Here is a 68,122-nt window from a genome sequence, read left to right as displayed (position 1 = left end):
AAACTGAGGACTGATGGATGTGGGAGGGAGGGGGGATGGGCATGGAGGAGGGCACTTTGGGGATGAGCACTGAGTGTTATGTGGAAACTAATTTGACAATAAACTATTTGTAAAAAAAAAAAGAAAGAAATATCTGGATCGAGCACAGGAATAATGTATTAGATTAGAGATTTCTGTACCCATGAACGTATTATAAGATTACTTTTGATAGATGTGAGGGGTAACAAGCAAACTGACTCTAGGGTATTATATTCATTTCTGGACCAGAAGAAAATCAATCAGAAACACTCTGGAGAATCTTAATATAATTCTGGCTGGTATAACAAAGGAAGTTACAAGTACCTAATTGAGCTATTTTCATTAATGTATATACATTTGCTTCTAGATTAATTTACATAGAAAACCAACATGTATCTTATTCTTCTTCTTCCCTGCTAAGGTGTATTATTACAAAAATTGATTTCTAAAATTGTACATTGTAACATACTTTAACACCATTAAGACTTTTTAAAAAACCACACGATTTCTAGATCTTGGATCTTTTTTTCACTATGTTCAGCCACAGGTGGATTTAAGACCATTGGCTCAAATGGGATATATCTTTGTAATTATGTTTCAAAAACGTGAGGAATGTTCTCATGAGATTTTCAGCTCCTCTATTTGAGTAAGTAAAAACTTTTACATGGTCAAAGGCTTTTGATTGAAAAGTCCAGCATGTTGTTTTAGCCTGTCCCAACTAAAAGGAATAGTAGCAACCCAAACAGGGAATAAACAGAATAAGATAGTAGAAATCTTTTAGTTTGAACATGTACAGAGCTAGATTGAGATTTATTTGTTGGATGGGAACAAAACTTCCTGGGAAGAGTAGCAACACTTAACTTTCAGAAATCATGGTAACCCTGTATCTTTGTTATCTGTGCTTTATGAAGATCCTCATATAAACTTAGAAGATTAGGTCTTGTCTCTACAATTAATAACTATTTTCTATAATCCATACAGATTGAGTTTTGATTGCTGACGCAGTACTAACAGAGAAGAAAATGGTTAAGTGTTCCCATGTTTGTTGGGTATAAGGTAATCTTAGATCACCAAAATACAGCTCATAGCCAGGAAATATATGACCATAGGGACTCTTCTTCCTTCACCTCACACTTAAAGTTCTCAGCTCTTCTCAGACATTCTGAATTGAAGCCATTGTCCTCTGCTTCCCCTGTCCCCCACCCCCACCCCACCCTGCATCTACTGACAGCAGCTCAGCCAAAGGCTACAGTAAATGGTAGGAAAATAGAGTACCTGTAGCAGTTCCTCTTTCAGCTCCCCAGTCTCTGACCCAGGCTTAGTTGCCTGGCAACATGTCCACTTCTAACCCCTTCCCACCCTCACCATAAAGTACTGATATAAAGAGGAAAGAGGAAAGTATCCTGCTACATCCTAGAGATTTGACCAAGTCATTTCAATCTGAACTCTTATCACAGAAAGTTTTAACATTGGGAAACTGTTTGAAGTTCCAAACTATAGACCTGAAGGCCAACTTGTACCACACAGCTAATGACAAGGAAGCCAGTGGAGAGAAAGAAATGGAGGTCAAATTCAGGTTGTCTTGGAGGTCAAATTCAGGTTTAGTCTTGGTCTAATGATGGCCATCTGAGAAGTTCTGACACCACATTGAAAGCTGAGGATACCAACAGTAATGCAAGTGATATTTCTTTTTATTACTATTATTATTATTATACTATTTCATATATGTGTGCATATATTTCTCAACTTTTACTTGTATTTTCACTCTTTCTTGTTTTTTCCTACACAGATCTTGCACATTTTTCTGTATTAACCTTTCAATCATATCTTTCATGATTTATGATTTTTCCATTTTGTTTGAAATCCTTTCCTGCTTAAATTTTAAAGGTACTATGCTATGTTTTCTTCTAGTTGTTATAGAGGTTTTAATTCATATGGTATATATTTTTTAAGTTTTATTATGTGTGGTTATAGTGTATGGTACTTAACTAGCTTTTAAAAAGTCTAATACATAATTAATTACCAAAACAATTCATTGATAATCCATTCTTTCCCACTTAAGAAATGCCAGAATAGGGGTGCCTGGGTGGCTTAGTTGGTTAAGTGTCCGACTTCGGCTCAGGTCATGATCTCATGGTTTGTGGGTTTGAGCCCCACACTGTGCTGACAGCTCAGAGCCTGAAGCCTGCTTTGGATTCTCTGCCTCCCTCTCTTTCTGACCCTCTCCTGCTCATGCTGCCTCTCTCTCTCTCTTAGAAATAAATAAAACATTAAAAACAATAAATGTCAGAACAGACATCATATTTCCATATATGTCCTCACATGCCCTCTCACCCAATTTCTCTCTCTCTCTCTCTCTCTCACTCTCTCTCTCTCTCTCTCTCTCACACACACACACACACACACACACACACTTGTATAAATGTCTGCCACGATTTTGTTTACATCCAAAACATCCTGACATGCATGAGACATAGAGAGCCAAAAGCCAGAGATACTTAGCAATGATTTTGTTAAAGATGGAGTACAGCAACACAAAACAGCACAGCAAGGAAAGATTTCGCATCCTATGGGTAGATTTTGTTAGCAAAATAATAAGTCATAAATCACATACATAATCATAAGTAGAGGTTATTTTACTGCTCATAAATTTTTAGATTTAAATTTATCATCTCTATAGCCTGAGGTTCAGACACATTAGGATCAAGTCAAATGTTATAACATTCTCAAAAGAATACGGTTATTGAGATACTGAGCATTATTCTATTCCCCAAATTAACCGAGAACATAACAACTTGGAGGAAATTGGTATTAAGCAAATGTAGTAATTTGGTATCAAAAAAGAGACAACTCACTATGATCAAGTGTAAAAAAGAGACAACTCTTCAATTTTAAATGAAGGGGTTATCAAGGACAGGGGTTATCAAATATTTTAGAGGATCAACATAATGGAATATCACACTTATTAAGAATATATATACTTTAGGGGCACCTGGGTGACTCAGTCCGTTGAGCCTCCAACTTCTGCTCAGGTCATAATCTCACAGTTCCTGTGTTAGAGCCCCACATCAGGCTCTGTGCTGAAGCCTGCTTCGGATTCTGTGTCTCCCTCTCTCTCTGCCCCTCCCCTGCTTGTCCTCTCTCTCCCTCTCTCAAAAATAAATAAACATAAAAGAAAAAGAAGATATATACTATATACTCAGGTAAAAACAAAAATAGCACCAAAGTATACTAAGTGAATACAAAACTAAAATAGTATTTTTACTGGTATTGACTAATAATTTTATTGACTAATTTTCCACTTTCATAAATATCAACCAAGTGTTTCTAACACTGGATATATTATCAAACAAGATGGTAAACTCCAAAGGAGTAAACACTTTGACTCTTCAAATTGCTAACACCATGACTATTAAAATTCATGCATCATAAAATGTTATAAGTTGTGTTCGTATGTTCAGCTGATGACACAAACTTTCCATCTTTTCTAGCTTTTAAACACTGTAGGTAGTTGCTGACCTACCAGCCATACCTTGCCCCTTAAAAATCGAATCCTATTCTGTACCCCAATAATGGCAATCAATTCTCCAGGGCCATCACAAATGCTTCTCTTAACCAGACATTTACATTTCCAGTCTTCCTTGTAGCTAGTCCTGAAACCAGTGTACCAGTCCTGTCACTCTCACACAAGGGACAGTCTTCTGGAGTGCTTCCTGGAAATCTTTTATTTTATAAGGTGGACAGACTTTTTAGAGAAGAGCCAGTATCATCCCTTCTCTTTCCTTGCCTTGCAATGCTGTGTGAGTTTGTGATGTCTAGAGCTAGAAAACTCTTTTAATAATGAGATAACAAGCATAGGATATAAAAACCCTATATCCCTGAGAAGTAGATAGAAAGACACAAAGAAACAGAATCTTGATGACATCTGTGAACCAATAAAAGTCTCTCTGTTCCTCATTAAGCAAGATAATAAAACCATAAATAGCTTACATTCTGTTAAGTGATTTGTTTACCCTAGTCTAATGCAAAAATTAGATGGGTGAGGAAGAAATGAAATTATGATGAGATAAGTGTTGTCCAAGATTTGGGCTATTAGAGAAATGGCATCACATAATAGAATCTCTTAAGGAGAGAATGAACTACCCACCAACTAACCAGAAAATTTCTGCTTTTAGATGTGTCAATCAACAAGGCATTTGAAAGAAGGATGAGTGATATGAATAGATGCCAGCTCCTAATTTTGAGGTGAGAATAATAAATAAAAGAAGAGACCTAAACAATTACTCAAGTTGAAGTGTGTTATATGTCATAGGGTGGAGTGAAACAAAAAATAGCAATGGAATCATTTTAAATATGGAATTAGATATGCCCTTTGTGGTAATAAGGACAATGTGCTGTGTCATGACTGATGACTATCAGGTCCTAACACAGTAAATGTCAGCAATGAAGACAATCTTCTAGATCTCTGCAGGGATGAAGGGTTTTCAAATTTTGGAATCATGATTTACCTAATTTGGAAGATAACGATCCCCTGGGGTTTGAGAATAAAAACTGAAACCATTACAAGTACTTATTTTCATTTTTGCAGCCTATTAAGCCAGAAAGAAATTTATTGAAATGCAGCTTCCTATTAGAATCTCTTTAATCCCCTTCCCACCAGTGTTTGCCTGTAATACTAATATTCAGCAAGATACTTAGTGATACATAAGAATGATCTTGAAATTCCTTCTAGGACAGATACCATAATGTTTGCAGTTATAGGTGGATTAGGAGGAACTTAACGGAGGACCATGGGGGAGAAGAAGGGGAAAAATAGTTGGAGAGAGGGAGAGAGGCAAACCATGAGAGACTTTTGAATGCTGAGAACAAACTGAGGGCTGATGGGGGTGGAGGAGAGGGGAAGGGGGGTGACGGGCATGGAGGAGGGCACTTGTTGGGATGAGCACTGGGTGTTATATGGAAACCAACTTGACAATAAACTAAGAAAAAAAAGAAATTCCTTCTAAAAATAATTTTGCTATATGCTTTTTACTGTGGTTTCTTGTTCAAGAATTTACTCACTTTTTAAAAATTTCATGGTGTTCTTGTTAGTTTTCAGTGTTAACTAAAATTTTAGTGGAACATTATTTACTTTTAATGAACTTCATACTTTCTAGTAGAATATGACTGCATCTCCAGTTTTTATGATTTCCTACTGATTCCAGTATTCAATGTAATCTAAGTGTATTCACAAAATAATGGGTTTAATTGTACAAGGATACTTTAAAATATGCAAAATGATAAAAGTAATTAATATTTTCAAAACTAGTTCTTATAAAATTAAGACATATACTAATGCATCTTCTATAGCAAAAAATATAGCAAAAATATAGCAAAAGGTGAGTATCATATTCATAGATACAAATATAGATGTATAGATATTTTATATTCTGTTATCAAAAGCTACTAATACAGATAGACTAATTGATTATTTTACTAGTACAATACAGAGAATTTTACGTTGTTTTATGTTCAAGAACTGCCCACTATTTTGTCAAAGGTTTCTTGACTATAATCCTCCAGATTGTCTATAGAATTGACTTGCCAACTTCTATTCTTTTGACTATTTTCTTAGAATGACATTCAATTTCTAGATTAATTTAGGGAGAATCTATTTCTTTAGTATACCAAAGTTTATATTCACTTATTTCAAGTCTTCTTTTATGGGTTTTGTTCTCTCAAATAATAATTCCTTAGAATGTTGCTGCTTGTATGCTGTTATCAGAGGGTGTTTTTTCCTATTTAGTTATCACTGATATGTTGTAAAGTCATTGATAGCAATGTTTCTTCTAACTAACTGCTTTATTTACTTAGTGTTTATGTTATTTTCATACTTTTGGCTATTCAAAATAGACATTCATATCACTCATAACTGCTTTTCCAATATTATACTTGCTTTTTCTGTTGTTTTATATTGGACAGGATATCAGGATGTGGTAAAATATAAGTAATTAATGTAGAAATCTTGAACTTTTAGTTAATTTAAATGGGATTATTTTTAATTATTCTTAAGGATAATGTTAATTTTGGTTTCTGATAAATACACATCAATTTAAGAAAGTACCCTTATACTTCTAGCTTTTACCCTGTTTGCTTTATCTTTTCTTAAAACTCAGGCATGTGTTTTTAGTTTAACCAATTCCATTTTGGCATCTATTAAGAACAACTCCTTTTTGGGTTACCTGGGTGGCTCAGTCGGTTAAGTGTCTGACTTCGGCTCAGGTCATGATCTCACGGTTCGTGGGTTCAAGCCCCGCGTCGGGCTCTGTGCTGACAGCTCAGAGCCTGGAGCCTGTTTTGGATTCTGTGTCTCCCTCTCTCTCTGACCTTCCCCTGCTCACGCTGTCTCTCTCTCTCTCCCTCTCAGAAATAAATAAAAAACATTAAAAAAAAAAAAAAAAGAAGAACTCCTTTTTCCTGGGGTACTTGCATGACTCAGCTGATTGAGCATTCAACTCTCGATTTCAGCTCAGGTCTAACACCCCTGTCGGCCTCTGTGCTGTCAGCAGATTCTCTCCCCTTCTCTCTCACTCTCTCTCTTTACCCCTTTCCTCCTCATGCTTGCTCTTACTCTCTCTCAAAATAAATAAACAAACAAAAAGAGTGACTCCTTTTTCCTTAGTTATAAGATATTTAAATTTTCTAACATTGATCTCTTCTTGGAGTCCTAGAATAAACAGTATAAATATGTTATGTTTTAGCACACTCCTAACTTTGGTCTGTTAGTATTTTACTTAGGATTTGTACATGTACATGCATTCATAAGATGGAGTGGTATGTTTTTATTATTCTCTTCACCAAGTTTAGGAATTGGGAGAGAACACATTCTGAATTCTAGAAACTATTCCCCAAATTATTCCTAAATATCATATTGTGAGTTTAATTTGCCCAGCACATTTTAATCATATACCTAATGCTAGATATATTTTGAGTGTGTATGTGCACGCAGGTATATAAAGATAACACTGACCTGTGGCAACAGGTCAAGAGTCCTTCCTTATAATTAAAAGTAAAGATGTATAAAAAGTAAATATTGTTCTGTATTAATATACATTTTATTACTTTTCTCTGATAGCTGGTTGTAAGAATACCCAGAATAAATCATATTTTAATGACAAGGTTTGGGACCAGCCAGCACTCTAACACACTCAAGAGGGAAACAATATTCATTATGATTCAAAAATAATTTTAAAGATAACTTTATTAAATTACTCTTCAACTCTACATATAATTGTTTTTGCTAACTATAATTATCCTCAACACATTGAATGGTTTCTCTCAGTTACCTAACAGGCTGGCAGATATAAAATTTAATTCAATACACATAACCTTGATAGAATGCTTACTGGATGTAAAGAACAGTGTTAATATGCAGGATGGTTACGAGTTGTTAGTATTTAAGGTACTTCAATCTGTGAGTGATGCAGATTTAGATTTTATAAGAGCATACATAATCCTGAAGCCCTCTTTTACAAAAACTATAAAAAATTTCTTGGGGTGCCTGAGTGGCTCAGTTGGTTAAGTGCCTGACTCTTGATGTTGACATAGGTCATGATCCCAGAGTTGGGGGATCGAGTCCCACATTGGGCTCTGCGCTGACAACGTGGAACCTGACTAGCATTGTCTCTTTTCCTCTCCCTCTGCTCTTCCCCCACTCATGCATTTTTTTCTCTCTCTCAAATAAGTATTTTTAAAAATTCTTATTTTTGCAAACTTTAAAAAAGACATTTTTCTTTGAAGAGATATTCCTAGTGTCCTTCCTATGGGTATTAAGGAGGACACTTGTGATGAGCACTAGGTATTGCATGTAAGTGATGAATCACAGAATTCTCCTCCTGAAACCAACATTGCACTTAATAACTTAATAAAATTTTATTAACTTAATAAGATTTTAAAAAATAAAAGGGTCCTATGTGGTCAAATGTCTTTAAAATTAAATGTCATTAATTTCTTTGTAAATAAACCTGTGCTCATGGGGAAACTGAAAGAGATTTTTCTACAGATAATTTAACGACATTTTTGAAGTAGAATCTATAATCATCACAATAAATCCTACCTTTAGTGAACTAGTAGAATTTCAAATGCTCAAGAATAGAATGTGTTTACATAGTAAGTCTAAATATTCTGATGTCCAAATTAATTTTCCTAACACAAAAGTTTTGTCAAATGCTACCAAAAATGCCCGATGTTTTGTTTAAAATTTTTTAACACTTATTTATTTTTGAGAGACAGAGAGAGGCAGAGCATGAGCAGGGGAGGAGCAGAGAGAGAGGGAGATGGAGAATCTGAAGCAGGCTCCAGGCTCTGAGCTGTTTGTCAGCACAGAGCCTGACATGGGGCTCGAACTCACAAACTAAGAGATCATGACCTGAGCTGAAGTCGAAAGCTCAACCAACTGAGCCACCCAGGCACCCCAAAAACATCTAATGTTTAAAGAGAAATACAAATTTATCCTGAAAGCCAATGCATTTATTATTGTGTATATTGAACTTTAGATTCCAGGACCAAGGATCCATTTCTGATAGGCTGGTTTCCATAATAGTTTCATTAATTATTCATGCTTATTTAGCACTCACCGTCTTTACATGCCCCATCCCCATCTTCTTCCCTTCTCCAAATTCAGAGGTAAGTAAAATAGCAGACTGAAACTACAGATTCAAGTCCTACTTTCTACAACCACATCATACCCATGTTTATCCAAAGTTGCTTTTAAATTGTTTTGATGTTACATGAGTCATTAGTATAGAATGATGCACTTAATGTACATTCAGATTATAATGAGTAAACAAATGGACAACTCCTTTCTTGTGGATTGAAAAGAACTTGTGCTAAATATGTTAGAAAAAAAAAGAACGAGAAAAAATGCAACGTTTATACAATGTATAAAGATGGTACTTAATAACCATTTGAATTAAAAATGTAATCTCATAATTAGATCTCAATGCAGTATCCATTTCCTTTTCTTCATCCATTCATATATTCAATACTTGTTTATTGAGAGGCTACTCTGAGCCAATGCCTTAGTTAATATAGAGTGAGGCACAAAAGGCTAAAATATATTTCCTGACCTAAGAGAGAACAAAATTTGGTAAAATAAGCTTTGCACAGATTGTAAACTTCCTCACAATATTCATTCTCCCATTCTTCCTTAGTAATATGAATCACTACGTTTAGCTTGGCTTATTGATACTTAACTTAAAAAATAAAACAAATTCTCCTTAGATGTGTCCATATGATTACATTTAAGCCATTGAGTTTACCGCAGTAATGCTATGTGGTAGTTTCTATTAAGAAGACTTAGTAGAAAATCGGTATTATTCTTCCCTTCTGTACCCCCAGAATAGCAAAAGAAAATGAACCTGCCTCCCTGAGAACCTCTTAAGCCCCAAAACCAACTTTAGAATGCCTATTTATGGATTTATTTTATGTGGGAGAAAAATAAATTTTCATTTTGTTTAATCTAATATATTTTTTACCACATGTAGCCAAGTCAACTCCTAACCTCATAACTAACAAAGAGATATAAAACAATTATTAAAAACACAAGCTATAATTTGATCAAGTCTACTGGAGAGGTATAAAATTACGTTCAGAAAAACAAGGTAACATGTAAGAAAGGAGTTTAGGTATTAGGAAAGATTAAAGGTTTAGTGTTGAATCTTGAAAAAGTTAGTAAATTAGCCTTTCTGTTCCATATATTTATCTTATATGTTCCACAACATTAGCATATAGAAATATGAGAGGCTGAGAGGATAAATATCTAATATCCTTATTCAGTTGGACTGGGTTATCAATTTGTTCTGTAAGCCATTTATAATATTCTCTATACTTCCTTGCAAATAGAGAACAAACAGGTACATTTTATGTTGTCAGTATTATAATATCAGTTGAATATTCTGCTATTTATTTTTCCTCACAAGGTTGACAGAATTGATAAGTTTATCAGAATATGGGTTAATTTTCAGTGACTGATATTTGGCTGCATTAAGTAGCACATGTCACCTATATTAACAAGCTAAGAGATTGTTTTGGATGCATAGGGCTTCTACAGAAATTGTGAGATCAGTGATACCTCTTTTGGAAACTGTAGTTTGTTTAAAAGGATGACAGAAGGAAATAAAGAAAGATATACCCAGCAGGATAAGTTATAGACCTACAAATACATCCAAAAAGAAAGCAGGTCATGCAGATCTTCAGACTGATGATTTCTGAATTCTTTCTTCATTTTAAAAATATAACTGTGTTTTCTAAAAGATATAGACTAAACTTAGAGATAGCATGCCTGAGAATAGACCAAATATAAATCACCAAACATATCCTACATGGATCACTGAAAAATAATATAATTTATACTGGAGTAAGTAAAAGATGATTACTGCAAAAAGTTTTTTAAATAACTGCTTTTATAATTCCTCATTTTTATAATTTTATAACTAATATAAAACCAGTGGATGAAAAAAATGTGGTATACACTCATAATGGAATACTGTTAAGCCTTAAAAAGGAAGGAAATTCCTCTATATGCAACAACATGGATGAACCTTGAGGATACCATGCTGAGTGAAAGAGGACACTCACAGAAAGACAAATACTGCATGGTTTCATTTACATAAGGTATCTATAACAGTCATATTCATAAAATCAAAGAGTATAATCAAAGAGTATAGTTTCCAGAAAGTGAGGGAAAGGAGAAATTGGAGTTATTAACCAAGAGGCATAAAGTTTCAATCAAACAAGATGAATAAGCTCTAGAAATCTATTGTACAGCACTGTATCCAAAGTCAAAAATAATGAACTATACATTTAAATTTTTAAGAGAGAAGATCTCATGTAAAGTGCTCTTCCCACAATAAAATATTTTTTTAAAAAGAAAAAGACAAATAGATGCATTTGATTAACTTTCTTATATATATATACGTATATAAAACACTCAGTGCTACTATTAGATTTCTCGACACAAAAAAATTGTGAATTAAGAAGATTGCACGAATTCTATCCCTAACATGAATGTAGATTTTAAAAGGAGTTAAATATTTTCCATGTATGATAAATACAATCTTGTTGCTGTATACTTTTCTGAATAACTTTCACCAAGGTAAAAGGTATACTGAAGATTTAATAGAGTACCATTAAAAGTTTCAATTGGTTCTAAGATACCAATTCACTTGCATTTGCTTTTTCAAAAGAAATTATTACTCTGTGCTAATGTTTTTTTTCAAAACCAAGTTAAAATGAATCAAAATATAGCATAAAAACTTATCTTACAACTGAGACCTGTATTTCTTCACCACTGTCATTGCAGAATCAGATTAAGAAAATAATTCTGAACAAAAGAATGAAAAGAAGAATGTCATACTTATTTCCTTCATTCATAGACAACATTGAACGAAAAAATACTTGGGTCACACATCATATTATAACACTGGAATAAATTATTGTAAATTCCAAGTTAACAACATTATGACTCCTAGCAAAGTTAGGAGTTAATTATAAGCCATATTGAAAATATGTTTTTCATGTATTACAAAAAGTTTGCACAGGAGCTTGGCAGTAAGCAGAGATGGGAGATGATGGCAAAGTGAAGAGGTAGAGAAAGAGAACCAATGCAATTGCCTTCAAATATTTGAAGGTCTTGCATGTGGGAAATGGGATAGACATTTTTTTTTTCTTATTGCCTCCAGGAGGCAAAACCTAAACCAAAGTTAGAAAGATAGATTTCATTTTAATAGAAAGTAGAATTGTTTATAGTGTTTAAAAATGGAATGACCTTCTTTGGGAGATAGGAAGTTCCATATCACCGTTGACTTTTTTTTTCCTTTTAAATACTTATTTATTTTGAAAGAGAGAGAGAAAGTACGAGCAGGGAAGGGGCAGAGAGAGACAGAATCTCAAGCAGGCTCTGCACTGCTAGGACACAGTCCCATGTGGGGCTCTGACCCATGAACCGTGAGATCATGACCTGAGCTGAAACCAAGAGTTGGATGCTTAACTGACTGAGACACCTGATGCGTCCTCTTGACTTTTAGGCAGAACATGCCTGTGGACTATTTGCAAATGGTCTAGCAGAGATTTGTACATTGGATGAGAACTACATGATCAACAAGAATTTTACTATTCTATGATGTATTTGGTTCTTTAATTCATTGTATATTTCTTACACAAGACACACTAAATCGGTGTTGGTAGGTTTCTAAAGGAATACACCGTTTTCAAGTGTTAATTTCACAACACAGATTCCAGATAATCAAGGCTTGTTAAAAGCTCCTAATTTTATTATATGTTAACTAACATGAATTAAAAAATAATAAAACAACAACTATCATTTTAACACACTGAAAACTAAAGTAGGAGCAAAGAAGATAATGTTTAAAATACAGAGTACAACACAAAGCTATGTTTCTCTCTTGGTAAAATTATATATAAATCATCTGATGTAAATACTCTCTGATTGGATGCATAAAGGTCTGCAATAACAAGTAAGAGAGATATTTTCTTCTATGATTAGGACATCACTTTACCAGCTTGTTTAACAGCTAAATTTATAGGTTAGGTTTTCTGTAGGCTTAATAATACAGATTCCTACACTCCAGTTTTAGGATTTATTATTCAAAATTCTAGAACAAGCCCCAAGAATTCACATGAGACATAAAGACCACACATGACACAGAGTCTATGAAAATGCTTTTACAAACAGTACTGTAGGATAATGACTGTCAGAACTTCTTACAGTCATCTTCACATTCTTTAACATGAAAATGGATAACTTTTTAAATTTTTCATTCAATATGTCAACTAACCTAGTTAGCTTCAGTCAGTAGGTCAACTAACCTAGTTAGTTCAGCATAGTGAGGTAGTTAGTTTGGACTCTGAAGACAGACTGCTTATGTTAAGTCCCAGATGTACTGTTTACTAAATATATTTCCTTGGACAAATAAACTCAATGTGTTAGTTTTCTCATCTGTAAACTGAGGATTATATTAATATCTAGGTATAGTCTTATTGTAATGATTAATGAATTAGCCTAGAATAATATCTGACATATAGTCAGAGCTCAATAAATGTTAACTATCATCATCCTTTATGACCCATCAGGGCAAAATGGTTCACAAAATTGGAATTCCAACAGGAACCAAGCAAAAATTCTGTGCATTTAAATAAACTAATTTCTATCATCTTCCCTTATGTTTTTCCAGCTCAAAATTGTTTCATCTAGATACTATGCTGGCACTATATTGTACACCTGAAACAAACATAACACTATGTGACTTAACTGGAATTAAAAACTTATAAACAAACAAATGAAATAGGGTCTGTTGCAAAAATTGGTGTTTCAAAAGGATTAATCAGGCACTTGAGTATATTCAGATCTGCCTACAGCACAACACCGACTGTGAGGCACATTAGTCTTCCTGAACTTCCATAACAAAAACCCATAGCCTGGGAATCTTAAAGATCAGAACTTTTATTTCCTTTCTAGCCAAATCCTTGTCCAGGATTTCCAAGATCAAGGTGCCAGCTGATTCTGTTTTAGGTGAAGGCTCTTTTCCTGGCTTTTAGACAGCTGCTTTCTCACTGTATCCTCACGCAGTAGAGAGACTGAGCTCTCTTGTGTCTTTTCTTATAAGGACACTAATTCGAACATATCAGGCCCTACCATCATGACTTCATCCCCAAATACAGTCACATTGTGGGTTATGGTTTCAAGTTATGAATTTTGGAGGACATAGTTAAGTCCATAGTAGCAAATGTTAAATGTATTTGGTTATTTATAAGCATACATTGAAATTTCTTTTCAATCAAAACAATAAAAGGCAGCAGTTCAGTCACTGGCCAGAGAGTTCACTTTAGACTTAAAAAATGTCTGATTCTGTGAAAAGCTTGTGTGACACAAAATCACAGAATGAAAATGAAACATGCTAAGTAGTCATCTTTCTAGATTCTGTAAGTTCTACTACCATATCGGATCAGATCACCAAGAAATTTCTTCAAGGAAGTTATCTTTTTAGTGTCCTATAACATTGCCTTTATAAAACTGTGATTTAAAGATTTTTTAATATTAAAGAGTTGATATAAAAATGGTCCATAAAGAACATTATTGGACTTATTCATGAAAAGGCTATTTATATATTATATATATATCATTTAAAATATTTTCACTGTCATTTATATCTTTATATATAAATAAAACAGGATCCCCAGGATATAAAGTTACATATATCTGCTATATAGGAAGATTTCTGATCAGTCTGAATACCTAAGAATGTGAACAGCAAAAGTGGTGAATACCCCTTCACTACAAAAATGGGAGAAATAATAATTTGGATACTAAAGACTAGGTTCTGTTTAAAATTGACACTAATAAAAAATAAATATAATTTTCTTGTAAGAAAGGAAACGGACAAGCAAACTGCACTCAGAAATGACAGGTTCTAAGTTATTGTTTAAACCAAAATTGTACTAAAAATGTTTTAAAAATAGCATGCACATTTTAAAAAATGAAACTAGTATCTCCCATTAAGGTCTTACTATTTGAAATTATAACCAAGCATAATTTATGCCAAATCAGTGAATTTATGGTTCTGAGGAAAGACAATATTCTGCTTCCTTCCATACTTTCAAAATCTTATAATATTTGAAATTCAGTGATTTAATTACATACTAAATCCACTATTATTAACTACCTACTTACTATGTGCTAGATACTACTATGTTCTAGATGCTGAGTTAAATATAATTCAGACATGATTCAGTCTCAATTATCTTATAACCTAATAGAAATGAGAGTCATCTACATAATATACTATAATAATATATAGACTGCAATGATATTCATAAAGAAAAGGATTAGTCATCCTAAAAGAAAACTTTTGAATTAATATTGTCCCTGTAGTACTCTCTTTAAAAAAAGGGGTGCTTTATTTTAATGGCCCCCATAAACAATGATATCAAAATGACCTTTAGTCTTGAGACATAAGACAAGCATACTTTGATGGAGTATAAAATATCACATGTGAAGAATGTACTATAGTTAGTATTTGAGTAATTGAAGAGAAATCCCCTGGATGGGAAGAGAACAAGAGAAATAGTAGATGCTTAGAGAAAATGGGGAAGATGGATGAAAACGCTCTTATGTGGAAATAGTAAAACAAACTTTCTACACAATTCCGAAATTTTCCTAAGGTTATCTTTGTTTTCCAGGAATATAGTTTGAATCATAAATCAACTGAATCTACTTTTTTTTTAAGTTGTTTTAAAACTGTTAATAAAAAAATTTCCATGTTATAAAATATTCTTTCTAAATTCATAGAAAGTCCTAATACATTTAAAATTGTTTCCCACTTTGGAGCACCTGGGTGTCAGTTCACTGAGCGTTCGACTTCAGCTCAGGTCACCTCATGGTTCATGAGTTTGAGTCCAACATTGGCTCCCCACTGTCAGCATGGAGCCTGCTTTGGATCATCTGTCCTCATCTCTCTCCTCACCTCCCTGACATGACTCTCCCTCTTTCAAAAATAAATAAAACATTTTAAAAAATTGTCCCCATTTCAAAACATTAACTTTCTCTAAAAGGCTTATTGCTATAACATAATAAAACCCGTATATGAAAAACTGAAAGTGAACATCATACTCAGTGAGGGAAAACTGAGGACTTTCCCCCTAAAGCCAGGAGTGGAGACAAGGATGTCCTCTCTCACCAATTTTATTCAACACATTACTAGAAGTCTTGGGCACAGCAATCAGACAACAAAAAGAAATAAAAGGCATCCAAATCAGCAAGGAAGAAGTAAAATTTTCACTGTTTGCAGATATCATAATACTATATATAGAAAACACTAAAGACTCCAGCAAAAAGCTAGTAGAAATAGTAAATGAATTCATTAAAGTTGTAGGATACAAAATCAATGTGAAGAAAGCTGTTTCATTTCAATACACTAATAATGAAGCAGCAGAAAGAGAAATTAAGAAAGCAATGCCATTTACAATTGCACCAAAAATAATAAGATAGCTAGGAGTAAACCTAACCAAAGAGGTGAAAGTCCTGTACTCTGAAAACTATAAAACACTGATGAAAGAAATTGAAGACAACACAGAGAAATGAAAAGGCTCATGGATTAGAAGAATGATTATTGTTAAAGTGTCTATATGACCCCAAGCAATCTACAGATTTAATGCAATCTATAGATTTAGTGCAATAGCCTTTTTCACAGAACTAGAACAAAAAGTCCTAAATTTGATATGGAACCCAAATAGCCAAAGCAATCCTGAAAACGAAACTGGAGGCATTATAATTCCAGATTTCAAGTTATATTATAAAGCTGTAGTAATCAAAACAGTATGGTACTGGTATAAAAGTAGACACATAGATCAACAGAACAGAATAGAAAACCAAAACTAAACCCGCTATTATATGGTCAACTAATTAACTGTTGCGGACGAAATGACACAAAGGACAAGACACACACAAAAGACAGACACAGACACAACTCCGGCCAGAGGAACAATTCTACGCAAGCCCCTCTTGCGGTTTATTTTATACCCCGGTAACTGGATATAAACTGAAATCTACAAGATGCATTCCTTTATCAATTAAGGGCAAGTAGCCAAACACATTTCAAGGACAGCAGGGAGCAAAGGGAGGAAGCGACCACAACATGTTTACTACGAGGCCTGCCCACAATTCCAGCCTTCTCCTTACTTCTAAGGAGGGCATGTTCCCTCGTTTGCGAGCAGACCATTAAACTTGGATATTGTGTGCAGGCCTCCTGGCAGAGCATCCTGTTTGCAGGCATGCTTTGCCCAGGCAGGGAGCCCCATGTGCAGGCACATCCCCGGGTCCCTAACCACGCTTTCTTGTGGTCACTGTCGGGCTCCCACAATCAACAAAGCAAGAAAGAATATGCAAAGAAAAAAAGACAGTCTTTTCAACAAATGGTTCTGGGAAAACTCGACAACAACATGCAAAAGAATGAAACTGAATCACTTTCTCACAACATACACAAAAATAAACTCAAATGGATTAAAGACTTAAATGTGAGATGTACAACCATAAAAATCCTAGAAAAAAGCACAAGCAGTAATGTCTCTGACATTGGCCATAGGAACATTTTTCTAGATATGTCTCCTGAGGCAAGGGAAATTTTTTAAAAAGTAAACTTTTGGGGCTGTATCAAAATAAAAACCTTCTGAACAACAAAGAAAACAACCAGCAAAGCTAAAAGGCAACCTACAGAATGGGAGAAGATATTTGCAAATTATGTATCTGATAAAGGATTAGTATTCAAAATATATAAAGAACTTATTCAATTCAACACCCAATTCAAATAATCCAATGAGAAAACGGACTGAAGAAATGAACAGATATTTCCCCAAAGAAGACATGCAGAAGGCAAACAGACACATGAAAAGATGCTCAACATTACTCATTCATCAGGGAAATACAAATCAAAACTACAGTGAGATATCACCTCACACTTGTCAGAATGACCAAACTCAAGAACACAAGAAACACCTAGTGTTGGCAAGGATGTGGAGAACAAGGCACCCTCTTCCACTGCTAATGGGAGTGCAAACTGGTGTAGCCACTGTGGAAAACAGTATGGAGATTCCTCAAAAAGTTAAAAATAGGGATGCCTGGGTGGATCAGTCAGTTAAGCATCCAACTTTGCCTAATTCATGATCTCGGAGTCCATGAGTTCGAGCCCCACATTGGGCTCTATGCCAACAGCTTGGAGCCTGGAGCCTAGTTCAGATTCTGTGTCTCCTTCTATCCCTGGTCCACTCCCATGTAACCTCTGTCTCCGTCTCTCAAAAATGATTAGACATTAAAACTTTTTTAAAAAGTTAAAAATAAAACCAGCATACAAACCAAACATGCAACACTGGGTATTTACCAAAAAAATACAAAAAAACTAATTTAAAGAGTTACATGCTATGTTTATAGCAGCATTATTTGCAATAGCCAAATTATGGAAGCAGCTCAAGTGTCCATCAATAGATGAATGGATAAAGAAGGTGTGATATATATATATACCCAATGGTATATTATTCAGCCATAAAAAAGAATGAAATCTTACAATTTCCAATGATATGGATGGAGCTAAAGTGTATAAGGCTAAGTGAAATAAGTAGAGAATGATAAATACCATATGATTTCACTCATATGTAGAATTTAAGAAAATAACAAACAAAACAAAACAATGAGCAAAGGAAAAAGAGAAAGAGAGAAAAAACCCACAAAACAGACTCTAATATAGAGAAGAAACTGATGGTTACCAGAGGGGAGATTGTTGGGAGGGTGGGTTAAATAGGTGATGCAGATTAAAGGGTGCACTTCTGATAAGCACTGAGTAATGTATGGAGTTGTTGAATCACTCACTATATTATATACCTGAAACTAATAAAACACTGTATCATAAAAATTAAATTAAAATATAAAATAAAATAAAATATAAAATACTTATTGCTATATGCAGATAGACATTTAAGAAATGTGTCCCAACAAGTTGAGAAATAATTTACTTACAATTATCTGACATTTTTGAAGAGAAATAGTCCAAAAGACCTAAAATACTTGTTTCCTTCAATTCTTGTGGTTCTTCTGATTTATCCATGAGTAAAATGTCTTTTTGTGATCTTGTACAGACACAGAAACCAATAAAAGCAGTTTTTCGCAAATTAGAGGTGGCTGCATACAAGCAGATTTCTGCCAGAATTGTTGTGTATATGTAGACAACATTCCAGGCCCAGGAAGCATCATCTACTTTGCAGCTTTCTTCCTAAATTGAGAAAACAGTTATTAGACAATCAAAATATGTTTTATCATAATTAAAAGTACATAGTGTATGCATGGTAAGAAACATCTTCAAATTTTATAGAGTTGTTAAAGGACCATCACAAACTAATATTTCTAGAATGTACTCAATTAAAAAACAGGTTTTCCATGGGTAGACTGCATAAAATCTATCTCAAGGAATAAAAAATACAAATAGCTAAAAGGTTTATAAAGAACAACTTTTCAATTTCCTTAGTAATCAATAGAATATAAATTAATCCCATGAGATAGCATTTTCCATATTATAAAAGAATCTTTTTTATATAAAGCTCAATTCTTGTGTGCAGCACTTTATACATTTTTCATAGGAGAGTAAGACAGTTATATCTTCTGAAGAGGAATATGAACATTTTTCCTGAGAATATTAAAAGAAAGTTCATAGTCTATCATTCAGTAATTCAATTTATGAATCTATTCTGAAGAAATAGTCATAAACACAGATAAAGATTTTATGCATAAGATATACCAGTTCAACATTATTTGCAATTAACTGTGAATAATTAGAAACAAACTCATAGTTCAACAATGAAGGAATTGTTAAGTTATCTCATGCAGACCAAAATGTAAGTTTTAATACGTAATTACAATAAAAAGTATTTTTGTAATATGCTTTAAATTTTTTAAAAAAGGAAACAAAACCATATATGACTATTTGGTCTCAAGCTTGTTAATAAAATTTAACGTTCCTCTCATGTAGGGAAGCCTGGGTGGCTCAGTCAGTTGAGTGTCCTACTCTTGATTTCAGTTCAGGTCATGATCTCACAGTTGTGAGATCAAGCCCAGCATTGGGCTCTGTACTGAGAATGGAGCCTACTTGGGATTCTTTCTCTTTCCTCCTCTCTCTGACTCTGCCCCACATTCTTTCTCTCTCAAAATAAATAAATGAAAATTTTAAAACATTATGTCCCTCTCATGTATGTGTGTGTGTGTGTGTGTGTAATCTATTTCTATATCTCTACATCCCTGTCTACCTATCCATACTAGGTTATATGGTAAATGTGCATTTACTTTTATATTTAATTAAAATTTTTATTAAAAAGTTATGCTCATTATAAGCCCTAATATGATATATGATATACAATTTAAATAGTCGCAAAAATAAAATTTGTTCCTCTTCATGTCTTTTAGCACACCTAAATTAACAACATACTGTTACCTGATTTTGAACAGACATAATGCCTAAAAGAAAATCTCTCATTAATTCCATTAAAGCTTTCAAGCAGGCCATGTTTAATTTGGCAGCCTCCCCAAGGACCAGCAAAGCCAGTGTTGAATCCAACCTAGGAATTTTGTGAACAAAACAACAAAGACCTTATTTAAAATAATATTTAAAATAATAATAAACAATGTTTAATGATAAAAGTAAATGGCCAGTGATAACGAATATCCTAGATACATTTACTTTTACTAAAGACCAGTATTGGTTGACACTAGCCATGATTGAAGTCTATAGGAAAAAAGCACATTTTGAAAGATATTCAAGTTCAGAGTTGTGTTCTGTCAAAACTCTGAGAGTAATAAATACTACAAAACATCTTCATAGATCCTGTACAACAAGCAATCAGGAGGTCTGGTCCCCAAAATGTCATAATAGGCTTTGATCTTTAATTTTTTACACCTGATTCCAAGAAGTGAATTTCAAGAGTGTTTTCCTCAAAAAAAGAAAGAGAACAAATTTAAAAATAGTCTCCTTAAACACTCCAACAGTTCAGATTATTTGATTTTATAAAAGTATAATTTCTCAGATCTATATTCCCATTTGATTAGAAGACTGTCAAGACTTATCTTTAAAATATTATATAATAACTAAAAAATCACACAAGAATTTATTAGTCATAAATATACATATACTTGATAGCTTCAGGAAATTATACATTTAGCGCTATTTTTACCCAATTGAAAGAGATATAGTTGGAAAGAGAACTGGTAAGAATGCAAATGTGAAACTGACTCTCCCTAAGGCCATATATTGCCTTGATTTATAAGCCAGTGATAAATTAAAGACTTAGTATATTTTACAATTACATTAGAATTTCACAATGGTGATAGTTCAGGCCAGTAAGTCAAGTTCATCATCATTATCAAAAGCAAACACATCTAATCAGGGGGAAAAAGACAATTCTTTATATTTGAAAAGAGCTTTCCAGACCTCAGTGTGCTTTCATATAAGTTATCTCACTCACTGAACCACAATTTTTGACACGTTCAAGACCTTTTAGAAATCTTTTCTATTAAATATTAGAAAATTGAGACATAAATAGATCTGGCAGATTTATCCAAGTTCCTGTTTTAAGCTAGGTTAATAATAACTACAGTCTTCTTTCCCCTATGGATAATTCCTCTATTGCTTTTCCAAGCCATTATTTAAGTACATAGAAACTAGACATTGTGGTCATCATGCCACAACATACACAAACATCATTATGTTGTACACCTGAAACTAATACATTATATGTCAATTATACCTCAATAAAAAATTTAGCCATAATATGACAATGTTGCCTACCGAATCTTATCTGCTCCTTCCTTTCAGAACTAAACCTCAGTTTTGTTCAAGAAGGCAAAATGCTCAGTTAACATTGCTCCTCAAAATGGAAATATTCTATAATCTTGATTGTGATTACACGGGTGTATGCATTGTCAAAGGTCATAGATCTGTATACATAAAATGTGTGAGTGTTATTGTATCTAAATTATATTTTAATAAATTTTGACTTAATATATGAATTCCCACACTCTCTTGAAGCTTGGAATAGCCACAAATGTAGATTTAAGGCTAAGTGAGATACAAATGGAAGTATATTATGAAAAGCTTCCAGGTAAGCTATTAAGAAAAATATTAAATTTAGATAACAAGTGATTTTTTTTCTCCTTTGCTCAGCCCTTCTCTCCTGCTTGGAATACATACATGACACCAGAAGGTAGAGCAGCAGTCTTGCAACAACGAGGATGAAAGTCCAATGGGAGAACAATGGGAGAAAAGGCAGCTAGAAGGAGTGTGGTTTCTTAAGTATCTGCATATCAATTGTGTACGGCTTGTTCTATACAATAATTAAAGCTCTATTTAGGAATGCAGTTGTAGCTGGGTTACTGTTAACATGCAGAAGAACTGAATCCTACCTGTTAGACTCAACACGATGTTGACAAGCATGAACTTAGAGTCAGACAAATTATAGACTGAATCTTATCTCCACCACTAATTAATATGACATGGGGCAATTTGCATATTCTCCCATAGTCTTAATCTCCTCGTCTGTAAGTAAATATAGCAAAACCTACTTTTCAGAGACTATTGTGAAATTTAAATAAAATGCTCTATGTAAAATGGCTAGGTTCGAAATGCTGACCTAAATCGAATACAAAAACACTATCCCTTCAAAGTCAAAGGATGAGTTTGATAACTTTTGTCTATGAAGTCCTAGAGTGACTAAGGTCTAGCTGCTCTCTGAGTCATTCTCAGAGTACTCCTGTCCCCACTTCACAAGAAGGTCAAGCAAAGTATAATCACAGAGTTTACAAAACGCCTTTGTCCCTGAACATAACTCACAGTCCCAATATTTTGCTTCTTCTGGTCTCTTTTAAATCTGGAATATCATAACTAACCTAGGGCACTCTCACTAAAATATGGATGAAAAAAGACCCATCGGTATCAGTCACCTATGGTAGAAAGATGCTTCAACACAAACACACTATTTTCAATAGATGATGCTGATTGCAACATTTTCTGTGAGTGAAAATGCTGTTGCCAAAAATGTAATAGAAACACCAATACTTACAAATTCGGAGTTTGTTAAAAATCAAAACTGAAAATCAATGCACATAGAAAGAATTCAAGGTTGATGAGGTTAGAAATTTTGCACTAGCTTCTTTATGAACTCACGACAGTACACCAGATCTCAATTATTAGTACACTGACTTGGTTTTATAATGCTGTGAAATTAAACATGTATAAAGTAATTTATAAGTATTATAGATTTTCCCCTAATTTTAAAAATAAAGAAACTGAGGCAGAGGTTTACTGGCTTGTCTAAAATAACAGTTACTTGATTCATTTTACTTTTTAGTTTTTATCACTTTTTTTAATGTTTTATTTATTTTTGAAAGAGAGAGTACGAATGGGGGAGGGGCAGAGAGAGAGAGACAGACACAGAATCTGAAGCAGGCACCAGGCTCTGAGCTGTCAACACAAAGCCCAACACGGGGCTCAAACGTGTGAACCACAAGATCATGACCTGGGCTAAAGCCAGATGCTTAACTAAGTGAGCCACCCAGACACCCCAATTTTTTTTTTTTTTACTTTTAAAATTAATGTGAATCACTGTACACAGGTAGATAGTATCAGATCCTGGACTGGACTTCAGCTAGCCTTACTCCAGCCTAGTGTCCCTTCTACGCTAAAATAAAGCAGCTAAAATATATTAAATAAATAAATATAGATAGGTAAACAGAAAGACTGATGATAAATAAATCAGCTAAAATTCAATTAACAGGAGGCTTCATAAAAAGCTGCCTCGCTATTTACATACAACCTTATAAAAAGGTTCGGAACATCAGCATTCAAGACAGTTTTCCTAGATTCTCCTTACTCCTCTATATCAATTTCTTCAATGAACAAACTGCAATTTTAAAAGATGGAATTAAAATTTTTCCAAGTTATGGGGCACCTTGGCGGCTCAGTCAGTTAAGCATCTGACTCTTAGTTTCAGATCAGGTCTCACGGTTGGTAAGACTAAGACCCGCATTAGGCTCTGTGCTGACAGGGAGGAGCCTACTTGAATTCCTCTCTCTCTCACTGCCCATCCTCTGTTCGTGTGCTCTCTTTCTCACTCTCAAAATAAATAAACTCTTTTAAAAAATGAAATAAAATGTCTCCAAGTCACGACCTTTACACAGGGTTATTACAACCTTTCAATAGATACCCAAGAAAACACTGACAATGTCAAAAGTCCACACGACCCTAAAAATAAAAGACAAAGAGTGAAGGAAAAGTCACCAAGAGCAGCAACCTAATAGGAAATTTCCACAAACCATAAAATTGATGGAGCTGGATTAGGAACAGCAATAAGGAGTGCACACATGCCACTTCGTGAAACATAGAAGCCTTGGTTCCTCAACGAAAGTAAAAGAAATAAAAGGGGGAAAAAGATCTCTACTAATCTATAATGTTTGTCATAGATTCAGAAAAATGTAAAGCCAGTCCCTTACTTTGGAGTACTGTTTTTATTTTTTTGTGGTTTTGTTTTCAAGGAGCCAGAGTATTATTCCTGTGCTTAATCCTCATCTCTCTTTACTTACTCAGAGATGGCAATTTCTAGATGACAAAAAGGGTAGAAAACCATGCTTGTGATACTGTGTGCAGGAAGGAGGAGGGAATGTGTGTGGGGGGTGGGGTCAGCAGGGAAGAGGAACACTATGCCGGCAACACTGGAGGGCATTTTCTCCTCAAAGGTAAAACATCAAAGAGTAGGAGGAACACAGGAAGGTCCCTGATGACAGTACACGTTTAGTGTTGTAGCATCTAACATCTCTGTTATGTATGCTGGGAACACAAACCTCTTCATTTAAAATAACAAGTTTGTACAGATTTTTCCTAGATAATGAGGTAAGTAAAACAGAAAATGGAGAAGGGGATCCTACATGAGATTGATGAAAAATATATTAAAGCAAGGGCTGAAGAGAATATCAGTCTGAATACTCAGAGAGGATCATATCTCGGAAAATGATTTCTTATAGGGACCAGAAGCTATTTTTGCAAGACTCCGAAGTATCTTTAATAAAGCCAAGGAAGAAGAAAAGACAGTGAAAAGTCTTGATACTCAAATGAAAGGTAATAGAGGAAGAAAGCAAGAGATTACAAAGAGATTAAAATACAAAAATATAAATCAAATCCATGATGAGGAAGTTAACTATAAAATTTGGTTGGAAGGGAGAAAACTTGGAAAATTCTGACATAATTTAGAGGAAGGCAACTGCATTTAAAGCTGGCAAATTGAGACCCAGTAGTATCTAATTCCCACTGAAACAACCAAGGAAACATAAAATCAAGGGGGTACTACAGTACTACAAAAAGAAAAAAAAAAAAAGAACTTTAAAGATTTTAAAGCTATGAAAAAAATGAAATTCAGATGAAGGAAAACCTTTCCAATGCCAGGAAAGCCAAAAGTTAAATCTAAAATTTCGTGCAGCCATATATAGGTTTTCCACTATAACGTAATGTATAATCTAAGCACAGAGAGGCAGGAGCTGTGCACTGAGCATGTGAAAGATGAATAATCAATCGAAGGCCTTCAGGACATGTAGACCTGTCACCACAGCATTTGTGCAAAGCTTCACATAGCAGGGATTTTCTCTAAGTGAAGTGAAGGATTTGCCTTCACACATTCATAAGATGGCCAGTGACATAAGAGAGGATGCCTTTTATATCCTGGCTACCAAATCACAAAGATGTTCCTAGAAAGTTCTGGATTGAAAAGAAAAAAGAAAAAGGAAGCAGACTGGCTTTGAACATCTAATCACAACTATAAGTTAGGAAATGGAATAGCAACATTTAGAGATTTAGAGTGAGAATTAGGGAGAAAAAAAAAACAGCTGTGAGCAAAGAAGTCTATTTCCAGACAAAATGTATAAAATGTCCACTTTTTATGGGGAAATGAATGGTAACAAATGTTATTTATCATTTATTTATTTAAATAGTGTTTAATAGGGTGCCTGGGTGGCTCAGTAGGTTAAGTGTCCAACTTCAGCTCAGGTCATGATCTCACAATTCATGAGTTCAAACCCTGCATCGGGCTCTGTGCTGACAGCTAGCTCAGAGCCTGAAGCCTGCTTCAGATTCTGTATCTCCCTCTCTCTCTGACCCTCCCCTGCTCACGCTGTCTCTCTCTCAGAAATAAATAAAAAAATTTTTAATTTTTTAAAAAAATAAATAGTATTTACCAGCTTAGGAATGGGAAATTGTAGTGGTAAATGGCTGATAGTGGGTGGGAAAAATAAAGTTTAATAAGTCAAAATAACATCATAAATATGACCCTACAATTCAATAGATATAAAACTCATTCTATAAGGAGGGACTAGAACATTTTAAATAGTGATTTAGCCTTATTGTTATCAGAACCTCCAGATTATATTAATAGTCTAGGAAGATAAAATTAATGTAAATAAATGAGTCTAGATCTTCATTGCACCTGGAGAAGAGGGCAGTCAGGATTTCATTCTTGGTTTTGACCATTTATGAAAACTAATTTGAAGAACGCATTTCTCTTGCCATTGTCTGATTTTTGATACTACTCAGAAAAGATGGGTATGTAAATCTAGTCTTTAGCATGTCTGCTAAGAGTCCTTTCTCCTGCTTACAGAACTTCATTCTCAGAGCTCCAGGGTGACAGTGGGGAAGAATGAAGGGCTGGCAGCATGTTAGATAAGCCAAGAATGCACCTTCACCAGAGAAGGCAGAGGCAGGTGGGTCACTGATTGTCACCTCTCTCCAGTCCTATCAGGCATTTCATCTGGAACATTTGGTTCATTGTGGTTATTAATCCTAATAGCAGGATCTTTCAGTCTTTGTTTTTGCTCTTCTTAGGGTTGTTTTTTTTTTTTTTCCTCGAATCACGGCAAGTTATAAGACACCGATGCAACCCTTGACCTATAGAAATAGTTCTTATTAAATGATTTTAAGCCAGAGAGTGGTCTAGTCACGTTATGTTGTAGCCCTGGAAGCAGTGTATGATAGACTATTGATGGGAAAATTAAGGCAAAGAGTCCAATTAAAATGCTACAAGAGTCATGAGACAATAGGGCCTAAACCAAGGTTGTGACAGAGCAGGTAGAGAGAGCAGGGAAACAGTTTTGAAATGTAGCAGTTAGGGTGTCCAATTTGGTTAACTTGAGAAGAGGACATATGTCATGTATTGAGATCAAAATTCAGTGGGCAGGAGCCTCTCTAGGAAAAAAATAATTTCGATCTGAACTAGTAGGGCATGAAGTATTAGGGGAGAATAGAAATACTAAAAAGTATTCTCATTACTTATTTAAATGTCTCAAAACCTCTCTGAGATGATTACTGTCTCTATTTATCTGCTAATCAGACTCTGTTCATAGGGGTTAAGTCATTCAAAATTTGGTAGAAAGAGATAGGATTAAAACTCCGGTGTTCTGATTTGAGGTTGAATTTTTTTAGTGCACCATAACATAGCAAAACATAATTACACAGTTACCCTGGAGGTATACTAAATGGTTAAACGTAGCCCAAAAGATCAAAGTCTAAATTTAAAAATCCAGGAAATGAATTTGAAGAGTGAGGACCTATACTATCATCTCAGCTCATGAAGAAGGCAGAAGACTATTGACAAACTCTTCTTTAAAAGTATTTGGTCAGACTGATCCATGAACATTAATTACTGGGGTTCAGGAGATAGGCAATAGGGGCATCAGTGATCTCGACAGAAGACCTTTCAACCTATACAAAGCAGTTATTTTGTCTGATTCATTTCAATGCAAACACAAATACTATACCTCTGGAAACTACTTGCCCTGTCTATATAATTTTAAATTGTCAAGTTTTTTTGGAATACATTCATGGAGCACATTAAATCAGCTATTTTGCTTTGGGAGATATAATTTTATATGTTATACTGCTCCGCTGAAATGCCATACTGCACTTCTCAGCAGCCTTCATTGGCTAATAATTCAATTATAAATGCAATTCATTATTTTCATGTTAGTTTCGAAAGCCTTTTGCACTGGCTTGAGCTATCTTCCCAGAGCAAATGGGGCAGTTTATAAAAGGCCAAACTGCAGGGTGGAGCATTGAGAGTATGAAGCATCATATAAAATTTAACCATATTAAATGGAAATCTGCCTTACAGCAAGCTGCTTATCTGCAACTCACGGCAGCTCCACTTCCCAGATAAAGGCTGGTGCATGACAGCTAGGAAGGGTTCATGTAGTCTATTTTTCTCTACTTCTTCACCCTGTTTTATAATTTATTGTCTTTAGTGCATTTCCTCCCTTCAGTTTTTTCCCTGCTCTAATTCTGTGATGTCTTCCCTGAGTCCTTGCATGGATTCTAGGCCTGCTTTTTTTCAGGTTCAGCCAAAACCACTTGCTTCTATTTCTTTTCTTCTCTATTGTATGATCTTTTTAAAGGGGGCTGTATGCAGCAAGGTGGGGATCTACAATGAAGAATTATTTACTGATGGACAGCATCAGAAATGGGCAGATGAGAATCACTCACTTATATGGGCACAAAAAATTTTTGCCACTATTAATCAAATTTCTTCTGATCAGTCAGTTGAATGGTCTCCCTTCTGCATTTTAAATCTCTGAACATTAATTCACCATTATGGTGACTTTACTGATATGTGCAGCAAACAAAATTGTGCAGGTTACTCCTCTTAATAGTCACTTGGCATTGCATTTCAAGTACTAACCCAAATTCATCTTCTACCAAGTGTTAAAATTCCAAGGCTATCAGACTAGCAAATCCTGACAATGTCTTAATTTACTATCAAGACCTGATGCCTCAACATTTCTATTTCATGCTAAATACATTGTTCATTTTCTTAAACTTTTACATGTACCCAATCTTAGGAGTATATAAGACAAATACTCAAGTTTCTCTAGAAATGGAAAGCATATCTGGTTTGATTTTCATAATTACATCACAGTTTGTTTTTTTTAAAATCAGGAATAATGACCTCTTGATAGCTGTATAGGCTATTACATAAATAAATATTTTGTAAGAAGAAAAATTAATCTTTTAATATTTGGCATAATGAATGTTATCATTACAAGAGAAAATTTGACTAACAGAAGATAGTCCAACTGCTAACTTAAAAATTAATCTTTTAGGGGTGTCTGGGTGGCTCAGTCAGCTGAGCGACCGACTTTGGTTCAAGTCACAATCTCACGGTCTGTGAGTTCGAGCCCCAAGTTGGGCTCTGTGCTGACAGCTCAGAGCCTGGAGCCTGCTTCAGATTCTCTCTCTCCCTCTCTCTCTGCCCCTCCCCAGTTTGTGTTCTATCTCTCTTTTCTCTCAAAAATAAGTAAACATTAAAAAATTAAAAATATTTTAATGTAAATGGATTATTGTTTACTAGAGTCATCATTTTTTAAAAATATTGAAACCTCTTTAAAAAAACAGTAAATATAAAAAATGGATGCAAAATTATTTAGCAGTGTTTTTTCACAGCAGTAACCCTTCTATTGATTTTAAGCAGTTACTATGTTTCATCATTTTTAAAATGTACTCCTCTGTTCATTCAGCATTGTCTGAACACTGCCATTCCCTCCTTCACTTAATCTCCACCATGTCTTCCCAGGAAAAGAGAAGTCAGAATTCAATGACAAGATGCCTCAAAGCAGTTTTCTCCTTACTCATGCTGCCAGAATGTTAGCAGGATAAGGTACTGAAGCATGCTACACAGGGACCCTAAAAATGTCATTCCAGTCACTAGTAAGCCTAATAAACATGGCCTTGGTTTCTCCATTTGTAAGAATATTTTTGTATGATCTCCAATGCCCTCAAATCTGTAAAATAGTAAGTATAGAAAATTAACTACCAAGGCCCGTGGGTGGCTCAGTCAGTTGGGCGTCTGACTCTTCATTTTGCTTAGGACATGATCTTGCAGTTTGTGGGTTCAGCCCAAGTGGGACTCCGTGCTGCCAGAGCAGAGCCTGCTTAGGATTCTCCTTCTCTCCCACTCTCTCTTGCCCCTCCCCCCCAAAATAAATAAATAAACTTAAAAACATTAAAAAAATCTTAAAAACTATTAAATAAAAGATTTCAAGCAAATACATTTGAAGGTCTAATTGGCTTATTAAATGATTCATAAATCATTCAGCACCTTATCTAGCAAGTAGAGGGGATCTCCAAAGGGTTAGAAGGTTTTTATGGAGGAAGGCTCATTATTAGCAAAAGAAAAAGATTGTTTCATGTCAGGGCTTTCTAGGGAGAAAAGCAAGGTGTCTTATCATGCAGATTATGTCATTTTTTTAGGGGGATGGAGAGGATCCAAATGGCAGATTCATTGGTACAGACTGAAAAATTCCTAGCTGACCTTTTTACCACTACATTTCCAGGGGTCGTTAAAACTGCTCTTAGATTATGCATTATGCACCAGTTTGGGAACTCAGTCTAAGTGCACCATTTGAGGCCTGTGGTGTGTTTGTCTGTCTGTTTGTTTGTTTGTTTAACAAGACAAATCATTAACAAATCAATGTTGATGCAGTACAGTAAAACTGAAAATTGGTTTAAGGAAACAATTCCTTGACTTTCAGAATTAGCTACTTTTGACCAGCCACTTTTACTATCTCAATATTTATTTAAGCTTGCTTATTTGATAGTTATTAGAATATGTTGAAATAAATGTGACAGTAATGAAATATTTATTTTTATATGTTAAAATGTAATTTCTCTTATTTTTTAAATCAAGTTAGCCTTCCAAGAGTTAAAGTAGTTCTAGACCTTTTTGAAAACTAAAGTGTATATTTGAATCCCTAACAACTTATTTCCTATAGTAAGAGTGGTCTAAAAAAATCACCATGGTTTTCAGCATAACCTACTTTGTACCGGTAAGAATCTCTAATTTTTGTTGTATTCATCAGCTCTATATTAATATATACTTATTGAAATTATATTCTATTTGCTTTGCAATTTTCCTATTTAAAGATTTTATCCTTAGGTTTAAAACATAAAAGTATCACAATCTTTGTTAACTGCAATTGAGTAGATTTCTCCCATCACAGGACAAAACAGAATAAGTTATTGATGAAATGTCTTCTGAACTAGGCTATCTCTAGTAAATTAAGCAAAATCTAAGCCATCTTCCAGAAATCTTTACTTGATCTAGAATCCCAAAAACATCCAAATGAAACCAGGAAAACAGCTTTCCCTCATAAAGAAACCTCCAGATTCTTAGAATTTACACATACAAAGACCTTTGGTGTAGAGCTGGCAGCCAGAGACTTAAAAACAGGAACTAATTTTAAGAACAATACATAACGATTTAATTTGCAACTTGTTATGTCATGACATTATTACTACTACTACTACTACTACTACTACTATGATTAGCATTGGAAAAGGAATTCAAAACTCGGTCCTCATATGTTGAAAAGGTAAATCTCCTCTGATCACTTTCCTCAGAAATACTCCTTAAAAATTCTTCTTCCCTCCATTGAACCTGTGTCTTCCTTGGTAGTAATTTAAGACTTCTTTTACCTTCTCAAATTAATATAGGTACAGGAGGAAATTAACACTTATCAGTCAAGATTGATTTTTGTTATACTCTACAAGTAAGGCATAAAGAAACAGATTTTCAATATATTTCCTCCAAGGATAATAAACTGTACCTCTCTGTTGTTGTTTAACAACTTAAAAAAATAAAGGATGTTTTAAGTGTGGAGATGCACTCCTTATCGATAACAAATTTCATTTGATAAAGATAAACTATGCAATACATGCATGTAAACTAGCAAAATAAATGAGAGAGAAAGGAACAATTTATTGATGAAATGAACTAATACAAAATATATAAATTGCCCTAGCATTTTGGAATAGAGATCATAAATTTTTTTCATAGTCAACTAAGGTGTGATTAACATTTAAGTACAAAGGCTATTTAACATTTAAACACAAAGGTTTCTCCATGAATTACTTTGGATTTATAGAATCCTTACCAGCATTTCTTTTGAAGCTGCATTTTATGAAAGATGAGATGTTCAAGCACCTTATTCAACTGAGGACTGTTCTTCTGAACACATGACCAGGCAGCCACACAGTGCCAGAGCAGGTGGTTAACTTCATGTCCTTCCTGATAAATCAGCAAATGTTCCTAGAATTAAAATATAAAAATATATCTGGAAAAGAGTTATTTAATTTGAATAAACATGAAAATATACAAGTGAAAAAGCATCATTTTCTTTAACTTCATGTTACACCAAACAGAGCAATTTACTCAAGTATAGTTTTGTAAGTACATACAATGTGGAGAAGGAAAAATAATTTCCCCCTAGTCTTCCAGGTTCTTGGATGAGACCTCCCCACAAACTGTAATAAAAAAGATTAACATGAGAAAAACAAACATAAGTTTAATAACATGTATACATCTGGTACACATGGGAGAGACCCAGGAATACTCTTCAAAATGGCCCAAGCCACCACTTCATATCACATCTCTAGCTGAAGACATAAAGGGGGGAGGGGCAGCTATGGAAGGTTAACTGGAAAAGCACAGCAAACAAGGGTAAGGTTGATATGCAGATATGTCATTGCTTCTCCACTGATTAGAGTTTCTAGATATCTAGAGTCATCCTTCTCTTCCTGGTGCAGAAAGGGAGACACCTTACAAAAGGAGAGTTCTCTTAAAATGTAAATATCTCTTACAAAAAGACTAACTTTTACTCAGTTTTCACAGCTTCTCCTATGTCTGCAATTTCTTAAAAATATCCAGCCTAGGAGCCCCTGGGTGGCTTAGTCGGTTAGGCGTCTGACTTTCGCTTAGGTCATGATCTCACGGTTCGTGGGTTCGAGCCCCGCATCGGGCTCTGTGCTGACTGCCAGCTCAGAGCCTGGAGCCTGTTTCAGTCTGTGACTCCCTCTCTCTCTGACCCTCCCCTGCTCACTCTGTCTCTCTCTCTCTCCTAGAAATTAAAAAAAAAAAAAAATCCAGCCTAAAATTATCCTTATGCTAAAGAAGCAAATTTGGAAGCAATAAATTTTGCTTCCTTTCAATTGTTAACCTGAACCTAATGATTTATTGATTTTCACATGGGTCCCTTGTGTTCAGGGACATCAGTTCTACACTACGACAGAAATCCTGTAACCTCTAAGATACAATTAGAGAAAACTGTGCTTCTTAGACCCTGTATGAGTTTAGTTCTCCCTAATACCCAGAGGGGACAAGGGAAAGTTTGAACAATGTTCAAACAGCAAATCAGGTTTTAAAATGTGGATTTCCACTAAGGGGCCAAATATATATGCCTAGCTAGACACGGTTAATGTCTGCTAAGTAACTATTTTAAAAGCCTACAAATTCAGGGGGAAAAATGGGCTGTTACCTATTTGTTTCTTCTTAAAGTGCTTCCTAACAGTTTCATAGATTTAATTGGTCTTCTAAAGTAATTGGTAAAAAGAAACCTGATTTTATAGTTAAACAACGATAAAATAGCACTTTCATTGAATTTTTGGCAACAACACAGATTCTAATACACATCTTGTGATGTACACATAATATCGGGTGATATTTCATTCTTTAATGTATGCCCAAAAGAAACACTTAAAAAGACTCCAAAAGGTTTTATAATTCTCATTTATTATACAAACAACAATAAATCCACAATTTAAAGATAATTTTCATATTAAGTACTCTTAAGTGAAAGGCCAGAAGGCCAGTTGAAATTTTAAACTAAGATATTTTAAGTTTCTAGTTTCTAATAAACTGTTTAGTTAAGTCCCACAGATATGCATTGATCTACTTTAGTGCTGGGCACTCAGATACTGGAGATAAAAGTCATGAGTAAGATAAAGCTTCTACATAAGGTTACTGACTGTAGGGAACAATCATTCAGAAAAGCAAATGTAAAGAAGCCAATGTTTAGAATATTAGAATACTCCAAAAAAAACCTTTATTTTAAAATAATGTAAGACATAAGACTGAGACGTACTGACTTCAGTAAATGCGCACAGTTAATCCAAATAACTCAATTTTCTGCCTTGCAGTAGAGCCTACCCAAAAAGTGAAAATCTTATAAATGAAATTCCTTTCTCAAACTGCTGTCTCAGCCCAGATGCCTGACAGACCTCCTGTTGCAAACTTATTCTGAATAAATACGTAAGCAGCTATGCTTTGAAACTTGTCAATGGCTTTACTAAATAATTTAAAATAATCAATACTTTTTGTTTTTTTTAAAATCATGTACATTGCATGCTTCCATAGACTATTAAGTTAAGTCCAAAATTACTGTTAACAAACTTATGCACTTATCACCAGAGAAAACTCCCAAATGTCAGAATTTAGAGAATGAACAAGATTTATGTTTTATTTTCAATTTTATACGATACCATTTTCACTTATCCCTGAGAAAGAAAAAGCAGCCTCTGATGTCCAGAGCTGATTTGACAGCAATATTATTACAGTCTGGATTGACACTCATAGCCTGGTCATTTGGTTCTCATGTTAGATATAAATTCACAGAATATCAACCTCGGACAATATCATTCTGAGACAACAATAAATAAGAAACAAAACCACTTGATAATTTATTTTCTAAGCACAGAAAAAAATCACGGTGCCACCTACAAAATACCCAATCACAGATTAGCCCCTTCTTTCTGACAGTATCAAATCTGCCTCTTTAGAACCTCCCCCAAATCACCCAAAGTCCAAATTCTATTATAGATCCATCGTAACACCTTCTTACTGCCATATCTCCTGATTCCTTGCGTATGTGTGCTCTCTCTACAAGAAGTAATGAACCCACTTTGCTTAGCTGCAGGTGTCCCTGGTGGCCTTTGGCTGAAGGGCATCCACATCATGAAGAGCAAGTAAACCTGCCACACCCATGAAGTGTCCAGATTAGTGAGGCTTATCACTTATCTTCATGCATTTTATGAAGTTCAAGCATTTGGGTGGAAATCGTGCTAAAGTTTCTTCCTTGCTTTTTCAAAAGAAGAAATGTATTTTCCAAACTTGAATGAATATAATATAATAATGATGATGAAGTGATTTAATACAATCACTATGTACATTATCAGTATGGTAGAAGGAGAGGGAGAAATGCTTTTGGAGGGATTAGGTAGTGCAGAGTTCTCTGCCCTTACACTAAATCAGTCCTATTCAAGGTGTGGCTAGCAAATAAGTGCCAACTGCAAACTGTTAACTACAGTACAGAAATAAAGAATACATATTTAGAAACATTTATAACAATTTGACAGTTAATTTTAAATATTTTCAGTCTGATAAAAAATTAGTGTTCCTCTTTTTATAACTTTTTTGTTTTATTTTCAGGAATTTATTATTATTGTACTTTATAAATTTATCAGTCTGTGATAGTTTGAAAAATTTTTTTTAAGTTGAGAGGGCTCTTTCTTTAACACAGATTGAGAAGCACTGAGCAGTGCCTTAAATGACTACCAGAGAACTTTTTCTTTTTACACCCTTCCCTACCTCCCTCCTTCCTCTCTTCCTTCTTTCCTTTTTTTCTTGGTTTTATGACCCCTTCCTATAGTTCTTTCATCTCTTCCATAGTCCAAAGCTGGGCAGCTGTTTTGCTGCTTTGCTCCCCAGCTTTGGACCATATTGATTTGCAAACTGGACCCTGTACACAGGTCCAGCAGAGATTAAAGAAGGAGATGGGCCGCTCTCTCAAGGCTGAATCCTTAAAAATGGTTCCAGATGTGGGGACAAGTGAGCATGTAAGGACACAAGTCTAAACCAAACTGACTCCATGACAGGCTTTAAGTTTCCCCTCTAAACTAGAAGGCCTAAGTTTCAGCTTCCCTGAAACTATCAGGCAGTTACACATTGCCCAAGGCAGGAGTAACCACCCTTGCTACACCCAATCAGGATAGGCCAGTGATCACCCTCCACATTTCTAAGGGAGAGGCCTATAGATAGAAACTATAGATAGGACCCTGTTACCTAAAGTTAAAGTTAACCCGTTAGTCGCCAAACAAGACCCTAGGCTCGCTCTGTGAGCCCACTCTAAATGTTGTAATTGGATCCCGCCAAAAGTAACGAATACTCTAGACAATGTGTATGGTTAAACCCGCTGTCAATGATGTCATATAATTATGATTGGATCACTGTTCCCATGCCACAATTTCTGTAACTCCCCCATCACAAACCCCATAAAAACCCTACTCTGCCTTTGTTCGGGGCTCTCAGCATGGATCCACTGCGTTAGTGAGGTCTGGGAGCCCTAGCTTAAGCCCGAATAAACACCCTTTGCTTTTGCATACATGACTCGGACTCCTTGGTGGTCTTGGGATTTTGGGGAGATCGTGATCTGGGCATAACAAGCAGAACATAGATTTCAAGGACAGGGAAGGGGGTGAGGAGCCTCAGACTGCCCAGGGCCAGCTTGTGGGTCAGTTGCAGCTGTACAATACCTATTTTGAGAAGCACACCCACAAAAGTGCTGTTAATCTAGCACTGGCTGAAATTTCAGATAAACACATCAGCTTGAATTTTATGCAAATTTGAGTACACAAGCTCTGAATGTCTGGCCAGGCTCTCTTTTATAACAGAAATGAGCTCTGAGGGATAGGCTGTATTATAGCTGGTCAGAGATAGCTTTTTCAGTTACATCCCTGCTTTCAGTCATTTGGTGAATGGTTGACACTCCCATGAAAGGACCTCTCAACACAAATGTTCTACTTCGATAATAGGAATGAATCATAAGATAATGCTCCTAATTTTAAAGAACCTGTGTCTCAATCTAACCCATTTCCTATTAACCATGCACAACTATAGTATAGCACAAAATGTCCAAATATGATAATGTTGGCTTACCAAGTACATTAATGGATGAGATTTCTAATCACATGTGAATGTAAACGCTGTGTCTTTCCTAGTTTTCAGAAAACTATTTGTACTTTAGGACAGCTACAACTATTTAGTAACAGGTCTACTGCATTTCGGTTGAGTTTTAATCTACCATGTCCAGAAAACTATGTTGTTATTATCATGTGACAGTTGTACTCAGCAAATTCAGCTCTGCTAGTGAGCAAAAGACAGAGAACTCAATCCTCTTCTGGCTCTGCAAGCCACAGAGCTAATTAAAGTGCACCATTTGTCAAAGTCAATGGGAACCTTGTGTCAGAATCAGCTTAAAAGGACATTAAAAGGAGAAATGGGTTCTAGTAGCAGGGAGGGGGACTTCCCAATTCTTATATAGTGTATGTAATACACTTATATACTCTTACATAATGTAGATAATGCGCATATCCTACAAAATTCTTTAGTTTTTCAGCAGTTTTATAGTAGTACTTGGAAAACAAATTAAATATGCTTTTATTCCAATGCTTATAAATATATTAAAAACAAAATATTTTGCAGTGACCAAAACACGCTGGCATGGACCTTTTAGCATTATTGGAAGATGAGGGCTGTCTGCAATAGCATGCCAGTAACAAAGAAGGGAGAAGGTCAAATACAGATGTATTGTTTATATTCCCATTTTCCTCTCCGTTTCCCCTGTCTTCTCACAGTAGGTGAGAGAGATGGGTATTGAATGGATAAGTACTCAGCTGAACTGGAGGGGCTGACTTAGACAAAGCTATACTGAAGACATTGGGCTGAAACTGGGGAACAATATTCAAACATCCAATCAATCCAAACAATTGAATCAGTTAGCTGAACCAGAAGTTGTAGTAGCACTGTGGCTACACTACTTTTTATAATCTTTATATGAGGTGGCACTCGGAGGGGGAAAAGGAGGGACTAAATCTAACAGGATAAAAGCTGTTCTAATGCCCTCAGAGAATCACAGTTATCGAGCTGAAATAGAACATAGAAAAGACTGAAACAAAGCTCTTTCTTCTTTGTCGAAAAAGGAACAAAGACTTAGTGACTCAGCAGTTACATTTTTTTCATGTGTTGACACCTTGCTCCTTCCAGTTCAGGCAAAGCTGTACCGCGGTAAACTTCCATTTCCTTGTGGCATTTGTGCACCAAGAGTGGCAAGAACAGATAGGTTCTTAAAGAGAAGCAGAATCAACATTGAAGGCTGCTTGCTTCCTAACCAGAGCACTCATGTTGTCAAGATTTCACGACCTTGTTTTTTTTAGGCGAAAACACTCAAAAATCACTACATTAAGCACAATTAACCACATTGTAAAGCAATTATTTAGTCAGCAGAATCATGCCCTTAGATGAAAATTATTATACTTAACTGCCTAAGTTAAAGTGAGTTCCTAAATATAATGTTAATAATCATTGTTTACATTTTCATTAATTTACAAGACACATGCCTTTTTGCAATCTTTACAACTCCATAGATTAGTTAGGGTGAATTTGATGATGGTGGTGGTGATGGTGATGGTGATGATGGTGATGATGTCTTGTTTAAAGATAAGCAGTTGGGGATGTAGAGAGCCCAATGGACCTCTCCTCTGGATCAGTCAGTTGCTAGCAGGTCTTAACTCTTCATGATCAGTGTTCTTACTCTTGTTCAGTATCTTAGATTATATATTTATTGTTAAAACATTTTTAAACTTAAAAACAAGATCCCTTTTGTGCACGAAGTAATTGATGTTCATTAGTAATTATACCCAAAAGATTCAAATTACTTAGCATATGTCACTCTATGTCAATGATTCAGCAACACTAGAGCCTAGAATGATGACATACAGATGTAGTTAAATGTGTTTCCTTAAATACGTATATTTTACTTGGTTTTAGAAAGGGCCCAAGGGAGAAGCACCTGGGTGGCTCAGTCAGTTAAGTGTCTGACATTTGATTTCAGCTCAGGTCATGATCTCATGGTTCCTGAGATCGAGTCCCACATTGGGCTCTGCGCTGTCAGTGGGAAGCCTGCTTGGGAGTCTCTTCTCCCACTCTCTCTGCCCCTCCCCTCTGTGAGCATGTACCTGCACATGGACACACACACACACACACTCTCTCTCTCTCTCTCTAAATAAACTTTACTCTCTTAAAAAAACAAAAAACAAAAACAAACAAACAAACAAACAAAACTGTAGAAAGGGCCCAAGGGAATCACGGGAAAATTGTAAGGCAACTCATAATATAACTATTTGAAAAAATAATCTTTCTTAAATTTTTTTAGTGGTTTCAACTTCTCTTATGTTAAATGTATTTTTTCCTTTTTAAGAAATTATTAGTAAGACCAATTTTCTGTTTGTAAACTATGAAATAATAAGTCTATGCAACAAAAAATAAAATAACAAAAGAATCAAGGTTTCAAAGTATTCACTGCTTTCCTTGGAGTATACGTGAGAAAAGGAGATCAGGCTTTAACATCAGCCTATAACACATACGAACAAATTATATGGTTCACTATAGTTCTGTTGGCATAATACATCGTTTATTACATACCAAGCAATCATATGATTGGGAGTTTTCTCTAATGTTGAACACTAATGTCGACATTAGAAATTAAAAAGAAAATTCATATACTAGGAATTATTTTATTTCCTCAATTTTGAACTATTTAACTACATTGCAGTTAATTTTAATAGTATTTTAAATGTCATTACATATGAATTATGGAAGCATAAAATAGTACAATTGCTCTCATTAATAGCCTGTACTTTATGTACTTTCCTTTTAATATAAATGTAATATCTTAAAATTCTCATTTATAAGTTAATCTAAATTACATTGCAATTTCCAGTTAAATTGCTGAGATGAAATCTATAAGGGAAAAGGTAATATGACTACTATTTAAAGTAGTAGTGGTGCATATTGATGCCTACTAATCCTATTAGCTACTGTCCAGAAAATGTGCATATGGCTTAGTGTTTTTGCTGTTTATTCCTCTCCCCGGCCCCACCCCCAGCTAAACTCATCTTCAACAGTGCTACTGTATGGCAAGCACAATTATTTAATCATATGCTATCTGATTCTTTATATACTAGGATATACTCACCATATCCGAATCTATGTTCTTACTGCTTTCCTTGTTTTCTACAGTGCTAAAAATTGATCCAGAAGGGAATTCTCTTTTACATATTATTTCCATGGTTTTCAGAATGAATTGAATATTTGACAAGATGTTTGGATACTTGTAATATGACTCTCCAGAGAAAGAAAGTGCTATTGTAAGAAAAATAATTTGTGATAAATATGTCATTAATATCTTACATTATGTTCCTTTTTTTATTACTAAAGTATAATTAAATTTAGTACGAAGATGCTGAAACTGCTATTCATTTCCCTATCTCTTCAAGATTTCTAATATTATGTATGACCCCTGGTGGTATAATACAAAACTACAAGGTAAGTAATTAATACACAAGAGCTCATAATTCAGAACAGCAATTGTATAATGGTTGAACACCCAATTAAGTACAGTTACCATACAACAATACTTGGAAATTTCTAGGTGAAAATAAATCAATTTATAACAGATACTCTATTCATAATGGATACTTTGAAACTGTAATCCTACAAACAAACCAAGTCATTGCTTTTAACCCTACATTCTCCAGTTTTATTGCTTTTCAAGTTGGTATTGTTGTTGATGTTTTTAAAAATATTTTTTAAATATGGCAACAATTATTATCATTTAACATAACACTATGTTGGTATTTAACAGAACCATCTTTATGCTGTTCTTTTTATAAATTCCTGGACAATTTTTGAGTTTCAATCTATTGATGGTGGAAAAATTAGTAATAACTACTCTTCTACTGGAGGGCTACATAAACACGAAGCAGTTGCTAATGGCCCTGGTAGAAATCACTCTGTTGTTGAAGACAGAGATGTGGCATACGTAAGGCTCTACTTAACAGCATTTGATAGGAAGGCAAAATCTGGGGCTTTTATCCTTATATGAAACAAAGATGTTGGTTTTCTCTGGATATACCTACAAGAACAAGCTAATGTGAGAACTTGAGGATTTATTCAAATAGTTTTTCAAAATTTATTTGTCACCATCATCTGATTATTTGTTGAGTCACTATGCTGAACACAGTGAAGGGCTGAAAGAGGCTTTATAATATATGAAGAAATCAAAACAAGTGATACTAAAGATAGGAATTCTTACTCTGCTAGTCTACAGCCTTGCCTTGATTTTATACCCAGTCAGGATTGGTAGTAGTGGTGCATATTGGTCATTCTCCAAAACACTTGCACCATTACCTTCTATTCCCTCTTCCATGACTTTTTCTACAAACATCCCCTTTCTTATATCTTGAGTCTCTTACTCTCTTACCCTACAACATACTAATCTTTTCTGCTTTTGACCTTGTTTTTTAAAATTCAATCCGCTTAAACTAAAAAGTTTATTTAAAATTTTTTAAAAAGAGTTTTTTGAAAAGATAAATCGACAAGACTCATCAAGAAAAAAAAAAAGAGGACTCCAATAAATAAAATTAGAACTAAAAGAAGATGCTACTATAGAAATACAAAGGATCCTAAGAGACTACTATGAACACTTATATAGCAGCAAATTAGATAAGTGAGAAGAAATGGATAAATTACTAGAACCATACAACCTACCAAGATTGAACCAAGATGAAATAGAAAATATGAATAAACTATTATTGGTAAGGAGATTGAATCAGTATTCAAAAACCTCCCAACAAAGACTAGACAGCTTCACTGATGAATTCTACCAAATATTCAAAAAGGATACCAAACCTTTTCAAACTCTTCCAAAATATATCGAAGAGAAAGGAACTCTAAACTTATTTTACAAGGCCAACATTACCCTACCAAAATCAGACAAGGATGTCACAAGAAAAGAAAATTACACGCCAATATCCCTGATGAACATATATCCAAAAATCCTCAACAAAATATTAGCAAATCAAATTCATCAATACATAAAGGATCACATACCAAGATGGAGTGGGATTTATTCCAGAGATACAAAGATGGTTCAACATCCCCAGATCAGTCAATGCGATATGCCACATTAACAAAATGAAGGCTAAAAATCATATGATCATCTCAATAAATGCAGAAAAAGCATTGGACAAAATTTAACATCCATTTATGATTTTAAAAATTCTCAACAAAGCAGGTATAGAGGGAACATAACTCAACATAATAAATGCCACATAAGACAAGGCCACAGTTAACATATTTATAAAAGACATCCAAATTGGAAAGGAAGAAGCAAAAACTGTCTTTTGACCTTGCTTTTTCATCCAAACTATTAACATATCTCTCTTTCTTTTTGTAATAGTTCACTATCTCTATCTCATGCTTAAACTTTCCCTTCACTCTTTATTTTCCTCCAATCTGAATTTTGCTTCCACCTCTCCACTGGGAATGCTCCCAAGATCAACAGTGACTTTATGCTTACAGAATGCCACCACCTTTCAGACCTCCTACCATTTAATATTTCAATAGCTCTTGATAATGTTAATCTTGAACCTCCCCTCTTTGGATTTCTATGTCATCACTTCCTTCTTATTTCCCTGTACTAATGTGTATCACCCCAATAATCTACTAAATATTAATGTTCCTCAAGCATATTCCTAGAATTAATTTCTCCCCACCACCACCTCCCACCCCCAGGTTATTTCAGTCATGTTAACATGGATGACTGCCAAATTATCTAAATTAATATCCAGGAAATAAGTGAATTACAACTTAATTTATTTCCCTTGTTCCAAGTCTATATTTCCAACTGCTCACAGGATACACATACCTGAGTGACCTTTAAAATTCAGTATGTCCAGTGTTTTTCCAAAATTTTTTGTTTAGAGTACCCCCATTATCCTGAACCTATTTGTCAATGTGTAAAATTTAAAATTTCTCCTGAATTCCTCATTTTCCCTTATATACAGTCTAGATCCAACTGGGTGATCAATATATCTCATTCCTATTTTAAAATTTCATAATCTTTAACATCTCCTGCCCAACTAATGCCAGAGCTAACTGATGCCCATCCCTTTACTCCAGTTCAGCATCTACATTGCCACTAGTGTTACCTCACTAAAATATAAAATTAACTTTCTTGATATCTAGAAAGGTGGACACTATTACAGATAAGAGAACTGAGTCACACACAAGGTCATGTACTTAAGTAAGAAAGTTAAAACACATGCAGTCTGGCCCAGAAGCTGTATTCTGCAATACTGTACCTATTACCTTTCATGAAAAATAAAATACAGCTTATGTTCTTTATAGTGATAGTCTGAGCTTCTCAAACTATAACATAAAACATTTATAAGTGTAGAAAATAAAGGTCTACCGTATAAATATGGTTGAAGTCTAAGTAAATGTTGTTTAAAACTTCCTAGGTGTCCATGCAGGAAATATATAAAAAGTCGTAAAAAGACCAAATAGCCAATCTGTCAAAAGAAAAAGAAAAAAGTATTTTTGTGTTGCATCAATAAATGTTTGAAAACCATAAGGAAAATAAACCATTTTACTGTTACATTTGCTTTGATGAAACAATTTCAAACTCACTTGAGATTATGTGCTTTTGAAATAACTTTAAAAATTTATATCAAGATTGAAATACTGGTTCAGCCAAAAGACTTTTATAAATCATCTCTACATTATATATAATGACCAATACTAACTGCCATTTTGTTCTATGTCCTATAGAACAGTATTTTTCAAATTGCAAGTCATGCCCCTTAAGTGACTCATGAAATCAACAGAGAGGGGATTTTTAAACAAAATAAAAGAGAAAAGAAGATACCATAGTACATTGCACAGTTCAGTGTATAAATCAGTGTGTATTATGTGTGTGTTGGATCGCAATGCAGAAGATATTTCTTTCCATGAGTCTCAGCCAAAACAGTTTAAAAAACATTACTTTAGATAGTTTTGAGAAATATTCTGCTGATGCACACTACGCCACACTAAGATTCTAATTCTCTATTGAAAAAAGAAATAATTGCTAAATAAACACTGCTATCTTACCTCCACGAAGTTTCCTTTATAGCAAGTTTGTTTGACATAGAATATGGGAAATGGAATATTTGCAAAAATATATGATATGCAAGTTTTCACAAAAAAATAAGAGAAAACCCCCACAAATGATAGAAATAAATGGAACACAAACTCCTAAACTGCTAAGTCATAAGATTGGGGGGGAGAAAACAAATAAAATAGTATCACTGTTAAGATATATGTAGTCCAAATCCTCTTAACAATGATGCAGGCTATTGTCATACCCACATGTAAAAAAATAATAAGAAAATGAAAAAGTTGAATCTACGAAGTGTCAGTGATTCAAACCAAGACAATTTAACAGATAACTGGCAACACTGGGCTTTGAACCCAAGTCTATGTATTGCACAAAAGTCATGAACTTTCTGTCATAGCTGTGATTTCCAAATATTTTTATCACAAAATTCTATTGATAAAATAAATTCTGATAATGCACCATAAGTATTTATGAATGTTATCTATAAATTATAAACACGCATCATTTATAGGCTTAAAAAATAAAACGAAAATGTGTATAAAGCATATCAAAGGAATCTCTTCATAAAGAGCACTTTGGTATAGTACTGTACTTCTCTAAGAGATTGACCTTAGGGAGTGGAAATTGTCAAATCATTTAAAAGAACACTGCGGTATTCTAAGTGAGAGTATTAAAATCAAAAATACATATTGTTATAGGCAATGAATGAAAAAATAATGAAAATAATTAGCAAGGAAATAGAGACGGATATTAGAAAAAATTAATGTTCAAAAATTTCATGTCAGAGAAAATCAAAAAAACATGAAAACCAGATCGGTTTGAATAATCACTGTATTATACCCCAATCTGGTCATGAGTTTCACCTGACCCAGGGCTAGCCCTAGTAATAACTATGCTTGCAAAAATTATTTGAAAAGCTTTCATCTCTAATATTCTGAAAGGCTAAATTTTTATTTAAAAATCTGCCTTTCTATACCTCTAAAATATACTGGGACCTTCTGTGCATCTTTCCTCATGTCTCAGGTGTGGACATATTCTGTAGCTTGACAGCTCGAGTTTTGCCTCCTAGGCTGAATCTCTGCTTGTCATTTTCTCTTTCTTAGCTCTCCCGTCTTTCCTTCCTTTACTCCTTATTCCCCTTCTTTCCTTCTCTTTCCATCACTTCTCTTCATTACTCTGATTCTATTATCTGTGAAACAGATATACTGAATAATATTTATTATGTGCTATATTTTAATAGTTGGTTATGTGTTTCATGTTTTTATAGAAGATTGAAGAACACTTTATATTTGTATCTAAACTGTATTAAACTAGTGTTGCTTATATGTTATTCTCCATACTTCAGTAAGTAGGCTTCGACACTTCAGATAATTCTACCCTCAGAGATAAATAACAAGGAAAGAATGCACACAAAATCTGAAAGTAAATAATACCATGGGATCAAATATTTCTGGATCTTCCCAACACTGGGCCAAATATTATTTAACAACAAAATGGTTCATATGAAGGTGGGGACGCTTCCCTGGCAATACCTTTCAGTATAGCATACTGTCAAAGAGAAGAGATCAAAAGAGAGGTTTCCAACTGACTGTCAGATATATAATGAAAATTCTACAAAGAGAGAGAAGGATAACTGAAATGGTTTCTTGCCTGAAATCAAAGGTGCTTATAGAGCATGCTTATTTTCACTAGCTCATTTATATTATCTAGAAGAATAAAGAGTAAGCTTTAAAATTAGTAAATCTGAGAGCCAAGTAAATGTACAGCATTATGACTGAGAGTGGACTCTGGGGTTCAAAATCTTCTCTGCTGAGGCCTTGAATAATTCACTTAGACTCTCTATGCCACAGTCTGTAAAATAATGGCTAATAATAGCACCTACCTTTTAGAATTGTTATAAAGATTAAATAAGTTAATATGTCTAATACATCTAAAGCATTGATCATTGTTCAAGTTCTGTCCAAGTGTTCACTGCGGTTATATGAAACCGTGCAAATTGTCTAAACTGTCAGAGGAGAAGATGCAGGAATATTTTTTAAAATAAATGACATAGTATATATGAATTATAAGCAATTTGTACAATGGCTAAAACTTTATTTCATAGTTATTTATTGCTAGCAAAGATATAAAAGGTAACAGAATGGAATATGTCGCTAAAGGGGATGAGAAGAAAAGGGAAGAAAAGCCAGACTTGCTCTATGTTTCTCCTTCCATTCTTTTTCCATTATAAAATATATAGAGATGTAGATATCTTTTTAAATCTCTTTAATATTTATATAATTTTTATATGGCTCCATAATGGGCAGTTTGGGGAACAGAGGAAAAAGAAAGATGATAGTCATCATAATCTTATCACCCAAAGACAGTCATTGGTAACATCTTGTCTCTCTTCTCCCAGTCCTTCTATGCAAAACCTCAGTTTTTTCCACATTCAATTTCTATTATGTGCTCTCTGAATCTCACCTGGTCTCCTTAAGTCTTTTATCCCCAAACATGTCAGAGAGGATCTAGGCTTGATTTTTAAGGACTGAAATATCATATCTTCCAAAAGTGCCCTGGCTAATTTATTAATATTTTCATGGTTGATTTCTACAGTTAATAGTCAAAACTGAACGAGAAATTATCTTGGCAAATAATAATAATTTTTGCAAGTAATTCTTAAAATATCATATTCTAAATAAATATATTTACTCTTAAGAATTTCTTCTCCTAGCTTTTCTTTATTTTCTTTGCAATAAAACTACCAGTTAAGCTATGTGTTTTTGACTAATAAATTTTACAGCAGGCAACCATAAACATCAAAGGGAATAGACCCGTATGACATCCAGGACCTGTTAAGACATGAAGCGCATGAAGATAGTTTCCCATCTTATGGCTCTAAATGACAGAATACTGAGAGAAGAACTCGCCTTCTCAAATTGGGCAACGATCTAAAGTGGTTGGTATTTTAAAATGGAAAGGAGCATTTAAAAATCCTTAAAATAGAACGAAAAAAGCTATGTATATTTAGACATAAATATTGACTTGATTTTAATTAAACATTATTTTTCTTACATAGTTGGTGAAATTATATGTCCTCAAACTATCTCCGTTTGGATATCAAGTAATAATTTATTATCCACATTTAGAAAAGATTAAAATAAATTACCAAAGAGAATATTCCATAATAAAACCAAATGGTCTGTTTAGATCCTAAAACAGGTGTCATGTGACCACATGTAGTATGTGCAGCAATTAAAACACATTAAAAATATTTTAAAACATACCTTTGCCAGCTTTATTTCAACTGAATATAAGTATGCCTTTTGGAATGCATCACAACAGAGTCTATATAAAACTGATTCCGCAACAAAAAATAATACAGGCAGATGATTATAATCAAAGGAAGCATGGTCCAGGGAGGCATAAAGCATATTTAAAGCTTCTGAAATATTAAAAGGTAGAAACATCATCATTCATAAAGCATGCTGTTTGTCTGCATGCTACAATTAAGTCTTACAATTAACTATTTGCTGTTGCCAAAACCAGATTGTGATTTTAAAATATTTACAAATTCTTTGACACCCCCTCCCATCAAGAGGTGAAGTCTACACCCCTTTCCCCTTTTCACCCCTTTTATTTCATCTATTGAACCTGAGTAGGTCTGTGACTGCTTCAACCAATAGAACGCAGCAGCATGGCTTCCAAATCGAGATCAGAAAAGGCAATACAGCTGCCACTCCAATCTCTTTTTCAAGATGCTAGCTTTTGAACCCTAAGCAGCCATGTAGGAAGTCTTAATCACTCACAAGTCATTAAGCTGGAGAAACTACAGAGATAGAGATAGAAGAGGGACAGAGAAATGCCCAAGGAGCTCCAGCTGTTCAAGCCAACACAAAATAGATCACCAGGACACACAAATAATGGTGGGGAAATGGGACAGAACTAGATAACAAAAGATAGTGCTAAAGATAAGTACTATAAAGAGTGAAAAACTAGGAAGTCGAAGCAGAGGAAATAGGACTCAGGGGAGGTGAATGAGGAAGAATATACTGCTAAGGCCCCAGAGAAAATTACGCCTCAAGTTATTACAAAGATTTTGAAGAGGTGTCATGATATCTGAAAAGAACAGTAAATGCAGGGACTTGAGTAAGAAAAGGCCCTGACATATCCAAGGAATAAGAAGGAGAACAGTACAGCTGGAGCTGTAGGGAAGGCAGCCAGGAGCCAGATCATAACAAACCTTGTAGTTGGGGGCTTATTTTAAGTGTAATCAAAAGGCATTAGAAATTATTTAAGCTTTAGAATGGTCACTGCTGCATTGAGGGTGGATGGACTATAGAATGAGGAACAGCAATGGAGGGTTTTCAGTTGTGGAGCTGGTAAGGGGAATTCATACTTAGGGTTTTTATCTGGAGTTCAATATCTTGATGAGAGAAAAAGCTTTTGACTGTGTGTAATAGGGAATATAAAGAAGTGTCTTCAAAATATGCTTGTTATTTCCCAAGATCATAGTTGGAAAGACTGTAGGGCTGACTCATCTAACTGCCCGGGGTATGCATGTTCTTTTATCTTCTAGTGTCTCTGATATACATGCTGACTGCGATGACCACACAAGCTCCATGCACTTTTTTTTCTTACCAACTCATTTAGAGGGGAATCAAAAGGTATAAGAAGGGAAGAGGTGCTTTCTCCTTAGGCATATTTTTTTCAAAAGCAGTTCAAAAAAAGTCCTCCAAAGAGACCTATTTTTATATCTCTGGGCAGGATCAGGTCATGTGACCATCCCTAATCAGATCATCTAATCACTGGGAAGTAAAAGGGAATGGTCATGATTAGTTTAGAACAACCATGACCTCCATCTGATGCTCAGGCTGGGAAGGATCTAGTCTTCTGAATCACGTGACTGAAGGATACCTGAACAAAACAGGTTTAATGGACAAAGAAAAGTAAGTAGCTTCTGGTTGGTGATAAACCAGGGTTGTTTACTTCAATATCATTTAAACATTTACTAGAGGTCAAGGTTTGGATAGCACTGTCATGAAGTGCCATATAGATAGGTTAAACACAGAATTGTTCTTACTCTTCCTGTTGCTTGAAAGGTCCTGGATAGCACTACAAAACCCAATTTACATAGGGAAATACTCTCTGACCTCATATGGTTAACATTCTAAAACTCATTTTGAAAGGCATACACATAAGATTTAGGATAACAATAGGAGGAATTTTACCTCCTTAAAAATAATGTTTTTTAATTTCTTTTTTAGATTGGTTGGAGGATGTTTTGTAAGGAGACATATAAATGAGAAGTGATAAATGAAAAGGTAATGAGTAAAATGGCTGTTTAAAATAGGTGTAAAACAAATGACCATTTGGTTAACATTTTATGAGTAAGAACTATAAAATGCCAAAACAAGTTTCTCTAAAGTATAGTGCCTATTGTAATTGAAAATCACTAAATGACATTTTATGTTACTTTTTAATTAGTTACTAATTTAAAAAAAAGTAATGAAGACTGCTGAACAAAAGTTTTTAAAACAATCTTGTGATTAAAAAGTTGAACAGTCAAATTCATGAATTCAAAATTACAAAAGGAGCTTTTCTAATGAAACATTACCAGATATTTTGATAGAGAAAGGCAAATTTTCCTTGGCTCCTGCATAGTTTTTAAATATTAAGGTTCACAAATTATGCCTTCTCTGCTAATCTAGAAAACACTCAAGGAAACTAAAAAGAGCTTAGTTAAAGCACATACCATCTTGGATTTCTCCTTTGCATTGAGCCAGATATATTACTTCCATCCATGCAGTAGGAAGATGAACATGCTTTCCAGAGCCCAAGGTTTTGAGACCCAATTTTCTCTGTTATGGGAAAGCATGAAAAAGGCAAACCAAAATGTACAGCTTCTTACAAATGTATTTATTTGTTTATTTATCTAATTATATTCTGAAAGTCACTCTATGAGGCTATGCTCTACAGCCAGAGATGTACAAAACTTGTTTTTTGCTTTTCTTATTTGTATTTTTGACATTTTCTGTAAATTGTATTAGTGATAAAATGTAAGGAATGTTTGCTAATATTCTGAGGTATATCATTAATTTGCTAGAAATAATTCTCATTCTTTACTTCTAAGGATTACTTCTATCTCATTTCCCCACCGAGAGAAAGCATCTCTGATTCTAGAAGGAAAAGTATATTGAATAAATGTGATTTGACAGAAAGTAGTTTGAAGCCAGTTTGCGGGAAAACTTTGGCTACTTCACTGTGAATGGACTGAGATTAGTGAACATAAGATAGATACCAAGATTACCAGCCTTTTCTTAATGGGCCCACTTCTAGAGCTGCCCCAGGGGGCAGTTGGCCAATTGGAGAGAAGCTCACAGATGAATTACCTGCTAGCACCTCTCAGAATGAAGTGTATTATTTTTCTATTCACATTTTTTTTAATTTTAAAATATATGAGCAACAGTGAACTGAAAGACTAGGAAATAACCACCACCACAACAACAAAAAAGATGGCTTAATTTATGCTTCAGTTTTATACAACTTTTATTTTATGATTTTTTTGCATTAAAGCAAAATCATATGTATATTAGTTCTTCTCCAAACAAATTGGATCTAATGTAAGAAAAGCAAAACAAAGACTTATTTCACTTTTTGTTCTGTTTTGATATTTGTTTGAAAATCTGGAAATTAATGGCATACTCTTAAAGAATGTTTTTTCTACAAGTTAGGTGAATAGTTCGTTACAGAGAAAGAACAGAGTATTCCATGCATGTACAGTGAAGGTTTAGGAAATCTTCCCTTCTTCTTTAGGACATATCATATCTCAGTCAACCTTTTTATAGGAAAAAGTGGAATATTCATAATTAAAAATCTATTTACCTGCCTTTCATATTTTGTGGTTAGCCCTTGGTCAAGTGTCAACAGCTATATTTCTCAATAACTTATGGAGAGTCTCCACCTAAAAATCCATTTGACTATAAGCTTTACTTTACTTTGCATTAGTGTCTTTAACTATGCTTACTTAAAATTTTAAAAAAGCATTTCTTATTTTTCTTTTCAATATTTTGGAACATGTAACCACCCACCAACTAGAATAGAAAGTCCATCTATTAAGTAATCAAATAGCATACTATTACCTTACATCTGAGAATATTTTTTCTAGCTAGGTCCAGCAATTCTTCCTTCTCCTTTGGATTTTTTGTTTGATTGAATCTCAAGATGAATTCTTCTGTGATTGAAAATGATGGCCTAAACCAAACAAATCAATAATTAGAGTTAACAGTTCCAAATTTTAATTAATCAACTTCCAGGAACTAAGTGTAACGCTTTTCTTTTTAAAAAAGTACTTTACCTTAATAAAAATGTTTCATACACACACACACACACACACACACACACACAGAAATCAGTAAAATAAAAAGATGTGTACAGACCTCCTAGATTGATCTAATCATGCTCTTAGATTGAGAAACATAATTCTCATAAAGTCAAAGAATTTTGTAGCCTCTGAAAAAAAAGTTTCTGAAATGGCTGCCAGAAGTCTTATTGGTATATGCCTTCCTTATAGGTAAAACTCAGCACAACTCCAGTTGTGTTGAAGACTAATTTATCTCCTCACATATATCAGTGTAGGTTCAATTTAAGCTAAACCTTTATTCCCTCCATGCAAGTGGAATCGGTCCAATTGTGGCTGCAGTAAAATGAGCGAGAGAGGAAAGATGTATGTGGTAAGGTCAGAGAGGTGACAAGTAGCCAGATTAACTCTGGATGAGATGGGAAGTTATTGCAGGGTTTTGATTAGAGGAGTGGCACGATTTAACTTAAGTTTTAATAGGATCATTCCAATGTCATATTCAGAGCTGGAGTGTGGAAAGGTGGGAGGTAGCAAGGGAGGAGGCACATGCATACTTAGGTAAGAGATAACAGTGGCTTAGATCAAGATTATAGCAATGTCAGTAAAGAGAAAAGTTTGGATAATGGGTATATTTTGACAGTTAGTTGCAGCAAGACTGCCTAAAGAATTAGAAATTGGGCATAAGAGAAAAAAGGGAATCATGATTGAACCAAGTAACTGGAAGGATGGAATTGCAATTTTCTGAGATGGGGAAGATTGCTGGAGAAGCAGATTTGGGGTGGGGATACAGAATAAGTTCAATACTAGACATGTTATGTTTGAGATGACCATAGCCACCCTAGTGGAGACATAGAAAAGGCAATCAGATATAGGAGTTCAAATTTCAGGGGAAAAGTTCAGTCTAGATACATAAATTTTGGAGTCATTACTGAGGCATTAAATACACATATGGTATTTAAAACCTTACAAGTAGAGAGGCGCCTGGGTGGCTCAGTAGGTTGGGCGTCCGACTTTGGCTCAGGTCATGGTCTCATTGTTTATGGGTTCGAGTCCTGCGTCGTGCTCTGTACTGACAGCTAGCTCAGAGCCTGGAGCCTGTTTTGGATTCTGTGTCACCCTCTCTCTCTGACCCTCCCCTGCTCACGCTGTCTCTCTCTCTCTCAGAAATAAATAAGACATTTAAAAATATTTTTTAATAAAATAAATAAATAAAAATAAAATCTTGCAAGTGGAAAGGAACCCCTGGAGAAGTGCATAGAGTGTAGATGAGCATTTCAAAGAGAAGTGAGAAAAATAAGTGGAGGGTGTATGCAAAAGAGTGAGAATGATTATAATATACCACAGGATTTAAGATGAGCATGGGATCAAAAGTGACATCAGAGGAATGGTGAATGGGTAGTAGAATCAATGAGTCCTTTATTTGTGTGATCAAATAACTGTTGGAGTCATGCTATTACAAGGAGTGGTCCAGGGGCGCCTGGGTGGCTCAGTCGGTTGAGCGTCCAACTTCAGCTCAGGTCATGATCTCACCTCTCATGGGTTCAAGCCTCACATCGGGCTCTGTGCTGACAGCTCAGAGTCTGGAACCTGCTTTGGATTCTGCATCTCCCTCTCTCACTGCCCCTTCCCCACTCGCAGTCTATCTCTCTCTCAAAAATGAATAAAATTAAAGAAAAATAGAAGGAGTGGTCCAGAAGAATAAAACATTTCTTAACAACTTACTATGTTCAGAATTTCGTGAAATAGTTGCTTTGTGGATATAAGGAAAAAATATATGAATAAAAATCATATTTTGCTCTGAATAAGTCATAGGCCTTTTGAGGAGACAGACGTATGTAAAAATGACAGTGCTTTATGATCACCGGATGAGCAGAGGTAATGGCATGGTGTCCTGTAAACTGGAACCGAATATAGATATCCCAGTGAGGAACAATTAATGAAATAACCAACTCTTTAACTGCCCTCCTAAAATGGGCATTTATTGGGGCGCCTGGGTGGCTTAGTCGGTTAAGCGTCCGACTTTTGCTTAGGGCATGATCTCACGGTTCGTGGGTTCGAGCCCCACGTCGGGCTCTGTGCTGACTGCCAGCTCAGAGCCTGGAGCCTGTTTCAGTCTGTGACTCCCTCTCTCTCTGACCCTCCCCTGCTCACGCTATCTCTCTCTCTCTCCTAGAAATAAATAAAATATTTAAAAAAAATAAAAAATAAAAATAAAATGGGCATTTATTTAGTCACTCATTCAGTAGGCATTTCGTGGCCATCCCCTGATAGTCTTGGAAGTGGAGATACAACGACAGAATAAAAAACCCTGCCCTCCTGGAGCTTACAGTAAAATAGAGGAAGAGTTCGGGTGTTAGCACTCACAAACTCTGCTAGCATTGGGCATTTTGAAATGAGTACTTCCATTCTTGATTTTGTGTTCTCTATTTCACTCTCCACCTTGGAGACATCTGCTTAGAGAGATATGGTGAAGGTGGACTGAGAACTTTCTGGATAGTCATCTGGGATGACATATCTTTGATCCACATGAAGAGTTCAAAATAGCTTTAATCTTCACGTCCGTACTCATTGCTATGGGAATTAGAAGAAGGTTGCCCCTTTACACAGTTAATGTTTTATAAACTTCATTAGAAATTATATTTTTAAAATATTAACATAAAAGTGCTTTTATAACAAACCAAACATGAAGGGACACATGTGAAAAAGTTCACAGGCTTAGACTCCCTACACTATTGCTTCCAGTTGTACCCATCAGAAATAGCCAAGATCAATGGGTTAGTGTGTATCCTTACATACCTTTCTCAGTGCTCACAAACATAGACAGACCTATAAATAACTATATATAAATAAATGGAACCATATATATAACACTGTAGCATTCTTTCTTCATTAAATTTATCAGACATTCCTCAAGTTCAACTGACACTAACATGCGGTAATATGGATATACACAACACGTGCAACAATTCTTTTATTAACTGACATCTCCCATTACTTCCTGTATAATTTTGCCCACCCAAACTCATTCGGTAATTTTATATTTTTTTTACAAATAGTTTATTGTCAAGTTGGTTTCCTGATTCTGTAATTTTAAAAAATCCTTGTACATGGCCTGATATTTAACAGGTATACACTATTCTAATTTATCAACCCCCATACTATATGTGAGTGATGAATCACTGGGTTCTACTCTTAAAACCAACACTATCCTGGGGCGCCTGGGTGGCTTAGTTGGTTAAGCGTCCGACTTTCGCTTGGGTCATGATCTCGCGGTTCGTGGGTTCGAGCCCCGCGTCGGGCTCTGTGCTGACTGCCAGCTCAGAGCCTGGAGCCTGTTTCGGTCTGTGACTCCCTCTCTCTCTGACCCTCCCTTACTCACGCTGTCTCTCTCTCTCTCCTAGAAATAAATAAAACATTTAAAAAAAAAAACCAACACTATCCTACTTACTGTATGTTAACAACTGAAATTTAAGTAAATAAATTAAAAAAGAAAAGAGTAAACATAGGCATTTGAAAAGAAAATTTGCTTTAGCTTTGTACACTCCAATTTCTTCCCACATTCTAATTTCTTCAAAGACAAATGTAATCTACTGTAAGTATATAAGTGCAGTCCTACGGAAAAGAAAGTAAGTAAAGATTATCATTCTGATTTCATATATATACAAAACATATTTGGCATGAATACTTTACCTAAACTATTTATGTTACCTGTGAATTCAGAATTATTTTAGCTGACAACTCATTTGTTTAAGGGAAGTCTCCTACGTACAAAGTATTTTGCTATATACAATGAAGGCTAGAAGAAGAATCAGATTTGGCCACAGAAAGTTCCCAATGTGGGAAGAAAGTAAGATGAAAAAAAGATGTACTAAATAAGAAAAAATTAAAAAAAAAGAGTGACGCCTGGGTGGCTCCAACTTTGGTTGGTTAAGCATCCAACTTTGACTCAGGTCCTGATCTCACAGTTTGTGACTTCAAGACCCGTGTCATGACACAGCCTGCTTCAGATCCTCTGTCCCTGCCCCCCCCCCCACCCCTCCCCTGCTTGCGCTTTCTCTCTCTCAAAAATAAACATTAAAAAAATGAAATGAAACCCTGTGAGCGTTTAAAAGTAGAAATCATGATTCCAACAGTTCCTAGTCCTATAATCTTTGTTTAATCACTTAATTTGTGTGAACTATCATTTTTCATCTGTGGAAATGAGGACAAAATCTTGTAGAATTTTGAAAAGTATCAGCACAGTCTGGTTCACAGTATATATCAAGTGCCGGATAACTGTTAGTTACAAGCATTACTGTTTTTGATTAAAGATTCAGAAAAAGCTTCTTTGAAGAAATGGCATGTAAGCTGTAACTTGAATACAAAGAAATTGGAATGTGACAGAATAACAGTTGTCCTTTCAAAATTCTTTACCTGACTTTTCCTTGGCACATGATCACCTAGCTATTCTATATTTCCCAGTCTTTCTGGCAGCTAGATATGGGCACATGGCCAAGCTAATGGGATGTGAGCAAATGTAATATATGCAAATTTCAGGTCACCTCTAAGTTAAAGGCACATCATCTTCTCTAGAATTATACTCTTTTTTTTTCCCCTTCAGTGGACTGGAACACAAATATAGCGCTGAATCAGCTTTGATTAGGCAGATGAGTATAACACTCTGAGATAACGAGGGTCCTAGGCTCTCTCACCAAAATCAGAGCTGTCCTGTCAGCCTAGACCCACTGACTTCTTATGTCAGATAAATACATTTCTGCCTTACATAAGCCACTGAAATTAGTGGACTTTCTATGATTGTTTCAAATTTACCCCTAACTATTGTAAATAGGAACAAAAAGAAAAAAAAAAGAATTTTAACCCAGCATAGACAGAATGTTTAAAATCAAGATAAGAAATGAAGATGGAAATTCTGAGTTGAGGACAAACACAATCGGCATTGAGTGGCAGTCTGTGGCAGAGATTTATAGCTGCCTACAGTGGTGTCTGTTCTCATTTTCTTATAAAAAAGATTCTTTTTTGTAGTTAGGTATGCCTGTATGTCTATGTTTCAGCCAGTAAAATGTAAGTAACATTCAGATAGTAGTTCTGGAAAGTTTACTAAATAGGGGGAACAAGCCCTTCTGCCTTTCTCTATCCTGCTGCATGAAGCATGACTATGACGACTGGAGCTTCAGCAGCCATGATAAACCCATGAGGTGGCCTTACCTGTAAGCCATGTGTAGCAGAGCAGATAGATGGAATCTGGGTTCCAGATCACCATACCAGCTCTGGACTGACTACATTCAGAGACATAAATTTTATTTTATTTAAATGGCATTGCTATTTTAGATAGTCTAAGTTGCAGTGGGCATGAATTCTATATTATGCACAGGTTTTTGAGTTTTATTTAATACATAAAAAGGAACTCTTGTGCAGAGGAATTATGGGATTACATTGTACTTTAAGATGGCTAAACTGAAAGTCATATGTTAAAAAGTTTTAAATGAGGAGTCACTGTTGGTAAGCCACTTGGCAATTATTTTAACATGTAGGTAACAAGTAAAAAAGGTTTGAACTACAGTTTGGCAATACAAATAAGGAAGTAAGTGAATATGAGAGATTAGGTGGAAGCTAAATCATTAGGGCTTGATGACTAATAGGATGTGAGAAGAATTGTAAGGGTGGGTATACAATAATCTCAAGGCTTTAAGCCTGTACAATTAGCAGTAGAGAGCTGACATGAGGACAATAAGATGGAGGAATAAGGGTAGATGATCTGTGCTCTTCTGGGCAACTGATTATAATTTACCTGTGAGGCAGCCAAGTGGAGAGGTCTATAGTCCAGACTTATGAGGCAGGTATTAGGAAATGGATAGGATATGGAAATGAAGATTTCAGATCCAACTACTATCACTGATATTCAAAGCCACAAAATTTCAAGAGGAAGAGTACTGAAGGAAAAAAAAAAAGAGTCAAGGGAGATCTTTGGACAAATTCCATTGTTAGGGGCAAGAAGTAAAGAAGAAAGAGTAAATAAGACAGAAGGAGATTCAGGGAAACACTACAATGGAATTCAGATATGTGTATAATCTGGGGTGTAAATGTGTTCTCTGAGAATTGTCCATTAATCACAGCCCCGACTGAATCAGTAGGTCCAGCTTCTATATTAGTATCATATGACTCTACCTCCCTGACTGTAGCTTCTTGGGTCACAACACCCACCTGAATCAAGCTAGGCCAATCTAATCCTCTCTATAGGGACTTTAAATAATTAGCTGATATTTTAATTAGTTGATGTTAGAGCTAAACGGAGATGTTAGAGTCATGTAGAGCCAAGAGGTGGTTTTTGTTGAAAGGCCGTTCAAGACAACAAAGGACCCCAAAACAGAAAGCTACTTGCTCGCCATTGAAGCACCCAATCAATGTTTGTTGGATTATTTACTAATGTATAGCCAGAGACCCTATTGTTTCATGCCTAAAGTCTAGTATAGATACAGACTACATCTGTCAAGTTGACCATTTTATCTTCTGTATCAATTAGAGAACATAATGAGTACTGAATGAATGAATGAGGTCTGGCTATGCCTTCTGCTCTCAGGTTCCACCAGACAACCCTGTATCCTTCCCTTACATTTTCCTTCTGTTGAGTGAATTTGACATTGTGTCTGTTCCATGCAAACAAGCAATTCTAGACTGAAATAGCAAAGAATAGAATGAAGAATGAGACCATGACCAAATACACATCTGCAGGAATCAAAACTAAGGACAAAGAGACCATTAGAGTTAATGTTTAGAAAGTGAATGGAAATCTTTTTTTTTTTTAATGTCTTATTTATTTCTGAGAGAAAGAGAGAGAGGCAGCATGAGCCGGGGAAGGTCAGAGAGAGAGGGAGATACAGAATCCAAAGCAGGCTCCAGGCTCTGAGCTAGCTGTCAGCACAGAGCCCAACATGGGGCTTGAACCCACCAACTGTGAGATCATGACCTGAGCCAAAGTCAGACACTTGACTGAGCCACCCAGGTGCCCCTATGAGTGGAAATCTTTAAGACAGTAGTTTCACTAGTGAATCACTGATACTGAGTTAAGTTTAGGGGTAAGAAAAATCTGATGTCTGAAAAACATTCCGTAAAATGCAAGCACACAGAGCTTATAAGGTCTCTGTAAGTAGTGCCTGTTTTGGTCATAAATATTGTGTGGAGCCTGAGAGTCATTTGACTCCTGGCTGCATGACCTCCATGGCCAAACACTGAGCTGCCTCTCCTGTACTGCATTTTGAGTAGCTACCTGCTGGGTGACACAATCTGGAAGTATGGATAAGTTAACACCTATGGGGTGAATCTTGATGAAGGAAAATGCTGGACAGAAAGGAACGGATGATATGAATAACCCTCCTCATTTCTCCATTCTGTGGACTGCTGTGAGCTGTGGCTTCTCCTTGAAACCTGTCTTAAGAAGTCCCATATGCCAAATATGAACATGTCTCGCCTGTGTCTCATTATGGCAAGTTGCTATTTAAGTGCTCCAGGAGGTAATGCATCAAGGTTCCCAGCCTCGTTTTCGTTTTCCTTTTTTTTTTTTTTTTTTTTTTTGCCTTTTTAGGGAATTGACCTTGTATACCCTACACATAAAGTATTAGAATTTTAATCTTCCTCTCAAATTCTAGCCCCTAGAGACTTGGGCTAAGACAGTGGTATAAGCTCAAGTATAAAAGACTTGTGGCTTCTAAGATTTTGCAAGACTTTATGTGTTTTGTACAGACATCCTCATCAGTAGCTATTGACCTCTCATTTGAGATAATACATTCTAAAAGAAGCTACATTTAATACATAATTGCAAGGGTTCATGCTCTTTATGGCCATCTAGATCCTAAGTTACCATATTTTTGGCTAAATCATCTATAGCCATTCCCAAATGCTATAATACATAGGTCTCAGGCTAAAATTAACAGACCTGCTTAAAATTTAGAATTTTACTTAAAGGCTTACAATAATTCAGATAAATGAAAAGCAAAGACTATAGATAGAATAAACAAATGATCAGAATATAAATGTAAGTCTAGAAAAGTTTCTTCTTGCTGCTGACAACACATAGAGTCCATACTACAAAGTTAAATTGTATTATAAATGTCTACTTATAAAAATCGGTAATATTAATCCATTCGTCTGTTGATGGACACTTAGGCTCTTTCCATGTTTTAGCTATTGTGGAGATACACGGCAATGAGAAACAATGAAATCTGGCCATGTGTAGCAACATGGATGGACCTTGAGGGTGTTATGCTGAGCGAAATAAGTCAGGCAGAGAAGGACAAATACCATATGTTTGCACGTATAGGAGGATTAGGAGGAACTTGACGGAGGACCAAGGGGGAGAAGAAGGGCGGAAATGGTGGGGGAAAGGGAGAGAGGCAAACCATGAGAGACTCTTGAATGCTGACAAAAACTGAGGACTGATGGATGTGGGGGGGAGGGGGGGATGGGCATGAAGGAGGGCACTTTGGGGATGAGCACTGAGTGTTATGTAGAAACTAATTTGACAATAAACTATTTGTAAAAAAAAAAAAATCGGTAATATTATATTAAATATGTACATGCACAGTTTTTTTTAAATATTTAGAGCATGTATTTGTAGAGTACATTTTACTATCTATAAAAGTGTCAAAAACATTAATAAAAAGAAAAAACTGGGGGCTTATTAACATTTTAGGAAACTGAAGACTCTAGCCTCCCAGATATTAAAAAAACACTCAAGCAGCTTCTATGAAAAAGATGTAAAACAACCTAATAGCTTGACTAAATCTTCCTAATGTAAGACTTACATTCCATTTAAGTCTTTCCCGTCAGCTAAAATAAATGTATATATTTTATGTAAGTCTTCAAAATCAACTCTGAGATGAAGTAGAAAAAGCAAAACAGACTATACACAATAAAATAAGCTTAGTTATAAAAGAAAATTGTAACAAAATAGTAATACTCTGAACCAGTAATCCATTGTAAGACTGTGTGATTTTTCTCTTTGGTCCAGAATAGACTTCAGTACCTCATTTGAAGGATTTACATCAGCTCTAAATGTGTCTCTAATAGAATCCACACTAGGCCTGCAAAAATTCATATTTCTAAGGAAGAATAAGTAAAGCAAATACAAGATGAGGCATAGGACAATTCATGTGACACCTAAGAAGAAAAACAAGGGTGATGTCCCTTCATGCAAGACAGTTCTCTGTTCATCTCAAACAGCTTGTTCCAGGAACCGAATCTGGTTTCCCTTGGTACAGGGGGGCATGGAAAGAAGGCCAAGTATGTTTTCTAAGTGACTATGCAGTAAGAAAAACCCAGGACTTCCCAGAAAGAGAGAAAAGAGAAAATGAGTTGTCAAGGTAATATCCGAAGAAACAATATCAGATAATTTGTCAAGAATTATGACACAGTCCACAGATTTAAAAGGTCTGAGGGATGGGGCGCCTGGGTGGCTTAGTCGGTTAAGCGTCCGACTTTCGCTTAGGTCATGATCTCGCGGTTCGTGGGTTCGAGCCCCGCGTCGGGCTGTGTGCTGACTGCCAGCTCAGAGCCTGGAGCCTGTTTCAGAGTCTGTGTCTCCCTCTCTCTCTGACCCTCCCCTGCTCACGCTATCTCTCTCTCTCCTAGAAATAAATAAAAAAAAAAAAAAAAAAAAAGGTCTGAGAGATCCAAGGAGAATAATTGTTTCAAATTACATTCTGACACACCACAGTAAACTGCAGAAAGTGGAAAACAAGAAACTTTTGAAAGCACACAAGTGGGGGAACACAGATTAATATTAAAGAAACAACATCAAAATTTCACCTAACTTCTCAATAGCAATAATGAAAGTTACGAGTGGAAGGACATCAATCTGCTGAGGGGAAAAAAGGAATTAAGAAATAATTATCAATAATAAAACATGATTATCAGTATGGATTGAGTTAAAAACATAACGCTGACTTACAAAACCAGAGATAAATGAATTAAGTATAATTACATTTTTATCTACATGGAAAATGCAATTTTACGTTCATGTATGTCAAAGTAGAAAAATGAACAGAAATGAGAGAACAATTATTTTAGTTGGGAGGGCACATGGTCAAAGATTTTCAAGTTTATCTGTTGATCTATTCTTTATTAAAGAAAGGTATATGAAACAAACATAACCATATGTCACAATGCAAGTTTTATTATGTATTCTATAATTCTCTTTATTTCAAGTTTTTAAAATTTTCTTAAAATCACACACAATTTTTAAATTATCAACAAATTCTGATCTAGTGACTTCATTTTAGAAACTTTATCCCAAGGAAATAATTTCAAATGCAGGAATTTTCTCTTCCTTAATTTGAAATAACAAAGGACATAGAAATAACCGAAGTGCTTCATAATACAGTAATTATTAAATACTTTCTCTTATGTATTTCATAGATTATTATGGCAAGTTAATAGACATATATGTTTACAGGAGAAATTCTTATTTTAAACAAAAAGTATAGAATTCAAAATGTTAGAAATATATGATCATTGCAAATTATGAATCTATTTATTTACAAAATAGTAAATCTTAACGTTTTTATCCTTAGTTATAGAACTATATATGATTTTTTAAGTGTTCATAATAATCTATACTTTCTAAATTCTACAAAGCATATGGGTCTGCTAGTTTAATAACATGAAAACTTTTTCAAACTTACTTTGGTTTATTACTCTTTCTTTTCCTTAAATTTTGAAACTTCATCCTCAAGAGTTTTTCATGATAAGAGGAAGATATCACTCCTAACTTATTAATCATGGGTGATTTGTTGACAGCCATATTCACAGACCATACACCTAAAGAAAAAACATTAAATTCTGTATTAGAATACAAATGCACTCACAGTACCAAATAATACATTACATGCAAATTCATGATTTGTGAGAAGAGGGTGATAAAAAGGAAAATCAGGCAGAAGAAAGAAATTACATGAAGGAAGAATTTAAATTTAATTTAAAATGTCAGACCCAAGAGTCAAACCCAACTTTGAATTAAAAACTCATGTGCTTTCTATTATGTTACTATTTAAAACTTATCCTTTTATATAATATTTAGCTTTTATTATACTTCAGCTGTTTTATCAGCAAAACCACTGGAAGATCATGGCATTGTAGTTCAGAGGATACAATCAAACTGATTTACTTTACTGCTCTTTGCCTCAGTTTCTGCACTTGTACAATGGGAATACTACCTCCTTACAGTGTTGCTGTAAGAAATAAATAGGTCCAGGGGCACCTGGGTGGCTCAGTCGGTTAAGCGTCCAACTTCGGCTCAGTTCATGATCTCACAGTTCATGGGTTCGAGCCCCATGTTGGGCTCTGTGCCAACAGCTCAGAGCCTGGAGCCTGCTTCAGATTCTGTGTCTCCCTCTCTCTCTGACCCTCCCCTGCTCACGCTGTCTCTCTCTCTTTCAGAAATAAATAAAACAGTAAAAGAAAAAAATTTTTTAAAGAAAGAAAGAAATAGGTCCATAAATGTAGACTGCTTAGAACTGAGCATGGCATTGAGCCTAGGAAGCTTTCTGTGGGGGCTTGTGATCACTATTAGACTACTATGCTTTCTATTTTTTAAAATTACTTGTAATTTTTTTTGGCTTCTATCTTTTTATCATTAAGATTATGCTTTCCCTGCTTGCCCTCACATCCAGATGTATTTTCCTTTTCAAGTATGTCTGAATACATTTTATAAGTAGAAAGTACTATTAGTACTAGAAATAGTAATAAAAAATAGTACTAGAAAAATAGTACTAAAGAGTACTATTTTTGTTTGGTAGAGTATTTAAATAGCAAATGAAGTAATGGAGTAGGCAGTCAAATTTTACATTGAATTATTTTGCATTTCATTTTTAAGCTAGCTAATTTTTAAAACTGATCATTATATTAGTCAAGGTCCTGGCAGGAAGCAGATGGCACACTCAAATGGAGTAAAGGAATAAAAGACTCAAAAGACATGTGTAGAGTTATTCAAATTAAAAACATACAATAGAATAAAACCTGAGATGGTGCCATTTTTGGGGTCTGGAAGAATTGGGTGGCCCAATCTTGGAACCTAGAGGAAGAGGGACCCAGAAAGAATAGCTTTGGAGAGTGGTGCTTAATAGAAAACGTTGGCCTTTGGTCTAGACATGCAACCAATCTGAGGTTGCCTGCTAAGAGGGATCCCAGAGAATAGAAACTTTGATCTCACTCTCCTGTCCTCCACTCCAATCACCTGCCAGTGCTTCCCATTAGCTAAACCAAACTAGAAGCCAGAGAAGGTATAAGGCAGAGTGAAGAAGGATGGAAAGTGGATCTGGAAGAGCAATGGGAAAATACCCAGCACAAATGGATTATAAACACAAAACATTATTATCTATTGCTATTAGTTATAGCAAGTTTGCTTCTAAGAATGTACATCCAGTAGAGTGTAAAGCAAATGTATTTTTTAAGTTTATTTATTTATTTTGAGAAACAGAGAATGTGAGCAGGGGAAAGAGCAGAGGGAGAAGAGAGAGAGAATTGCAAGCAGACTCCATGCTGTCAGTGCAGAGCCACAAAGGGGACTCCATTCATAAACCATGAGATCATGACCTGAGCCAAAACCAAGAATCAGGTCCTTAAGATCAGATCCTCAAGAATCAGATTGAGCCACCCAGACACTCTGCAAATGTATTTTTAAGTCAGCAACTATGCTGGGCTATATATAGGGATGTTATTTAGAGCAGCCCTAACTTTAATATAAAATACGTATTATTCCTCAACAGGACTAATATACTTAGGAGTTTAATTTTCAACAGTTAACGACATCACATTGGATTCACATTGGATATTTCTACCTTAAAAGGAACTCAGGAAAATAGCTATAAACAATTGTTAATGATGCATGATAAAGTGCACATAAGCATTGAAAAACAGTAATAAAGACATAGGGATATTCAAAACAGTTAATTAGATAAATGTAGCAACAAATGTTGGAAATTCACTATGTTTGTACTGTACTTGACAAGTATTTATTGTGAGTCATATAAAAATATGAAAATGCGATGTTTAATTACATTAAGACAAAGTCTTTTTCAAAATTTCTTTAATGTTTATTTTATTTTTGAGAGAGAGAGAGACAGGGCATGAGCAGGAGCAGAGAGAGAGGGAGAAACAGAATCTAAAGCAGGCTCCAGGCTCTGAGCTGTCAGCACAGAGACCAGTGTGGAGCTCAAACCCACAAACCATGAAATCATGACCTGAACCGAAGTTGGACGCTTAACCGACCGAGCCATCCTGGCGCCCCACTAAAGACAAAGTCTTTAAGAAAAAAAGAAACCCATGATTCATAAAACATCACATATTTCAGAAATAGAGTTTAGAAATACGAATTTGAGTCAGACATACTCTAAGATAAATTAATTAAAAATTTTTAATTCCAAATTAATAGAAAGGAAAAAATACAGGCCACTTAGGAAGAAAAATAATTGAAGGGAAACTGAAAGTAAACCGGTCTTTGTGTGCACGTGTTAATAAGCATACTGACCTAAGGCTCTTAGCCATTTTGTGATATGTTTCACAGGAATGACTACAGTTAGGCATGTTTTTTGAGATTTCAAGAAGTTAAAGACTAATTGTTTCAGAAATTATCTCTTAATCATTGAACCTATTTTCCAAAGATCGCACACATCTGCCGGTACTAGTGGTAAGTATTTGAGCCGTCTGCTCAACATGCAAGTTCCACAATACCATTCACTGATGAGACTCTCCCAGAATGAATGGGTGGAAAATGTCAAATTTTAGCAATTTGTTTCTATATGCTTACTCTCTATTTCTGCCTTATCTTGGGAGTATCTATCTATCTTGAGAGTAACAGTGCCAGTGCTTAATCAACACTAGTTCATTATTCACATACTAAATGAATAGCATTGTGATGTAGAAGAGAGACATATGACTCCCCAGTGTATTTTATTCGTTAGGATTGCTTTTCATGAAGAGTAAAATAAACAGTAACAAATAAACTCGAGTTTCTAAAAAGAAAAGATGAAGGTCTTCAAAACAGTTTCCCATTGTGATGGTAGGATTAAATCCTCAGCGGGGTAAATAAACAAGGAAAACAAGGTTTAAAATAACTCACCTCCCCCAAAGACATCTCAAAATAGAGAATCTAAAAATGGTATCAACTTTAGCAAAATTTTTAGTTTTTCATAAGAATATTCTTCATCAAATTCTCAGCAGAATCCAAAACCTGAAGCTATTGACAAGGAGTTGTTGTTGTTACTATTATTGTGTGTACAGTCGAGCCTTTTTGCATTATATTAGGATAACTAGAGTTACATGTATTAACCATTAGTGGAGCCAACACACTATTTGATGAAAGATGTTGTTGAACCATTTATTAGAACCTACTAGGGGAATCATTTGGACCATTTTATTCCTTCTCAGGATAGTTACATGAAGGGATGTTGACTGGGGAATTGAATGAAAAGGGACAGACAGAGGCATATGTTATGCTCTTTATTTACCCCAGACCACCTTATACCAAGAACAGAAAAAATGAGGACAGAAATTTTTCTTTTTCTGCTTTCAAGACACATTTCTCTTACACTGTTGGGAAATCACAGTCATTAAATGCAAAGAGATTAGAATGCACTTGTTAAATTGGATTATCTCACTTTTATATCATTGTCAAGAAATAGCCACTTTGTCCTGAATCAGCAAAACAAGATGTAATTTTAAGATGGGCTTTTTATTATAAGTTAAATAGGGATCTTTAAAATTTAAATATCCTTGTATTCTCTATAGTACACAAAATGCATGGTGCTGACTGAATTTGTGGATTGAAATGAAAACAAAATCTTAAGTGAATAAAAATGATCTTAAAACTTGGATTTTTAAATAAAGACTTCCTTCAAATGATGAAATGAAAAAAGGAAGCCATTATTTTTGACAGCAACTACTTCTTGGACCAACCTCTTCACTTGCTCAAATTTTCTTCCTTTAGACAGCTCTCTACCACAGAGGATGGGCCACAATAACTCACATTTCCTCTACCATTTTCCAGGGATTTTTTCCAATAATTTAAGCAAATTCTACAGGTTTACCTTGCATATTTATCTGAAGTGGGCAAAAAGACAGTGTGATTTTACCTTTTCACTTTTATCAGATATGATTTTATATTAAATTATATTCACCCTTAAATTTATTCCAGTAAAGAAAACACAATATCTGGAACCCAGTTTCTGTTGTCTGGGTACTGAGTTAATCTTCCCAAGGCTGACAATGATTTCTAGGTGAACAATTCCATTAAAAGTTTTTCAGTACTGATCTCACCTAGTCCCTATATACTAACTGACTCTGCCTACCATCCCTTCTAGAAATAAGTGTCTTCTTTTTTCATTTATCATGACACTCCTTCTTTGGCTTATTGCCCTACTTCTATGAGGTCTCTTTCTCTCACTCCTGTGTGGGGTAGTAGAGAACCATGCACATGAAGGAACATTTAAACAGCTTGCTTTAAATTCTGGCTCCAGCACAGATTACATCTCTGTCACTGTGCAAATTACTTAACTGCCAGGTACCTTAGTTTCCTCATCTGTAAATAGGGATTAGAGTAGTATCTCCCATTAAGCAATCATTACTATCCAAGTGAAGAGTAATATTCATCACTTACTATTAGCTCTTTGTATAATATTCTTCTAACTAGTCACATAAATGCATTAAGTAATAAACACTTTAGGCATAAAAATGTTATATAACTAACACATCACAATGTATGAGCTTAATTAACTGATAATTGTTAAATCTGAGCTGAAAGTAAATGAAGATTAATTTACGAACCTCTTAACTTTTCTGCATGATTGAAGTTTTTTATAATAAAATGTTTTAAAGCATTGATTCACACTTACATAGATTTAACAGACTTCTTCCCAGCATTTAATTAACATGTCACGAGGCCAAAGGGGCACGTGCACCCCATTGTTTATAGCAGTGCTATCAACGACAGCCACAGTATAGAAGGGGCCCAAATGTCCACCAATGGATGAGTGGATAAAGAAGATGTGGTGTACATATGAAATGGAGTATATCAGCAATCAAAAAGAATGAAATCTTGCCATTTGCAACTACATGGATGGAACTAGAGGGTATTATGCTAAGTGAAATTAGTCAGAGAAAGACAAATATCATATGACTTCGCTCATATGAGGACTTTAAGATACAAAACAGATGAACATAAGGGAAAAGAAGCAAAAATAATATAAAAACAGGGAGGGGAACAAAACATAAGGGATACTTAAATATGGAAAACAGGGGCAGCGGGGTGGCTCAGTCGGTTGAGCGGCCGACTTCGGCTCAGGTGATGATCTCACAGTTTGTGAGTTCAAGCCCCGCATCAGGCTCTGTGCTGATAGCCTGGAGCCTGCTTCCGATTCTGTGTCTCCCTCTCTCTCTGCTCCACCTCTGCTTGTACTCTGTCTCTCAAAAAATGAATAAACATTAAAAAAATTTAAATATGGAAAACAAACAGAGGCTTGCTGGAGGGGTTGTGGAAGGGGGGTGGGCTGAATGTGGAAGGGGCTTAAGGAATCTACTCTAAAATCATTGTTGCACTATATGCTAACTAACTAGGATATAAATTTTAAAAATTAATTGATTAATTTAAAAAAAGTCACAAGGCCATATAGGAAAATATGATATATATCAGATTTACTCTAATCATTTAATCAACCTCAAAACAGACATAATACCTAACATTATGATAACCAAAAGAATAAACAAAACATTTAAACAAAAACTGCTTTTAAAATTGGTAATACATGGCCACCTGGGTTGCTTAGTTGGTTAAGCGGCCAACTTCAGCTCAGGTCATAATCTCACAGTCCATGGGTTCGAGGGGAGGTTGGGCTCTGTGCTGACAGCACAGAGCCTGGAACCTGCTTTGGATTCTCTCTCTCCCTCTCTGTCTGCCCCTCCCCTGCTTGCACTCTGTCTCTCTCTCTCTGTCTCTCAAAAATAAATAAACATTAAAAATAAATTTAATTGCTAATACAATTATTTAAATTAGCTTGTCATTTTCTTTTCTTCTTATTCTTTCTCCCCAGAATATCTTCCTAAGGTTTTCCATAATTTTATTATTTTTATGCTTATTTATAGTTTCATCAATCTTAGGAGATCCTACACAAAACAGATAAATTTTTAGAGCACTCAAGGTAACAGGATTTGGATCACTATAGGAAAACAAATTAACAGGAAAATCTCACCTATTAACATTGCTGCCAAAATTCTAAAAAAAAAAAAGAACAAGGAAACCAAATCCGCGATACCAATAAAAACGAATCCATTAT

At 35.0% G+C, this 68,122-nt stretch overlaps 1 protein-coding gene across 1 annotated transcript; it reads right to left on the bottom strand.

Annotated features, from left to right (window-relative positions):
* Positions 1-18,580: 18,580 nt before the first annotated feature.
* Positions 18,581-61,616, bottom strand: TMEM232 (transmembrane protein 232; the record flags this gene model as incomplete). Its single annotated transcript, XM_039225506.1, has 9 exons — positions 18,581-18,833; positions 20,046-20,169; positions 31,568-31,722; positions 39,500-39,666; positions 42,779-42,878; positions 46,732-46,889; positions 49,200-49,305; positions 50,587-50,698; positions 61,481-61,616. Coding segments are annotated over 9 exons (1,311 nt in total), but the record flags the coding sequence as incomplete, so codon positions are not given.
* Between the last annotated feature and the right edge of the window lie 6,506 nt (positions 61,617-68,122).

This window comes from Hyaena hyaena, unplaced genomic scaffold, assembly GCF_003009895.1.
Source record: "Hyaena hyaena isolate Hyena2069 unplaced genomic scaffold, ASM300989v1 scaffold_2257, whole genome shotgun sequence".
NCBI classification, from domain to species: Eukaryota; Metazoa; Chordata; class Mammalia; order Carnivora; family Hyaenidae; genus Hyaena; species Hyaena hyaena.
Note: the sequence above shows the minus strand (reverse complement) of the source record. Positions and strands in the feature narration are given on the sequence as shown.